The 69,679-nt window shown below is 40.4% G+C and overlaps 7 protein-coding genes across 9 annotated transcripts in view; 2 read left to right on the top strand and 5 right to left on the bottom strand.

The window, feature by feature from the left end:
- LOC139613723 (metalloreductase STEAP4-like) overlaps positions 1-1,976 on the top strand; it is a 9,088-nt gene extending 7,112 nt beyond the window's left edge. Inside the window, exon 9 of the mRNA XM_071470548.1 lies at positions 1-1,976. This exon is cut by the window's left edge and continues 688 nt beyond it. The gene's annotated coding sequence lies outside the window, so the exon portion shown is untranslated.
- A 5,006-nt stretch (positions 1,977-6,982) lies between these two features.
- On the bottom strand, positions 6,983-13,055 carry LOC139613215 (serum amyloid P-component-like). Its single transcript, XM_071469654.1, has 4 exons — positions 9,886-13,055; positions 8,503-8,605; positions 8,115-8,409; positions 6,983-7,794 (listed from the first exon to the last, which is right to left on the bottom strand). Exons 1-4 carry the CDS (start codon positions 9,938-9,940, stop codon positions 7,573-7,575), a joined length of 675 nt encoding a protein of 224 aa, XP_071325755.1. The 5' UTR covers positions 9,941-13,055; the 3' UTR covers positions 6,983-7,572.
- Positions 13,056-13,198: 143 nt separating this feature from the next.
- LOC139613214 (female protein-like) lies at positions 13,199-15,880 on the bottom strand. 2 transcript variants are annotated; one of them, XM_071469653.1, is made up of 5 exons: positions 15,745-15,880; positions 15,470-15,524; positions 14,464-14,566; positions 14,082-14,376; positions 13,199-13,747 (listed from the first exon to the last, which is right to left on the bottom strand). In XM_071469653.1, the coding sequence occupies exons 2-5, from the start codon at positions 15,522-15,524 to the stop codon at positions 13,526-13,528; spliced, it is 675 nt and encodes a 224-aa protein (XP_071325754.1). In that variant the 5' UTR covers positions 15,745-15,880; the 3' UTR covers positions 13,199-13,525. The 2 variants fall into 2 exon arrangements, with proteins under 2 accessions (XP_071325754.1, XP_071325753.1); XM_071469652.1 differs by having other exon boundaries at positions 15,810-15,877.
- Positions 15,881-19,530: 3,650 nt separating this feature from the next.
- Positions 19,531-22,164, bottom strand: LOC139612979 (C-reactive protein-like). Of its 2 annotated transcripts, none has more exons than XM_071469190.1 (5): positions 21,974-22,164; positions 21,799-21,853; positions 21,141-21,243; positions 20,751-21,048; positions 19,531-20,611 (listed from the first exon to the last, which is right to left on the bottom strand). In XM_071469190.1, exons 2-5 carry the CDS (start codon positions 21,851-21,853, stop codon positions 20,393-20,395), a joined length of 675 nt encoding a protein of 224 aa, XP_071325291.1. In that variant the 5' UTR covers positions 21,974-22,164; the 3' UTR covers positions 19,531-20,392. The 2 variants fall into 2 exon arrangements, with proteins under 2 accessions (XP_071325291.1, XP_071325290.1); XM_071469189.1 differs by having other exon boundaries at positions 21,141-21,234; positions 21,974-22,111.
- A 1,781-nt stretch (positions 22,165-23,945) lies between these two features.
- Positions 23,946-32,572, bottom strand: LOC139612978 (metalloreductase STEAP4-like). The gene is made up of 10 exons (XM_071469188.1): positions 32,093-32,572; positions 31,533-31,640; positions 31,367-31,437; positions 31,130-31,217; positions 30,091-30,369; positions 29,844-29,938; positions 29,309-29,419; positions 27,451-27,493; positions 27,097-27,261; positions 23,946-24,818 (listed from the first exon to the last, which is right to left on the bottom strand). The coding sequence occupies exons 1-10, from the start codon at positions 32,291-32,293 to the stop codon at positions 24,561-24,563; spliced, it is 1,419 nt and encodes a 472-aa protein (XP_071325289.1). The 5' UTR covers positions 32,294-32,572; the 3' UTR covers positions 23,946-24,560.
- A 15,278-nt stretch (positions 32,573-47,850) lies between these two features.
- Positions 47,851-53,284, top strand: glipr2l (GLI pathogenesis-related 2, like). The gene is made up of 5 exons (XM_071469487.1): positions 47,851-48,320; positions 48,935-49,043; positions 50,519-50,622; positions 51,111-51,188; positions 52,504-53,284. Exons 1-5 carry the CDS (start codon positions 48,308-48,310, stop codon positions 52,668-52,670), a joined length of 471 nt encoding a protein of 156 aa, XP_071325588.1. The 5' UTR covers positions 47,851-48,307; the 3' UTR covers positions 52,671-53,284.
- Positions 53,285-54,712: 1,428 nt separating this feature from the next.
- On the bottom strand, positions 54,713-69,332 carry nacad (NAC alpha domain containing). The gene is made up of 10 exons (XM_071469486.1): positions 68,904-69,332; positions 65,282-65,568; positions 57,940-65,191; positions 57,455-57,703; positions 56,800-56,891; positions 56,291-56,359; positions 55,973-56,119; positions 55,691-55,825; positions 55,435-55,557; positions 54,713-54,869 (listed from the first exon to the last, which is right to left on the bottom strand). Exons 1-10 carry the CDS (start codon positions 68,986-68,988, stop codon positions 54,855-54,857), a joined length of 8,454 nt encoding a protein of 2,817 aa, XP_071325587.1. The 5' UTR covers positions 68,989-69,332; the 3' UTR covers positions 54,713-54,854.
- Between the last annotated feature and the right edge of the window lie 347 nt (positions 69,333-69,679).

Below are 69,679 nucleotides of genomic sequence, written 5' to 3'. Positions count from 1 at the left end.
CAAAACAGATTTCATATTTGTGCTGTATCTTTTTCACAGGATGCGATGAAAAATAGATTGATATCCCATGCTGAAATCCATTGTTTTGATAAACATAGGCAATAGTTTTTGTTTCCCCTCTCTCCTCTCCCGTCAAGTGGTGCGTTTGTATCCCTGAGGTTGCTCTCTTTTGAGGATGTTATTGATCTCCCTGTTTTCTAACACAAAATACCTTGCTGTCCAAACCTGCGTCCCTCTCAAGGGCGTGGATACGTGTACACTTACAAACACACACAGTTACATATGGACACACACAATGGAAAGGAGCGTAAGGTTAAGCTAGTTATATTATCACATGCAGAGCACACTCAGATGTACACATACAAGTGCCAAAACCAGAGTGTGTAACAGTGGATAACACATTTTGGAGCCAAAAGCAGACTCTGGATGCAGAACAAGTGTGATAAAAAAAAAAAAGTCTTAACTAGATCTTAAACAGAAACTAATTAAGAAGCCTAAAGCAGGTAGATAATAGTCACCAGAGCATGTACATGGAGGCAGACAATATATAACTTGTATAACTAAGGCAACATAGACAGTTTGGCAAGAGGTGGCCTCAGTGTACACAGATAGCAGATCAGTAGCAGCTGGTTATGCAGGTGACCTGATCAGGTGATGAGCAGAGGCAGGAAACTCAATACTGATGGCTGGTGGGCAGGTGCAGAATGGCAGGTATGGAAAGACTTGCCTTGTACATACAACACTATGATGATCCAGAGGCAGAAAAGGGAACAGAGGAGGATGGAGCGGCTGTTGCTGTGACAGAGTCTGGTGCTACAAAAGAAATATGCAGCGACTTTTTTGCCCAAAGCAGAACATTTAGTCAGAGACATTCTGTTATCTAGCATCTAACAACATTATCTGCACACACAATCTGCGGCAATCTCTCACACCCCCTCGCAATGTATTATTCTCCCATTACCAAAGAGCCGCTGTTGATTTTAGCCTATTTCCTGCTGTTAGGGTGTGTTGGGCTGTGTGTGTGTGTGTGTGTGTGTGTGTGTGTGTGTGTTGATGTAAAAATGAGGTAGAGAACTCCAATCTTATTCCGGAAAAAAATGAAGATGTAGCAATGTACAGAAAAGCTGTGAAACAAGCTAACTTACATTCCTCATTTCAATTTCACACACCTACGACCTTGAAACCTCAACAAGATTATATGTATCCAGCCATGAAGGCTTGACTCATATGAGCACAAATAAACAGCTGAAATTGTGGGAAAGGAAACAGATCATAAACCAAATCTGTGAAATATTCACTTGGATGTTGAATGACATGTATATGTAATAACACTGGTTGTTGTCTGAATGGTTGTCACAAATTGTGCAGTGCTATACCAAAGTTTGGACATAGCTTCAGATTTTGCACATTTTGCTTTATAACAAAAGGATTATGGCACTAAATTACTAGACATGAGTTGTATAAAAACTGTAAATAAATAAATTAATTAATGAATTATGTCCATTTCTTGTCCCTGAATTGTATGAAATTTCTTATCTCTTCTGCAGGTTGTAGGTGTATGCTTTGAAAATCGACAACTATACAACACTATGTTACTACAGTTTTTTCTGTGAAGAACAGCTGATAACATATGTCAAAAGAAACTTAATAGATTTGGTTTGTTTTAACATTTTGTCTTGTCTCAATGTTGGTTTCTTTCAGAGAAATTCATGGCTGTGCAGCCATTCAACATCTCCAAAAAAAGTTCCATGCACACTGTTTATATGTGTTATAAAAACCTAAATACACAGGAAGAGTCACCTATGCTTTTAGGCTCTTGCTCTAAAATATTATTTCCCAAAAGAGATTTAATCTTTTGTTATATTCATTTCTAAATTCAGTTTTTCAACCTTCTGTGAACTCTGTGCTGTGAGCGCAGCAGGTTCAAAGGAAAATTGAGTCTTGTTGCCTGAAATAAATGAAAGTCTTTCACAGTATTGTAAATCTTGACATACTGCTTTTTCATACAGATCAGGCCCAACTCTACAACACCTCCAGTTTGCATTAAGACTCTATAACTGAGCACAGCATGAAGTACATGCACCATGGCCTTGGACACCAAAGGGCAAATGGCATCTCAAGCAACAGTGTTCCTCATTGTCCAGTGGATCAGACCTTTACAACATGCTCAGACTCTCAATCTCCAAGTCTGTTGAGGTAAGAGTTGCCCTCCATTACATCAGGAAGCAGCTAGCATACCACAAAGGGCTTTTTCTGAGTTCTCACGGAGCACATAATGCTTAATTGATTCAGCAGGAGTGTCAAAAGAGAGGTGTTTAGGGTGAGCAGAGTTACTGCCACAGTGCTTATCGTGTAGCCTAGTTTCTTGTGGAAGTCGCTGGAGGTTTGCTAGTAGCCCACAGCATCACTAATGCAATATAGTTGGAGCAAAAGTTACAATTCCTTTAAAGGAGTAAACTAATGCACCATTTATCTTTGAAGACGTGCAGATTTGGTATGTAACTGCTGCTGAATGTACAGGTTTGATGAGTTATAAAAATATTAGATTCAGAGTGCCAAATATTTTTATATAAGTATGAGGACAATGAGATATAGCATCCTTTTTAAAGATTTGCACTGAAAACATTTGCAATAAGTAGGTCTTTTTAAGGGGTTTGCAGTTGCTGCACTTACTTTTTAAGACTTATCATTTACATTATGTATTTTAAATCTTTATTGCTGAGTCTTGATATGAATTGTAGTTGTTCAGATACCAAAGTTACTATAGGGTCTGTGGTCTTGCTTGTTTAAAATACAAGTACTACTGAGCATTCATGAATGAGACCACTAAGACGCATTAATATAAAAAAAGGTTTAGCAGAAAGAATGATGTGCAGTCATAAAAAGTAGAATGAAGAAGCCATAAAAAGAGGAGAGATATACAGTAGTCACAGACCACTACTCTTAAGATCCAGACACTGATCTTCCCAAGTCACATTGGGGCTGATACAAATTATTAAACTATCAACTGGATTAATGGTTGTTGTCCAAACATGAACACTGTCAAAAGCTTATACTGTACAATGAATGCAAAAATGGTTATTCTATAACATTTATTTCTTTATAGAAAATATCAATTTTACATTGATCTGATTAAAAAAAAAAAATCCTTTCTTGAAGGCTGAGATTCTTGGAGCTCTGAGCCCTGCTGGTTTCCTATTCTATGAATTAGTTTAGTGTAATCATGTAAGTGGAAATTAAATGTGTTTTTGAATCTGGCGTTGTCTGGCAAGGAAGAATTACCACCCTAATACAGTTTTTAAAGTATGATTGCCTCAGATTTTGTTCTCAGCAGGATTTGTGCAGTTCTTTTGAGAATAAGTCAGTAGAGCTTCACAGACACTGAAACAGGAACCTTAGCTGTGCTTTCATGGGCACAGACACAGACACATAAGGCTGAAATGAAGCAAATTTGCTCACATACTAATGCACAAAGTAGAGCTCTTTAGCACATATGAGCAGGGAGTCTCTAGGAGACTGAGAGCTGGAACTTCAGGCTTCAGAAACATGCTAGAGATTATAAAAATGTGTTACATAAAAGTTAAGCTGTATCCGGGGGCCTAAAGGTATTAAAGCAACCTTGCCTCCCGTTGATGTACTAAACATTATTAAAGGTTTTATGTCAAAATAATGGCCAAAAAAGTTGGGACAGTTTTTTCAGGGAAGAAAACTTGGTCAAAAAAATGAAGAAAGACTGATTGTTGCCAAGTGCTTGCTCTTGGTGGGAAATGTTGGTTGTCTGTAAAAAATACTATAAAGAGAAGGTCTAGACGTCCTCTGTTTCAAAAATGCCTTGAGATAACTTCTGCTGTGATTTGGTGGTATATAAATATAATTGACTTGACTTGATTGTCTCAATTCATTATCGCTAATGAATAGAACAGAAGACACCACCCAGTTTATCTTGTCTTCGTATCTTATCTAGACTGCAACTTCACACCAGTTTTGGTGTAAAGTGAATATATAATATTCCTGTATATTGCTGTGATGTTTTGATGAAACATGAGTTTGTGAGTTATTTTTTTGTATTTGTATATGTACAGCACTCTGTTTTGTGCTATATAAATAAAGTTATTATTATTATTATGATTATTATTGTTAGGAGGGCCATTTCTGGTGCACCCCTGCCTTACACTAATGTACTGAACATTATTAAAAAGGTTTTTATGTCAGAATAAGGACCATAAAAGACTGAACATGAGGCAAAAAACATAAAAACAAGCCTCAGACATTACTACATTGTTGTTCTGCCAAAAGTGTATTTTAATTTAGTTTGATGTATTGAGCAACACTGAATCAAAACACACTGCCAGTTCATGCTTAGAGACATATGTGTAATCACAAAATTAAAAGAAAAATGCAAATATTGTTGTTAATTTGTGTATAGTATGGACAGGTACCATTATTTTTGGTTGATTATTAACATTCTAATTGGTTAATACTGATCCTTTCTTGATCATTAACATCATTAACAACTCAGTCAGTTTTCAGTCAGTGCTCTTATGCTCTTAGCTAAAATGACTTGCTGCAGCGCAACATCAGGGGCCTATCTGTACTGTCACAACCAAATATTTTATCCTTACTCTGCAGAGGACTTTTGTGATGGAGGAATCTGCACACTCCTCTCTCCACTGATGTGATGAGACCCAGTTTTGGGGGAGAAGTCTGGAGAGGGATCAGACCGAGACGACTAGACAGGGCACGCTGAACTCAGCAGGGAAAACTGTCTGAGTTTGACTGAGCTTCCAGACAGGATGAGATATAGCGGATGGCAAGAGAGAGAGAGAGAGAGAGGGAGAGAAAGAGAGAGAGAGAGAGAGAGAGAGAGCAACAAGGCAAAACTCTTCAATCAAACTAGTTTATTTTATCATTTATCAGTTGTAACTCTTAAAGTTCTCAGGAGGTTTTTATGTCTGTTGTACAGTAGATTTCTATCTCACTTGTGTGTGAAAATGTTTTTCTGTTACGTTTGTTTACATGTGTTAACATGCTGTTATTGTTGCAAGAGGGGCAGAAGCATTATCACCACACATGGTACCACCAGCCATAGTGTACTGTATCCTGGAGCAGTGAACAACCTTTAGGTATTAGGACCTCAGAATAAAAAAAAGAAAAATTAGATACATACCATTGCACTTACGCACACATGTGTTTCATTAGAACTCCACAAAAAGCACAGATCTAATGAATGTGTCTCAAGTTCATTATACTGAAATGTGAAAGTTTTTGAGATTTTGTCCATTCTACTAGGTAAATATAATACAAAAGATAGCACATGAGGAGCAGCTGAGTATACCTACAGTATGACTCAGACTCAGCAGCAACTTGTGGGCAGGTGCAGAATGGCAGGTGTGGAAACAGGAGTAAGAGTTAGTATTTAGCCCACAACACAGAAATCAATTAGATGATGGAGATGCAGAGGAGGAAAGAGAGGAGGATGGAGCAGCTGTCGCCATGACAGCGTCTGGTGCTACAAGAGAAATATGCAGCGCCTTTTTCGCCCAAAGCAGAACATTTAGTCAGAAACATCCTGTTATCTAGCATCTAATGACATTATCTGCACACACCATCAGCAACAATGTGTGTGTGTGTATGTGTTTGTGTGTGTGTGTGTGTGTGGCTGTGTGTGTGTTCATGTACAAATGAGATAGAGTATCCAAGTGTTGCCCAGGGAAAAAATTAAGATGTAGCGATGTACAGAAAAGCTGTGAAACAAGCTAAGTTACATTCCTCATTTCCACTCATATTTAATTTCACACACCTACAACCTTGAAACCCATAACAAGATTATCTGTGTCCAGCTGTGAAGACTTGACTCATGGACATAAATAAACACATGAAATTGTGGGAAAGGATACAGAGTTTGTCAGTTCATCAGGGATTCATCGGTGAAATCCAGTGTACACTTGGAAGTTGAATGGTACCAAGAAAGCTGTGGTTTACAAATATGCACAAACATGATTGTAGAACAATCCAAAATCTGCTTTCAGCCCTGCTCGTGTTTATAAAGACACAGGAACTGCCCACACGCGGGATGGCACGGGATGTGACACTAAAAAGGCCTCCAACAAAGAAAGACATAAGACCACAGCACAGGCTGACTAATGGTTAAAATACCAGCCAACTGCTGGACTGTCAAAACATCCATAAAGTTTTTACCACCACTGTCAGTGACCAACCCTCCACGTGTGCCTGTCATTCATGCAGCCCGGTCCCAGTAGCAAAATCCTAAATGATTCCGAACTGGCTTTTCTTCCTTTGATGCGTAAGTAACTTGATGGCTACATAATGTTACATGTCTGTTTTCATTAGTGATCAGCTACAGGCATGATAACATTAGCAAACTTGCTGTCACCCATACTATGATTGTGTATAGCAAATGTTGCTATCTCATCTACACTTGGTAACTTTATTCAGTCGTGCTTCTTGTTGTTTGTTTAGTGACCACTTCTACTCGGCTGCATAACCCCTTGCTGAGAACATGAAGGGAGGCTGTAGGTGTGGCTGACGAAGCATTTGTTTTGTTCTGAGATACTGATACTGACTTTTCAAACCATACATATATGTCGCCGGCTCATACACAATACATGTCAGTTCTGCACTTCAGTTTCATTCTGGGACATTTTGGGAAATGCTCTTGTTTGCTCTCTTGTCGAGTTATATGAAGGAAAGTGACTTTCATTTTTTTGCACACATTCAAAAAATAGATATCATATGCTAAGCTTACTGGCTACAGCCTCATTTTCACCATACAACTATTGGAGTGGTAGCAAACTTCTCTAACTCTTCAAGAATACAAACCCTTTAAAACAATGATATGACCAAAGTCCTATTTCATTTAAGTTGACCACTCACAGGAAAGCTTCTGTTTTGTGCAGTAGTAAGTGAAGCTACTAGAGCGATTGTATCATTTGTTTAATAATTTAAGAAACCAAGAGAAGTATTTACATAATATCCAATTTATTACTTACAATTTCCATACTTATGAGTAAGAATGATGAGCTTAGTTAGTTGTTGAGCTACAGAAGGTATTAATCACAACATGGCAAAAGCCTGAAAAAATAACTTCAAAAAAAGGAAGATAGTCTGTCTCTTCTAACATTCTTTTGATCATTTTATAATAAATATAGCCAAAATCAAAGCATAGTCTTTGTCTTTCAGTGATGTGTTTGGTGATTTTGTTATAAAATCAGGATTTGACCATAGGCGGTCCAGCCATATACAAGGTTTGGAACTAGTCATCATCTTCAGCGGGTTTCAATTTCACAAACTCAAGTGAAATAGCAAATCTTGACTTCACTTATCAACATTAGGTTTGAACTGATTGACTGCTCATACTATGAATACAAATTGACCCTAGACAATTAATTTTGGGCAACATAAAGCCATAAGATTAGAGAAACACTCATTGTTGAAGTTTAAAGAAAAAAAAACATTGTTTTGCAATGATCTTACAAATGAAACTAATCCAAAAAAGAAAAGCTTAGAATAATCAAAAATATTACTTGACTTTGCAAGACACTAAGTCTTTTTTCAGAGGTGACAGATATTTTGTTTATCCTCTATCAGCACTTTGCCCATAATCTGGAAGGACAGTTCCCCCCAGTTAAGCACATTCCCTGAAGTGAAGTTTAGGTCATCCATGTAGTTCTGGATCTCACAGGGGGAAAGGACTTTGTCCCACATGTGGACATCGGACATCATGCCAACGAAAGACTGTTTACTGTCAAATCCCCCACCATGGGAATCCTGGTCCTGAGAATTTGCAGAAATTTTAGATAACAGTTAACATAGCAATTTACAGCAATTTGGAGGACTGTTGAAGGAATTGTTTGACTTTTGGGGAAATACACTTATTTGCTCTGCTGCTTAAAAGTTTTTTATAAGAGAAGATGACCAATCCCATGTGGCCAAGCTAACTGTTTCCTTGTGTTTCCAGTCTGTCTACTAAACTAAACTAACTTGTGGCTGACTCAAGCTAAATATTTACAGAGTAAATGAGTAAATCAGTGTATTTCCCATAATGGCAAACCATTCCTTCAAATGTGATACTTAAAAACCCTTAAAAACCATACCTGTCCTAAAACAATTATAATTGGTCCGTTGATGTTGGATCCAGAGCTGATGAATTTCCTACTCGAGGGTTTTCCATCTAACCACATCTGCCCTAAGCCAGATGCTGAGTCCCAAGTGGAACAAATAGAGTGCCACGTGTTCGGCTTTTTGTCTAGCCCTACAAAATTTGCTAATTGGTTCCTAACATACAGATTAATTTCGTTGTCTACAACGTTGTAAATCATAAAGTCGTTGATAGCAGAGGGTGTGGCCAAAGAGAAAAGGACATGGTCTCTTTTGAGGTCTGTAAAGGACCTGTGGACATAATAAATACATTATTATGCATGATAATTTTTATTGTCAGAGATACAGTGAGTTGTTTTCTTTCATTTTGAATATTTACACTACCTGTAGCAGACGGTTACAGCACTGAAAACCTGTCTTGATGTAGTCAGCCTCACATGAGCTGTGCTGGTTTCTTGTGGGAAGGTGAACATTTTACCTGACAGATCTCAAAAAGGGAAACAAAGTCAAAGTCAGAGAGTGAAATGTAATAAATGAAACAAATTATTTATATGATTGTAGAAAATATATTCAAAAGTTGTCAAGATAAAAAAAAAAAAGTATAACGATGTTTTTAGAAGAGGTAAACTGTAGCTAATCAAACAACTAAATTAATCAATTGTGGTAACAACCAACATGTTGCATTTATTGTATACCTGCCATTCATAAAGCCACACCACCAGAGCAGTTAATATTAATCTGCAAAATACATTTATTGACAATACATTTAGTCATGTATTGTATAGCTACACTGGTCCAACAAATAATGGCCATCCTTCTTCTTACAGATGTCTTCTGATGATTTATTTCTCTCACTTGTTAAAAGACAACATCAGAAGACACTGTGAAAACCACCAGAAAATGAAAAATGTAAAGGCTTAAAACATACATCTTTCCATCATTTTAAAGTCTCTTAAGTGTCAGTTGATAAGCAGGCCCAACCATGTTGGCATAACAGTAAAGGGATAAAATCAAATAAAATGACTGAAAATGTATTACAATGTCTATGTTAATTCACATTAACAATAACAACTCTAAACAAATGAAAGAGTTTGTACCCATCTAGAACCACACTCCCAGTTCATAGCTGTACTTTGGCCTCTACACTACCCTGCCCATGGCTGCTGCCTGCCCCATCATTTTCAATGTGAGGGATTTACCACTTCCTTTTACCCTTAGAAAATTAATTTAAGCTGTAGACTCCACCCAGCTTGGCCTTCAATATGTTCCAACTTTTTTTTCTTGTTCAGATATCTATTATAGCTTGTTTACTTCTTGTCTGTTTATGGACTTTACCCCTGCCTTTGTATTTTGGACTTGTTTACTTCTGACTGCCTCTTGGTGCTGAGCCCAACCATGAGTGTGAAGTGGCAAATTGACCAAGGAAACTGGCTTAATGAATATTTAACACTATATTTTTTCTGTACTGTAATTTTTAAATTAAATACATGACTAAATGAGTGGTAAAAATATAACACAAAATTGGTAGTTTAGTCATTCATTCCACATGTTTTGGCCAATTAATGCTATTAATATAAAGCTCATACAGTGTTTGTTTCATACTATTAAATTAGGGAAACAAAAAATCATAAGTTCATATCTAAAAGAGTGAACACAAAGGTAACAAACATCAAAAGATAACATTTGATTCCTGTGAGCGCAGCATGCATCTTTACTATGATTACATTTTGGTGTTCCCTCTGTTGAATAAAGAAATTTGTTTCTTACCTTGAGGAATGGCAGCACATGCTGTCAACATCGCCAGTAGAAGCAACAACTCCATCTAATACAAAGACAAATACACATCATGCAAAATAAAATAAATCACATTCCTTGATTTTGCTAATTCTTTTACCAGTGCGTAATAGGCTACAAATTAATTTGTCATTTCTTAAAAGTCAAATATACAAGACAGGGAGAAAAGCTGAAAAGGGGTTGTAATGCAGTCATGGTTAAATTGCTCTGTTTCACAATGTAGGTAATTCCTTGATCTTACCTTGAATCTTGTGTCAGGATGTTGTGTCCAACAGTGTATTATATAGTTAGTTTTGTACTTTGTACCTCATTAATGTTATTGACTGTATTTGTTTCCTTCTTGTAAATATTTTATGGCTTTGGGTTAGATTGATATGCCAATATACAACGTTAAGTGAGAGCTTTGAACTTAGAGAACTGTTGAATAAGACACATTACACTTACCAACATAGACGTGGAGCTGCTTAAATTATTGTAAGGAAGGAAACACAGTTAACAACTTGGTTACATTTAATAATGAAAGTAAAATAAATAAACATAAGAAAGGAAAAAGATCTTCTGCATAGCAATTTAGCATAGATGTATTTTTAACCATGCCAGTCTCATTCCTATAAGGATGCGATGTCTGTTAGTCAGTTGGAACGACATCCACTTCAGGCTGAAATATATCAAAAAGTATTGGACAAACTGCCATGATATATTGCTGTGCAATGATATGAGTAATGTGTATGTCCTTTCTAATCAAATTAGATGGCTAAATTACTGATAAAGTTTTACACAAAACCTCCACTAGTGGCTAATGAAGGAAGTGAGTGTGTGAAATAGCTAGTAGCCACTGACAATGCATGAAGAGATTCAGCAGTCACACTGAACACAGACAAAATGTAACGTAATTTATGTGTCCATGGACATGTAGGCTTCCACAAACATAGCTTTTTTAATCACCAGCCTTAGAGCTCAGTGTAGTCTTTCTCATTATGATCTAGCAGTTTCACTGATTGAGAGACCGGCAGCATCTTTCTGCACAATCAAATGTCCATATGGGAGTGTGTGTGATTTAATATCAAAGAAGTTTTGCATCTTCCTTTGTACCTTGGGCTTGTTTACTTATCCTGACCGCCTTCCTGTTGGTGAACATAAGGCTGCAAATTGGCCAAGTAATTTTCTTAATAGATAAGAAAAGATTTAAAGTGACAATAGACAAATCTTTGTTTAACTAATGTTATGATGCAAATGTTGATTGCACAATATAATGGCTATAGAGTAAAGATACCATCAGAATTTAGATTGGTGCCCTATAAGCCTCACTTTAACTGTGCAATTCTGTGTGCCACTAGCTACCGAACCCCCCGGGAAAATGAAGGCTTGATTCACAACACAAAAGAAGTTTGTCAACCATTGCTTAATCAAAACAGAGTGTAGCATTCATTTTCACCAGTAGCTATCGATTGCATTCCCCAATTAGCAAAAATGGTGGATGGTGGAACAACTGGATTAACTGTGGAAACTTTACCTGGGAAAACAAAAAGACCCCCATAGCTGGAGGGGGCAAAGGAGGCAAAGAGGGTGACCAATTCACTTGATGAAAGAGCTCCAGGACTTGAAGGAGTTCAAAACTGAGATTCAGTTAGCATTATTTCTCCCGTAAGTAACAAAATCTGCCCATTAATACATCTGGGTGTTTTACTCTGCCTTTATCACAACACTGAGCTCAGAGTTTCTCATTCAAATTAGGATTCTTGTGCTTCTTTCTTTCTTTGGACAGTAAACATGCTGATAGCGGCAGCCATGTTGCTAACGCATATACATTTATGACAGTTTCCCTTCACCTCCTCAGTGAACATACTTCTGTCTTCACTCTTATTTCCAAAGAACCTTTTGTGTCCTGTGTTGTTGGTAGTAGCTATAGGCTCTGAGGAAAAAAGAAAGCAATTCAATGTTTGTGACTGCAGTGCCAACAGTAATACCACTTGGAATATTGTAATTTTTCAATAAAAACCTGAGTGACAAACATAATACATGCATGTTTATGGAAGAAACTGGTAATTTAGTCAATTGTTGTTTTTAACATAAAGTTCATTTTATTAAAAGATTATTTAAAGAAAAACAACCTTAGAGACTGGTGCAGTCTATCTCATTGTGAAGAATAGATCCATAGGAGAGACTAGTCATTTTAAGTCACTTATTGTCAAAGAACTGAGAGAAGTGATGAAGCATGGAGTAACTTAAGCCCTCTGCCAAGTAAAGCCCCCTTCACATATATGGGAGTAACTAATAAGTAGTGCTGTCCCATGAATGAAGATATGTATATATAAAAACTAAATTAAAGTTGCAATTATTGGTTTTTGGCCAGCAGGGGTCAGATGAACTTCAAAATAAGGACAAAATATCCACAGTCCAGATATTATTGCAGTATAAAGTTGTCATGGCCAAAATGTTCAAAAAGACAGAGTTGAAAAAATCAGAGCCTTTTCATAACTAAACAATGATTTTCTGACATTGGTAATTTATACTGTAGTTTACATTTATATTGTACAAGTATAATTTTTGACTTTCTAAAGTATTGATGGTCTTGTTTTAAAAGTTAAATGACATGACACTAGTTTATCAGCACTCAGTTCTGCTCAGACAATAGATAGACAATAGATACATGGTAGGTCTGCACTTCCATTTCATTTTAAAGAATTAGTGAGACATTTTGGGAAATGCACTAGTTTGCTTTCTTGCCGAGTCATATGAAGACAGTTACTGCATCAGGACAAGAAGCAGTCCTGCACATAAATATCTGTAATATGTCTGCACATTTTGTTTTTTGTTTGTGTGTGTGTGTGTGTGTGTGTGTGTGTGTGTGTGTGTGTGTGTGTGTGTGAATGTGTGCTATTCGAGCTATTAGAGTGGTAGCAAACCCAAGTCCCATTTCATTTAAGTTGACCACTTCCACTAAGTTAAGCTGCTACAGCAAATGTACTGTATTTATTGAATCATTTCAGATACCAAAAGAAGTATTTACATGATGGCCAATTTATTATTTTTCAATTTCCTAACTTTCAAGCTCAGTTAGTTGTTTAGCCACATAAGGTATTGAAAAAAAGAGACCTTGCCTCAAATAAAACTATTAAAAGCAGTCACAAATGAGATCATTAGGAGATAATTGAGACAAAACAATACAAGAGGTGTACAGTACCCATAAAAGACAAGCTCATAAGCTATTACTCTTAGGATCCAGTCATTGGAGAGCTTATAAAGTAATGCCTTTGGCAGGTTTACACACAGCACTGATGCAATATAATCTGATATTTTTATTTAGTTCATCTTCAGCTGGTTTCAGTTTAACAAATTTTAGTGCAATGGCAAATCATCACTTCACTTAACAACATTAGCTTAAACTGAGATTAATGACTGCTCATACTATGAACACAAGTGGACCCTAGATAATTAATGTGGCCATAATAGAGACACTCATTGGTAAAGTTTAAAGAAAAAAAAAAACATGGTTTTGCAATGATTTTACAAATAAGGAAAAGCTTCAAAAATTTAAAATGCATTCCATTTTAATCCAAACTTGAATTTTTCTACTATATTTTGACTTTGCAAGAGACTTATAGTCTTTTTTTCAAAAGAGACAGATATTTTGTTTATCCTCTATCAGCACTTTGCCTATAATCTGGAAGTCCAGTGCCCCCCAGTTAAGCACATTCCCTGAAGTGAAGTTTAGGTCATCCATGTAGTTCTGGATCTCACAGGGGGAAAGGACTTTGTCCCACATGTGGACATCGGACATCATGCCAACGAAAGACTGTTTACTGTCAAATCCCCCACCATGGGAATCCTGCTCCTGAGAATTTGCAGAAATTTTAGATAAAAGTTGAGATACACTAAATCATAACGTAGCAATTTACAGCAATTTGGAGGACTGTTGAAGGAATTGTTTGACTTTTGGGGAAAAACATTTGCTCTGCTTAAAAGTTTTTTTTTTATAAGAGAAGATGACCAATCCCATGTGGCCAAGCTAACTGTTTCCTTGTGTTTCCAGTCTGTCTACTAAACTAAACTAACTTGTGGCTGACTCAAGCTAAATATTTACAGAGTAAATGAGTAAATCAGTGTATTTCCCATAATGGCAAACCATTCCTTCAAATGTGATACTTAAAAACCCTTAAAAACCATACCTGTCCTAAAACCATTATATTTGGTCCGTTGATGTTGGATCCAGAGCTGATGAATTTCCTACTCGAGGGTTTTCCATCTAACCACATCTGCCCTAAGCCAGACGCTGAGTCCCATGTGGAACAAATAGAGTGCCACGTGTTCAGCTTGTAGTCTTGCCCTTCAAATTTTGCATATTTATCCCTAGCATTCAGATTAATCTCGTCGTTTACGTCCTTGTAAATCAGAAAGTCGTTGAAAGCAGAGGGTGTGGCCAGAGAGAAAAGGGGGTGGTCTCTTTTGAGGTCTGTAAAGGACCTGAAGGTATTACAAATACATTATTATGCATGATAATTTTTATTGTCAAACATTATGTTTTTTCTTATCTTGCATATTAATCAATACCTGAAACAAACGGTTACAGCACTGAAAACCTGTCTTGATGTAGTCAGCCTAACATAGGCTGTGTTGGTTTCTTGTGGGAAGGTGAACATTTTACCTGATAGATCTTAAAAAGGAAAGAAAGTTCAAACAGAAAATTACATAACAAACAAATTTGCTCTATGTTAGAAAATATATACAATAGCAACTAATATTAATTTGTAAAATAAATAGATTCATCATAAATGTGGGCAACACCTCATAATACAGCTCATGATTTAAAGTGTAATTACCCAACATTTACTGTAATTCCTCTAAACTCGTGGTGTAATTTTGTCATATGAATCAGTACATATAAAATACTTAGCAGTTATTATTGGAACTTAAATGTAGGCACAGCGGAACAAAGGATGTTATACCATAATTGCTGAAGAGATAAAGACAGGATGTCATTGTCAACTATTTGGCGGTTTACCAGTTGTGTACCCTGTAGTACCCTGTGCTTACAAAACACTTAGAGTATAATTTAATTCTCCTTTCCTCTAAAATTCCCGTTTATTCCTCCTTTGTTCTGCTGTACCTTCATTGAAGTACCAATAGGAACTGGTAAGTATTTCATACGTAGCCAACTGATTCATACAACAAAATTACACCGTATATTCAGAGGGATTACAGTGAAAATGGTGGGCAATTACACTTTAAATAGCAGGCTGTATTATGTAGTGTTGTCTAAACAGCTGTATTTTGCCCTTTACTCAATGCACTCCATTGATTATAATTTTTTTGTATTGTAATTTTGAAATCAAAAATTGTATGTATGCCCATGGACAAAATTGGTAATTTAGTCATACATCTTGCATTTGTTTTATACTTATTAAATTAAGGGGAAAAAGTTGAACATATCTAAAAGAGTGAACACAAAGTAACAAACATCAAAAGATAACATTTGATTCCTGTGAGCGCAGCATGCATCTTTACTGTGATTACATTTTGGTGTCCCCTCTGTTGAATAAAGAAATTTGTTTTTTACCTTGAGGAATGGCAGCACATGCTGTCAACATCGCCAGTAGAAGCAACAACTCCATCTAATACAAAGACAAATACACATCATACACAATTTAATAAACCAAACACATAGGTTTTGCTTATGCTTTTACAAGTGCACAATACACTACAAATTAATTTGGTCTTCTTCAAGTTGGCTGGATATAATATACAATACAGGGAGAAAAGCTGAAAAGGGTTTCGCTATGCAATCATGTTAAATTCCTCTGTTTCACAATGTATATCATGCCTTGATCTTACCTTGGATCCTGTGTCAGGATGTTGTGTGTAACAGTGTATGTAATAGTCAGATTTGTACTTTGTACCTCATTGGGGTGAATGGCCCCATTTGTTCCCTTCCTGTACATCGGCCCACAACTAATTGCTTGAGTAAACTAGGAGATTTTAAGCAGAGTGCGAATTATACAAGTACAATCGGGGTGGTGGGGGGCGCGGGGTGTGGTCTGAAGAACTCGCTTCTGCTCTGTCTCGTCTGTCTGTGCACTGTCGGTGTCTTATCACACAGCGACCTTAAACTTACCATGGAGCAAAATGCTTTCACTGAGTGTCAAATGTGCTATTCGTGCCTTTAGAGACTGTATAAGCTACTAAGCTTCTATTAGGTTTTCTGGGTGATTAAAAAAATAAAAAGTGAGATATGATGTTATGATGTTGAGGGAGACGGTGCTCAACTGCGACGGGCTCCAGACAAATTTAACCTGGTAATTGTATGGTCCACTTTAGGGGTGTCTGAAATTGTATTGCAGGGAAAGGAAATATAATATTTACAATTTAAAAATAGTAAAAACAACATTACCCCCGGACTGTTGTTTTTACTATTTTTTTGGGGGGGTTCAAGCCTTAATCAGGGGGGTCAGACCAGTAGAAGAAGACAAGCTCAAAAAGGCAATCAACAAATGCCATTAGAGGTCAGTGAAATGACTGGCTTCTGAGGCAACCAGTGCTCAAATGTACATGTTTTTCGCAATTCATTGCTCTGTTGTGTTGTAATTGCAGTTTTTGTGCAGTATATTTTTCAAAAAAGATGTTCACCGCAGGGGCGCTGTTTCAGGAGACACTCCTATGGGTCGTATCAGTGGGTTGAAAAAAATGGTGGATGGCGGAACAACTGGAGTAACTGTGGAACCTCAACCGGACAAAAGAGAAAGAGCCCCGTTGTTGGAGGAGGCAAAGAAGGTGAAGAGGGTGAGGGATAGATACCGAGATAAAACAAGAATGATATTCCGAGAACTTTTGGGATTGGGATTCTGATGATTCTTTCTTGCTTTGGACAGTAAACATGTTGATAGTGGTAGCCATGCTGCTACCAAATATAAAATTATGATAGCTTCCTTTCATCTCTTCAGTAAACATGCCTCTTTCATGTCTTGTATTTCCAATGAACCTTTCGTGTCCTGTGATGTTGGTTACTCAGCTCACAGGAAAAAGCAAAGTGATTCAGTTTTTGTTCCAGCAGTGCCAACAGTAATACCACTATAGTGAAAACACTGTATTGTAAATTAAAATTAAAAATAAGTGAAAAACATAATAGATAATAGATAGTAGATGTATACCTATGGACACAAATGGCAATTTAGTCAATTGTTCATGTTTGTTTAATTTTATTAAAAAATAGAAAAATGTACCAGAATTATGGCTTTGTTAATCACCAACCTTTGAGACTGGTGTAGTCAATCTCATTACAAAGAATGGATCCATAGGAGACTCGTCATTTTACTGATTGAAAGACTGGCAGCATCTGTCAGCACAGAATGACTCTCATGAACAATCAGAAGTTCATAATCAAAAGTGATTTATTATCAAAGAAGTGGAAGAAGTGATGAAACAGGGAGAAACTTAAGCCCTCTGCCAAGTATAGGCCCATTCACATACAGGGGAGTAACTACAAAGTAGTGTTGTCCAGTTGAATGAAGATATTTTTTATTTCAGTGTCTAAAAAAATAACAGATAAGATCAGATCAGTTAATATAAATGTCAAAACTGAGTTATACATCATACTCAGTTATACATTTTTGGCCTGCCTGACCTACTGACCTACTTACAAATTCAGCAGTCATGGAGCAACATTATCACTTAAAAAAAGAAGCTCCTCTAGAAATTGTAGATGTTTGAAATACAGCTAATTAATAAATTCAAACAGCTGCAGAGCTATATAAATTTTGTAACATCAAGCTCACAACAGATATGTGGAGGGACAAGAGAGGAGTGGAAGGAGATGCTGACATCATTTTGCACAAGAGGTCCATTTTTTTTAAAACCAAAATGAAATAACTTGAAACAGAGCTTTTTCCCCCCATTTTTGTTGTCAAACAAAAAAATAAAATAAAAAAGAAGAACATCAAATTGGAAGAAATGGTCCAATTCTGGTGTTTGCAAATTCCTTTTTTTCATTTTTCCTTGCTAAATTGAGAATAAAGAAGGGTGTTGAGATGGTTATCATATGTATACTGTGCTGCATGTGTAACCACACCTACTGTGACAATAATGTCAGGGTGTACTAAATACATTATACATCACCTCAGCTAAGTAAGAACTTCATCCCCTAGCGGTAAGCTAAAACTACCGGTGGAATTTTGGCCCTTTAACAGTCAAACAGTTAGTACTAGAAAAGAGATGCTTTAAATGTAAAACAGAGAAGAGAGGGATATATAAAATACCACTTTATAAGAAACCATTTCAGGCAAAATGCTAAGACAATTAAATTACTGTATGTCACTGGACATAAAGACTCATCATAACACTCTGCAATTCTATACATACACTTAACATTATTATTTGTCTATTCATAAGAATTGTCTCTGTAAGGTTTCACAATTCAGCAGCTGGATCTCTGTTCTCTGATTTACCAAATCAGTCTTGAGGTTATTAATATTTCAGTTTCCCGTGAAACTTATTTTTCCTTTCCCTTTTTTCTGTCATTTGCAACGTTTCCTTCTTTCTCACCTACAGGTATGTGTGATTGTGTCAGTGTGCCCGGTATTTTGAATGCATCCATGGATGTGACAGTGCACTGTGTGTGTGTGCCTCCTTGTCAGTGTTTATAGATTAATGCTTGATCATTTGTCACTCACTGACTGGCAATGCATGGAGCTATTCAACAGTCACACTGAAGAGGAATCAACTAATAGTTAATTGCAAACTCTCGTTGCCCTGCATTACATCAGGAACCTGCTAGCTTGATGCTGTTTTTTAGTTCTCGACAGGAACATCAGCTGTGTAGTGTTGCTGCTATGGCTGCTATTGGGCAGCCTAATTTACTGTGCAAGTATCTTCCAGCATCACCAGTGCCCGAGTCTGAGCAAACGTTACAAGTGACATAAGTGGTTGATTTTTGCTAAGGCGATTTTTGCTAAGATTTCGGAGCTATTCAGAAACACCTAGAATCACTGGGGGTCAGGGTCTTCTCATTAGCTTTACCCTACAAAAAGCAATGGGTTTTTACTTTTGGATCTTCATGAGCTGGTAGCTTCCTCTGAGACAAAATGTAAGATAATTTATCATACAGACATGGCTTTGGTAATCATCAGCCTTAGAGACCAGTGCAATCGTTCTCATAATGATCCAGTAGTTTTACTGATTGAGAGGCGACAGCATCTGTCAGCACAATCAAACAATCAAAAGTCCATGTGGAGTGTGCATGATTTATTATCAAACAACTGGTTTGCCTCTGCCTCTGCACCTTGGACTTGTTTACTTATCCTGACTGTTGCTGAAAACAAAGCTGTAAATTGACCATTTACAAATAAATGAAACGAGTGACAAGCTTAACAGAAGGATGCCTATGGACAAAACTGGTGATTTAGTCAATTGTTGTTAATGACATAAAGTTCATATTTGACTCATCCTACTGAATTAGGAGAAAAAAATACCACAGTCATGGCTTTTTTTAATCACCAGCCTTATAGACTAGTGTAGTCCATCTCATTATGAAGAATGGATCCATAGGAGGGACTAGTCATTTTACTGATTGAGAAACTGGCAGCATCGTTCAGCACAGAATGAGTTAAATGAACAATCAAAAGTCCATGTGGGAGTGTGTGTGATTTATTGTCAAATAACTGGGCAAAGTGATGAAACATGGAGAAACTTAAGCCCTCTGCCAAGTATAGGCCCATTCACATATACAGGAGTAAATACAAAGTAGTGTTGTCCAGTTGAATGAAAATATTGTTTATTTCAGTTTCTAAAAAGCAATAGGTAAGATCAGATCAGTTCGGCCAGTAGGGGGCAAAGGACCTTCAAAAAACAGAAAGATCCAGAGCCCAGATATTATTGCAGTATAAAGGTGTTATGGCTAACACATGGTTCCACATCACATGGTCATTTGATTCAGTGTTTTTATTTTTCTCTTTGCTAATAATGATTTTTATTGATTGACTACAAAATGAAAGTAGATCAGGAAATGACATTAGTGATTCTAATCAACTGCTCTCACAGATTGCAGAATGACAATGTAGCCCTCTGTCATTACGTCATCTAAGATAACCAAGGAAAAAAATCTTTGCAATGTGCTTAAGGATGTGGATTTTATTAATTGTGTTAATACAACATGTCAGCTAACTTTTTTTTCCACTTTCTTTGTGCTGTTGCCAGTCTGCCGCTCTGAATGCCTTCCCGTGGCTGAATATTTTTGTGTTTAGAGGCACAATAAACACAGTTTTTAATCTGCATTTGCTCTGAGGTGACACCTAATTAAATGGCTTTATTGAACAACATAACATTTCATGTGATTATTGTAGTTAGAGAGAGTTGAAAAAATCAGAACCTCTCCCTTACTAAACAATGATTTAACATAAAGTTCTGACTTTGGTTACTTTGTATTCTACATAAAAGCATAAAAAATATGATTTTTGACTTCCTAAATCATTGATGATCTTGCTTGAAAAGTTCAGTGACATGACATTTGTTTATCCTCTATCAGCACTTTGTCTACAATCTCGAAGTCCAGTGCTCTCCAATTGAGCACATTCCCTGGAGTGAAGTTTTGTTCATCCACGTAGTTATGGATCTCACAGGGGGAAAGGATATAGTCCCACATGTGGACATCAGACATCATGCCAACGAAAGACTGCTTTATGGTAAACCCCCCACCATGGGAATCCTGCTCCTGTAGAGATTTAGAGATGAAAAATAAGTACATTAAAGCATTATTGTATAAGCATTGTTCTGAAATCTATACCCTAGAAACACACAATAAATCATATGTTAGCATATAAATAATTTGTTGCTTATCAATAAAACTGTACCTGTCCTAAGATAATTATAGTAGTTCCACTGATGCTGGATCCAGAGCTGATGAATTTCCTTATTGATGGTTGTCCGTTGAACCACAGCTGCACCAATCCAGACGTAGAGTCCCATGTGGTGCAAATAGAGTGCCACATGTTCGGCTTGTAGTCAAGCCTTCCATATTCCACTTTTGCAGCCTTGATATGGGGCTCCATCTCCTTATTTGTATCATCCCAGAAAATCAGGAATTCATTGGAGGAAGAGGGTATGGCCAAAGAGAAAAGGGCATGATCTCTTTTCAGGTCTGTAAAGGACCTGTAAGTATTTTAAAACATTATTATGCATGATACAGTGTCACAATTAGAGATATTTCTGATTCATTTCTGCAGTTGCACATTCAACACTACCTGTGACAGACGGTCACGGCATTGAAAGTCTGTTGTGGTGCAATCAGCTTCACATGAGCTGAGTTGGTTTCTTGTGGGAAGGTGAACATTTTACCTGACAGATCTGAAAACACCAAGAAGTATGTTATTGCTCTGTACTTTTTGGTTTGTTTTTTTTTAACATGTAATGGATTTGCTGTATATTTGCAGTGAAAGTCCTTCACTGTCAAAAGAAATTGGAAACGTACAATACCATGTAAACCACTGACTCAGTTGGCACACACGTATGCACTGCTCATCATGTGGCCACCGTATCATTTGGGATTTATAAGAAAACTTTAAGCTTTGAGGAAGGAAATAGTTGCTAAGATGTCGATGTCAACCTTCTTGGTTTGCTTATTGTTTTGTCCATTTTTGCAAAGCTCAGTAAGTAGGTCAGGTTTATTCCAAATAGTGGAAATAATTCTTGGTTGAAAGTGGGATGAGCGCCAATGTTTTGTCAAGAAACATGTTTACCCATAAACCAAACAGTCATTTGGTTACAATGGATTGGTAATTACATTCTAATTGGTGATTTTAAATTAGTGATTTAGGTAAACACACACACATACACACACACACACACACACACACATTAAAAAACCTAACTCCGATCAATGAAGAATATCTTTTTTTTTACCTCGAGGACTTGCAGCACATCCTGTCAGCATCACCAACAGAAGCAAAAAAATCATCTGATATAACACAAAAAATGCCATTGAAAACATTTAGGTTTGATCCAGTAAATCTAATGCTTTTGAGATGCTTATCATAATTTACTTTAAATTCCTGTGTTTTGCATGTGTAGATCTTACCTTGAAATTGGTGTCAGGATTTTGTGTGCAGAAGTGAACAGGAGTGAGTTTAGTACATTCACTGCTTTCCCCTTTCTGCCACTGTGCTTGTGTGTTTCCTTCCTTTATCTACCTCTATTTTTTTTTCTCTATTTTTGCCTTCAGATTTCTGTAACTCTGTGTTATGCCACACACAGTGTTTTCTGTTGAATCAACAGAATCACCCTCGTGTTGAAATAGTCATTGTTCTGTGTACCTCATTTATGTGGGTAACTGCAGTTTTAGTTCTCGTTTTGGCCTAAAATTGCTGAAGGAATCATGTACATTGTGCTACATGAGTAACCACGGTGACCACACCTATACTGCCACAATAATGTCAGGGTGTACGTACACTAAATGTGTTATACATCATTACAGCAAAGTGGGTTCTTTGTTTTCTTTTAAAAATTGAACAGTACCTGAGACCGACAGTTTCAGCACTGAAATTCTGAGCCGATACAATAAGTTTCACATGAGCTATGTTGGTTTGCTTTGACATTTATCCTGACAGCTCTTAAAAAAGGAGAGAGAGAGAAATTTGAGCTCACATGTTTATGTAAATTATGTAATCAATGGATTAATTATACAGTGGGTGCAGTAATAAAATAATAAAGATAATGCATCAAAATTATATGTATATCAAAAAGATATTTTCTAGAAGATGGTTTTGCATCATGGAATTTGGTCTATAAACTGATATCACTATTGGTAACAATTCTTCTTGTCTTGTAGGAACATACAGAAAAGTATGAACTATTGATTCTTGATATCTGAATGGCATACATGTAAGTATAGCTCCCCATGTAGCCAACCTGTCGTTCATGATTTATGAGAAAAGACTTTGAAGCTATGAGGAAGCTTGCTAAAGACCAGTCGATCAGAGAGAATAGAGAGAGAATATTGTTAACAAAACTCTTTTTGATTTCCCACTTAGCTCTTAAGTTTATTGTCTTGTCCACTATCTTTTGATTTTGCACAGGTTAATACGTAGCTCATTTTCTTCTGCAAACAATTCCTGCCTCTGTCGTTGTGTCACATCAAGCAAATGCATGTTTTTGAAGAAAACACATTAACTTATAGTTATGATGAAAGCATAATGAGGTTTCACATTAAAATATAATATACATGATGTGTACGGTAACAAAACTGATTCATTATTCCTCATTACACTTCTTGTAAGCTATTGGGACTGTTCTCCTCATGTGTGACATAATTTCTAACCACAACCCTACAAACCTTAAAGACTCATCGGAACACTTTATGATTCTATACAAGTACTACACTGAATATTATTGTTTATTTATTCATAGGCTTTTCCACTTCAAGGTTTCACAATTTAGCAGCTGGTTTTCTGTTCTCTGATTTACCAAATGTACCACAATCATTCTTGAGATTATTAATATTTCAGTTGACCGTGAAACTCATCATCCTTCCTTTTTCCTTGCCTGCAGGTGTGTGCGTTTGTGTCTGTGTGGCCTGTGTTTTGAATGCATCCATGCATGTGACAACATACTGCGTGTGTGTGCCTCCTTGTCAGTGTTTATAGATTAATGCTTGATCATGTGTCGCTAACAACTAACAGTTATCCGAGTTCTATGCCTTCTTCATTCCCAACATGATCAGCAAAAATGACATTCTGCAGCTGTGCTGTCACAACCAAATATTTTATCCTCTCGGCGGAGGACTTCTGTGATGGAGGAGTCTGCACGTGCCCCTCTCCACTGATGTGATGAGACCCAGTATTGACTGGGGGAGAAGCCCACATCTCAGAGCAAATGTTTCCTGGAGAACGGCATCAGATAACCCGGAGGGATGAACCCTGGAGAGGGATCAGACCGAGACGACTAGACAGAGCATGCTGAACCCAGCAGGGAAAAAACGCTCTGAGTTTGACTGAGCTTCCAGACAGGATGAGATATATATGGCAGAGAGAAAAAGAGACAAGACTATGCTGTTTAGTCACAATAAAGTTTACTTTGAAGAGCATTTCACAGTGGTAACACTGTAGCGAGAATACAAAAATGTAGCAGAAAAAGATAAGTTAGTCCAATAAACATAAGCCACCAGTAGCTCAAAGTTGTTGAGAAAGTCAAAGATATACAATTCAGAGATGGTCAAATGCCACTGCTGATTATAAGGGAAATACCAACAATGTTGCCTGTCTCTCAGTCAGATCCTGCAACAATACTGCTTGTACATGCATATAGCATTAAATAGCATTAAATTCCAGTTGAGAAAAAAAACATGGCTTGAAATGAAGCATAGCTGTTTTAATATGTGTCTATGATTATCTATGCAGGTCCAAAGTATTTGTGTAAGTGAGGAAAACCTATACAGTGCTGTTGTATCATATGCTATGTTTACAAAATGGATTCCAACATGATTACATAAAGAGAGACAGAATGACTTTACTGTTGAATGAGCAGAACAATTGTAGCCTATAGTCTGGGATCTGTGGCATCCAAAACAACGAACTAGGGTTATTTCAGCTTATAAGTCGCTGTGGTGCCTTTGGGTCTATGGTTCTCTGTGCATACCAGTGTTTTTCGTGTCTGTAACTGTAATAGCCCTATGTTAGCAGTGACTCCTTGGTATCATCATTTGGATCATTTCTCTCCCAGCCCTGTCGAATGCGGGTAAGGGTACGGTCCACGCAGGGCAGGATGAGCAGCAGCTTGAGCACCAACACCACAGAAGGCAACACCAGACCGAGCATGAAGGCTGGAGGAGTGTACCACTTGTAGTAAGAGGGATAAAGGAACTTGTTCCAGCCATACAGGTAGGTGTGAAAGGTACAGAGGAACAACGTGAGGTAGCCCAGCTTGGACTGGAAGAGAGAAAAATGAGTTAAGAAATATAACTCAGTATGTGTGCATTCACAGATTCTCATAGTTTCACTTTTGCTGAAATCACAGACCTAATTATTGTGTAAAAGGCTCAGTAAGATGAAATGTAATAGACTGGCCTTTACAGAGACAGGCCTTTGACCCACACATGTGCACATACTCCAACAAACTCATCTACCTTGTGTGCACAGAGATAATTCAGCTTCTGTAGATAGACAACGTGCATACACATACACACACACATACAGACTTATGCATTTACTGGCCCATAGATGCAATTCATACACATGAATAAAACCTAAAGACTGTGGCCAAGGATAATGTATGCCCCTCAAATTATATTTGATGAATAACTTAACATTTAAAGCACTGCTCTAATTTGGGCTTGAGTAAAGGGGAGGGGTGTGGAATGAGAAAATGAGCTTGACATGACCCAGTTACATTTATGAATGAGTTTGTTCCCTATAGTGAGTCCGATTTCATTTTTGATTGGTCAAAGCGTGGAAAAAAAGGGGGAACATTTGTGTCTTCTGACGTGAAAGCAATCACAGTGGAAGATTCAGCAAGGGAATGAAATATCTCGAATGCACTTTCAACAGATTACCTCCAATAGGAAGTTGGAAACAGCGAGCTGGTCCATGTGACTATATTCCATCTAGCACAGAATTGACCTCATCAGTCATAACTTGAATCTTGGCTAATGGACATGATGTGAAAATCACAGCAAACTGTTTTTCTGCCAGTGTCCACATTCCTTAAAGGTCCAGCAGCGTCTCTGTAACTTTCCACACTAACTGAACCTCTGCAGCCTAGAGCATAAACATGTGCAATAGTGAAAGCACACTATTTCAAATTTCATAACACACTTTAAAATATCTCCAGTGGGCACATTCTAAGTGGATATCAAGTGAACCTATTTAATATTGTGAGCATATGTCTCTGTTTTAACCGAATCATCAATCAATGGTTGTCATTTGCAGCTTTTCAAGGCCACAGTGAAGAGGTGAGATAATCAGCTGTCTCAAATTAAATTTCCCAATGGGTTTGTTTGTATTCATTTTACCATAAGCTATTATAGAAATGGCATGAAAATGACTGGCAATGTGCTTGTCTAAAATTCAGCTTCTTTTTCGTGGCTAACAGTGCCAAACTTTCATTTTGTTAAAGGAGACCTATCATGCTCATTTCTAGCTCTGTATTTTTATTCTTTGACTCCACTAGAGTAGCTTCATATGTTATCTAAAGCTGCCTGTTATGCAGCCCTTCATTTGAGCCTCTGACTGAAACAAGCAATAATAGGTCAGGCCTCCTTAAGAGGCCTCCTCAAAAGCCTACTTTCTTCTGATTGGCTGAACATCCATAAATCTGCTGAGGGGCAGTGCACCATGTTTCTGAGCACCGCCCTTTCCCCTTACTGATGTGGAGGTTCTGAAAGTAAACTGTAAAATGAAGTTCTTAGTAACTGATGCTAAGTAACAATTGACTGGAAATGGCAACTTCTCAAATCCATCTGTGCATGCTTGAGCCCGAGTCTGATGTGGAATATGAGAGTGGACCGCATGAACATCTGCAGCAACAAAGATGATGGATGTCTCTGTTCAGTAAGTATTACACCCATTACCTGATTATTGTGTGACATAATGGTGTATTTAGTCTTTCAATCACAATCTGTTTATAGTAGATGACCATATAAAGAAATCTGGGCGAGCTGATGTTAGCTTGTTATGGAAGTAAAAAGAAAAAGTGTTGGAAACCTAGTGTTACCTAGTTCAGAGTAGTTTAATGCCTGAACTTTTGTCTTACTGGGATTACTTTTACACATGTTTATGTTTTTTGAAACTTTGGCCATGTTTAATATGAACACCCAACATTGTAATGATGGAAAATGAAGAAAAGCATAATAGGTCCCCTTTAAGTGAGTGTACACAGTAAGTGCAAATCTAAATGGAGAGCACACACATATGTACCTTCTTCATTTGTGGGCTGATCAAGAGTCTAAAGATGTGTTCAGAATATAAACAAATTGTTCAACATGTGCTGAGGGAAAATCTGTTGGACAGATTGCTTGGGAAACTGTTGTAAAAAATTCCACAGTCTCATTCCTCCAGTTGTGACTGCCAATGTTTCACAATGTAAACAGGATGCAGGGATTCATCCAAATGCTGTGTCCATAAACTGTCACTGTGAAAGTGTGTTACACACTGAAGCTCACACATCCAGATACCAACATATGATTTATACACACACAGCAGTACCCACCTGTATGAAGCTGAACTCCCTCCAGCTGAGAGCATTGCTGACAGAGGGTAGAGAGGTTATTCCCAACAGGAGATACACGCCAAATCCCAGAATCCCCACAGCATAGTATGAGTCAGAACGCCAAGCGGACGTGGTGTCAAACTCTGATGTTTGGTTCTCCTTGAACTTACAGTGACAGTAAACAAAGCAGAGAGATGTTTGTTAACAGTCTTTGTACTGATAGAAACAGATAATTATGATTCAAAATCATCTGACTTTATGATTACATATACAGTATTTAAGCATTTTTTTATGTAAACACAAAGCTTTGAATGTATCAATTTTTTTTTTTTTTTAGCTGTGTGGTTGCCTTACCTTTGAGATGGTACTCTGAGAGATCTTGAATCTCACATAATATCTGGGGATCAAAATTACAAAATTACAAAATCATCAGGAAAGGTCAGCCCTACCTTTGTGACAGCTATCAACCCTGCAATAGTTTAGTAATTTACCACCATAAATCACCATAGCAACCACCCCAGCCTTCCTAGCAGCACTGCAGTAACCACCAATTGTCATTGCCAATTGTCCTAGCAACTGTCCAGGGCCCAATGTGTAATATGTGACTCTTGTTCCATGCTTTAGTCATGTGACAATTGAGTTATGATCCATGACAGCTGAACAACCTCTATCTGCTGAGTACCGTGAAGTTGATAACTGAATTGAATAAAGATGGTAAGTCGACCTTGCACAAAGCTGTTTCATCAACTACTCTTTCCAATGTCAAGAATGAAATTCATGCTCAATCTTAGTGACTGTCAGTCAAAATTGCTCGAAAAACGCCATAGCAACCCTTTAAGTTTATTTAGGTGTTTCTAAGAATCTGAGGGGCAATTTTCTGGCTGCATATGCTGATAACTGCAATTATATTATACTTTATAATTATGCCTAATACAGCAGTCTGCAACCCCATTTATACCAATGAAGGTAGAATACATTTTAAAAAATACCTCTCAGCTACTAGATACATCTAGATGCTAACACCTTTGGTCACTTTCTTAAGACTGAAGCTTTCAGCCAGGAGAAGATGTCATCAAGTGGCATCCAACTTTCCTTTGACATTTTAACCCTGAACCAATGTCCCCTAGTTGGTGGGTGGGCAGTGACTGCCCATCACTGCCCATCTTCTCCTTAGCTTCCAGTATAACTCCTCCTACTTCTTCAAGTCAAGAAGGGACTTTTTCCGCTGCCCAACCTTCAAGCAGCTTCCACTCCCTTCCTGCCATTCCCAAACTTGAGAGCATCTTCCACACAGATTGTGCCAGGAAACCCCTTCAGCCAGCCTCAACTAGATATAGCCAGGCCTTCCACCCTTTGTCCCTGCATTGTTGGATCAGGCATTGGCATTTCAATCAACACACAAAGTGCTTTACATAACCCCCCACCACCACCAACAACAACACACACACACACACACAAACACACACAACTCGGTGAGCTTCCTCTCCTTTGTATCTGTCTTCCCACAGGACTATCAGTTCAATCAGGATGATCCTCTTCACCTCCTCAGACTGTATGACGATATCAGGCCTCAGGGATATTTTTTCGACCTGCTGAAAGTGTAGTTTCCTTCCTAAGTCCAAACTCATCTTCCACCATTGTGCCAGCTGCAAGAGGCTCTTCTTGGTCTTTTAAGGGGAAGATAGCTCTCCCTCTCCCTGATGAACTGGATGGATGGGCCTGGTCTCACGTGGGTCTGATGCTTTTTCTGTCTGTCCTGCTCCAAGATGTCACCAAGTGCTCGGAGGAAATGGTTGTGACCCTATCTGTATCTCCCCTGGTTAAGTCCATTCTTGGACCCTTTCAGTAAATGCACCAATGTGCCTCTCTTCTCCACATAACTCCACATAAGCACAGTGGGTCCTCACTCATTTCCCACCTATGCAGGTGTTGGAAAAGTGTCGTATACTAATCAATATACTGACTGAGCAGGATAATATAATATATAATACAGCATAATAGATAACATAATACAATGCAGCAGCAGCACAAACTTCAGTGTCCAGGACGTACAGTTCTGTTGAAAGAACACCTCTTTAAAGTAGGATTTATGACAGGGTTATTATTAAACTGTAGTGTAGTGTAATGAACTGAAGTTCAAAGCTGTCATGATTTGGTTTGGCTGAAATTAACAACAAAACTTTAATATGCCACATGTGCACCTGTTACATACCTTATGGGGATGATGAGGGTGTAGAGCACATGTAGAGAGGCAAAGGCAAGTGCTAACAGTCCCAGCTGTTTCCTGCAAAGCATCCAGCGATCCAGCCAGTCAGGGAAACGCCTGCAACAAACATACTCTGGCTTGTATGATACAATATTTAAAATCAATCAATCAATCAATAAAAATACTTTATTGGTCCCCAGGGGGAAATTCGGTTATGTTACAGTTGTTCCACAAGAATAGAAGAGTAACAGCAAGAATAGAGAATAATTTAAGAGGTAAAGAATAAAGATAAGATAAATATAAATATAAAAATAAGAAATGTGAAAAAAAGAAATATAAACATAAATGTAAAAATGTCCTTAAATTATTATTTAGGAATTAATAAATATAGATATAAAAGTCAAATAGTATATAGGTAATTGCCCAGATTTAAAAATTACACTTGTATTAGAATATTGCGCTCATTTGAATTAAATATATTGTTAATTGTGCACCTGTGTGCAGGAACTAAACATGAATTTATCCTGTTTTAATGTCTGACCTGTATTTGGTTCCTCTGTAGAGCTGAAGGAAACCAGCTATGACGCCCGGCAGGTAACACAAAGACAACATGATGAGCGACACAATGGGAAACACCTGAAAGATGAAGAATAAGCGCAGAGGAGTTTACTGTGAGGATAACATGCACCAGATTTGAGTTAAATGATGTATTGAGAACACACCAAGAGGCTGCCTTTCAAAGAGGAACAAATGCTGATTTGCAAGATGTTAAAGAGTCTTTACTGTACCCTGTTGGCCAAGGACACCATGATTCTGAAGGAGATGTCTTTCCCCTGTTCAACATATGTGTAGACGACATCTCTAATGACCACATAGATGAAGAAGGCGGCAGTGAGACCAAAGGCCAAGCGTAGTGGCAGCCTCCACTCTGGGAACAGCTGCAGGGGGAAGTCCTCCAGTTCTCTGGCTGCAGACAAAGACCCCCTGTCCAGAACAGTGAAGCCCAGTTTGGTGGCCATCTCTGCTACTGCCTGCTTTGCCTCAGCACTGTTTCCACACAGGTACACCTGGAGCATGAAAACATCCATAGCTTTTCAAGCACTCAAAACACCTGGGGAGTATGTGTCATCACTGACTACACATATGTACACACAATGATGAAAGGATTATTTTGACTCCAGAGGACTGAACATAAAAGTATCTGGAGATACTGTGGCTTCCTGTTTGAAACACTAAATTTAATTTAAGTAATCAGGTAAGAACTAACAACAACACTAACTAAACATATGTAATGTTGCTGATGGTGCTCCAAATACACCAACACACCCTGATACATAAACATACTCCCTCCACAACACTCTCTCTCTCTCTCTCTCTCTCTCTCTCTCTCTCTCTCTCTCTCTCTCTCTCTCCTGGGTGGTTTTACTGTCCTCTGGGATTGCACAACCAGATCAAAATGAAACAGAGAAAAACCCACATATGCTGCAGCTTTGCAGTACAGAGTGAGAGAGCAAAGCATGTGAAGAGAAGCTTAGATCTAAGAGAGATTGTGGAGTTAATTGATTCAAGGATACATCAGAGATGGCACTCACAGCAGAGACATAAGGCTGACTCCTCCAATTTGGCTTCTATTACTTGGATTTGGTTTGATCAAAACTTCAAATGAGTTAATAATATAATTTGGACTGAAATGTTTGCCTTTCTGAAAAAGGCTATTATTTTTAACTTGTTGGTCAACACCCCACTGTGTGAACACATTGGAGAACTGTCAAATTCTTGTTGTTCTGCAGTGGAGGAAGAATCTGACATCAGAAACACATTCAGTACCTGTCTATTGGCATCTGAGGGTCCATTCTGCAGGGCCCAAGCAGACAAAGTGTTGAAGCCTTTCACCACATGAGCTCCAGGGATCAGCCTGGACAACAAACAACAAATACATGGATATTATCTTATCTATCTAAACTTTTGCTTCATGTTCCACCAGCCGTTGATGATTCAAACCACATGATCCATGACATGTCTGAATGTTTTAGGTAATTACATTATTGCCTGGTTTCCTCTTACCTCTGCAGATACTCAGCATTGGCCTCTGGATATAGATTCTTCTTGAGGTTGTTGCTGACGTCCACCAGCACCTTCCAACCAATGAAATCGGCAGAGTGGATGAAAAAAAATTGAAATTAACCAACTGCTATGTTCCTCAAAAGCATCCAACTGTGCAACAATGTACCTTCCCCTTGAGTTGAGGTGCAAGTTTCTCCAGGAAGTCATAGTGCTCTCTGTGAATACAAATAAATACCAGACTGGCTGACTGGGCTGCTGCTGCATGGCTCATCACCTGCACAACACACACAAACACAGCACCATTACACATGGAAACACACTCAATAATAACTGGCTCAGCATGTTCAGAGACACAAATGTCATAACATAAGCACATATTGCATGAAAGATGACAACAAAACACTCTGGTATGTAGCAGACAAACAACGTACAGCAACCTCTGCAGACACACATGCACACACACACACAATATCAATGACCTTGTTTAGCTCAGTCAGCTTTCAAACTCTGATAAGAACTGTTTCTTTTTTTCCCCAGCACCGACAAGCACCATGCACTTTAACCTCTATCAGTCTTTTTGAGTTGGTTCTAAGCCATCATGCAACATCAGCTGTTGATTTTAACAATGATCAATAAAATTTTTTTTTAAAATATACATATTCTTTTTAAAGCTGGAAGAAAATGTGAATTCCAGAGTTTGAGAAGATGTCATGCAATATGTTGTACCTGAGCTCCCTGAGGCAAGGGGCCACAGCTGTGGGGTCTGCGGCTGCCGTACACCACCTTGTAGCCAGACTGGAGCAGACGCTGGCCCAGAGATCGCCCCAAGTCCCCTGTCCCAAAAATACACAACATCTCTGGCTCAGGGGCAGCTGCTGTGCCCAGAGGACAAAGCGACACGCTCTCTGGCTTCACCTCCTCTGACATGCTGCTCAGTCTTTCAGCTGACAATCTGACACAAACAGTGCTAATATCACCTGTGGTTTTGAAAAAATAAAATACTCCACCAGGTTTTCTGTCAATGCTTAGACAGATGTACTGAAATATGACTGAGTAATATGTCCAGATTCAAGGCAGATGTAACAAAATAATAGTCTTCAAAGTCACGGTTCTCCGGGGTGCTTCTCAAAAACGTGTCAGCATATCAACTGTCTGCCCCTCAAGCCCATGAGTCTGCTCCTCTAACTCATTACTCTCTGGTCTGACAGACTTTTCAGTCTTGACTCAGTTTTGTTTTGGCCCATCCCCTCCTATTTCGGGATGGGCTCAGGGTGATGTGTGTCTACACTGGGAAACTCCGCAGCAAGAGGTGTGAGTGTGTCTGTGCTGGCACAAGTGAGTGGTTATGTTTTGTTTTGCACAAACTGTGATTGTTTATGCCTGTGTGCATTTGTGTTGGGCTAGGAAATACTGTAGCAATGTTTCAAGTAGGGCCTTCTTCTGGGAAACCACAGAGCAATCCGTCCTTCAGATTATGCAACACTGGAAAACAGTGCTGTAATTCATGATAGTCCGCCAAAAGGTACTGTGGTTTTTTTAGTTTACCAAATTAAGGCTAGGAGTACACACACTGAGAAACACACAGAGTGAGTCAGTAAATGAAAGTCCCAGTTCATTTGAGGACATGAATGCAATGCACATCTCTAAAGCCCCAGTGAGCTCTCTCTGACTGGCAGCGTAAAAACAGATTTTTTAATTGTAGCTTATCTAATGTCAGCTGCTCAAAGACAAGATCATTATAACAGGTTTAGGCATTTACACAGAATGTAACCAAAGAGGTGAAAACAAAGTTAAATCTTAAACTAGTGTCCTAGATTCAGTGAAGAGTAAAAGTTTGACAGTTCAGACAAGAATGAGATTAGCTGACAGTTTACTCATCTCAGCTGTGGAGCAGTAACACTGAGCTCTTTACAAACATGCTATCTGGACCAAGTCTAGGTCACAGTATGCAAACACAATGCGCTTGAGTGTACCCAACCCCCATCCTCTCTTTCCCAACACAGTCTCTGTTATGTGACCGTAAAATTTACATGACCTACTAAGGGCATAATTATTTTGATATGTGTGCAAAACAAAAAACAACATTTTATTTGGCATTCACTTGGATTGAAAGAACCCAATCCTTGTAATCAGTCACTGATGTGGTGGTCAGTAGAGGCACTTGCTGATTCATGGAGTTTGTAGGCAAACCCACCAATTACAGTCTAATCTACACTCTTGTGTTGCCCTGTGAGTAATTAATATTCTTAGCCTCGTAGCTGAAGTTGGCCTCTGAGTGCTGCCCCTCTTATTTTCCCAGAGGTTCAAAATAGCTCCAGTGTTCAGGGTTGAGGTGAACCACAGGCCTAGTGACCTGTCCTACACTGTAATTACTCCCTCTGCTCTGCTGCTTCACTAAGTGGCCAGTGTGTGTTTGTGTGTGAGTGTGTGTGTGTGTGTGTGTGTGTGTGTGTGTGTGTGTCTACATGTGACACAAATACATTGGTATTTTACTAGCACACACACACACATATACACAAGATAATATAATGAAATTTGTCGCTGATCTGGTTTCTTGGGAAGTAATTAGCCTGAGACCTTAACAGCAATTAATCTGCTGTTTGGTAAACAATTACTTGCTTATTCTTCCTCCCACAAGATCTTAAAGCCCAAAGAAGAGTAGTGCTCATTGGATAGGGTGTCAGGCTTGGTAAACAAAGAAAAATCCTGGGTTTTTGCATCATCAAATAAGAAGAAAAACATATAAAAGAAAGACTGATGGAAAAAAGTGTTAGTGTTTAATGTAAATCTAGCAGGTCAGAGTTATGTATGCACTGTAGCAGTGTTGTTTTTTTCCCCATATTGAGTGGTCAGTAATAACTGACCCAGAGTTCTTTGCCCTCTGAAGACAAGCTCAGAGATCAACCAGTAACAGCTCAGGTACTAAAGAACAGAGCTCAACCTCAGTGAGCAGAAGCGCTGCAGTCAAGTACTTGTGAGCTACACGGCAAACAATCCAGCCTTGGAAGAGAGTGGGTGGTTTTCTGATGATCAAAACAAAAGTGAATGGAAGCAGCAATCACATATCAAATGTCAAGTCTAGAAAAAGGCACTCTCAGACGAGGGTGATGATTGGACTGTCCAGTATTCCCAGGGTGCTGCCATTACCATGATTGGCTTTGCACTTCGCAATATCTGACTGTCTAAGCAAAATGCAGGGTGCATTAGAGCCACAAGTCTATGCTAATGAATTCAGTGCATGAAATGAGGCATCCTGCTTCCTAGATCATTTTACTATATAATCAAAATGATTGATTTTAAGTTGGACTTCTCGAGGTTTGAATGCAGTATTTGTTGTGTGCTATTTTTAAAGCAGGTCTAATAAATGAATAAATGTGTAATTGTCATCAAGGTGGAGCTTAGACCTTAGAGAGCTGAGGAGGAAGAGGAAGGAAATGGTGATGTGCATTTTCTACAGTGATTGGGTTATGAGAGCAGATGCTCCCCAGGTAATGGATTATCAGATACATGAATAACTATAGCAATTATTCAGTGGTGCGCATGGTCGGGGTGGGGTGGGGGGTGGGGGGTGGGGGGGGGGGGGGGGTGGGGGGGGGGGGGGGGGGGGGTTGAATTATTAATAATCTACGGTGGGAAGATTTGTTGCAGAGTGTGATTTGACGTCAAAAAGAAAGAGGGAGATGGAATAGAGAGGGGGGCTGGTGTGCTGCTAGATAATTATTGTACAGTACCGCAGGGGTTTCGTGGGTAGAGGTAGTTGGATCTGAGGTGTGACCAAGCCAAGGAGCTGCTGTGCCGCAGGGCAAAAAAGAAGAGCGAGTAACATCCGGGTCTGAGGCTGATGTTTGGTACAGCGACTTTTCCCTCTTCCTCGCTTCACCTCCTCTGCACAACACATCTGCTGTTTGTGTATTCCTTAAGGCACAGAGTGTCCTCATATGAGGCCCCCTAAGCTATCTTTCTGAGGTTGTGTTTTGGGTTGCAGGCCATGACCCATCACAGCCAGAAAGGCCACATCTAAAAACAGCTTTCTTTAGGGCAGAAATACAAGAGGGGCAGGCTGCGAAACAACCCACATATATGCTCATCATTTTCGTCAAAGCCCCCTTTTTTTGTAGAGTGTTTAAATTAGTAAGAGAAGAAAATAAAGTCCAGCTGGCCAGTTGGCAGCAGATGATATCCTTAGTGAAACTTAGCTTGGCTTTGGACAGAGTCAGGAGCTGAGTTGCAAACTGTGCTTCCCTCTCTCTCCCACTCTCTCTCTTTCTCTCTCTTTCTCTCTCTCTCTCTTTCTCTCTCTCTCTCTCTGGTCTATCATTGTGATCGTTGTAGAGATTTACAGTGAAATCTCCTTACTGACCCCTGCTGCTCTGGTGCTCAATGAGTGGCCTGTAAAGTTAATGGGTCAGATCCAATCTTTCCCTGTAACACAGTTCACTTCAGACGCACACACACACACACACACACACACACACATCATCCTGTCTCTGCTTCTGTCAGAATCAGGACCTGGTCTCAGCTTTATATGGGTCTTAATCACAGTGGTTATAAAATCTGACTGAATGTGTGAGCAGTAGTCCGCTGGTAACACTCATGTATACCATATTACAGACGTTCTGGGTGTTAAGTCCACATAAAAAATAGACCCTTAAACTCACTATGCACTCATCATCCACCCACACTAGTGTTTAAACTCATGTTGCCTGATTAGACCTCTTCTCAGGACTGTGTGGGCATGTACAACTGATTGAGAGTGGGACAGCTTACCCTGTTATCATTCTTATTAGCAAATATAGTTTGGTGACACCATGTCATTCCTTGCATAACAGCCTCCAAATTAAACCAGAGTCAATGAAAACACCTGTGTGGGTGTGCAGCACCTTTAAACAACGCCAATTATTAAATTAATAAAAATTGACACAAAATGTTTGAAATTCTGTATTTGTTTTCATGCTGAATAAAATTATCTTTTGACTATTTTTGCTGAATGTCAGTCTTCTCAGATAATGTACGCACATATTGCACAGATGATATTATGAGGCAAGGCTCTGATCTCATAACTCTCTGCAAAGATACATTTTAAAGGCCTTGAAAATGTATTTTCTCAACAGCTTCTTACTGTGAGTGACTGGATCTGGTTATGTGATCTCGTTATTTCCCATGACACATCCATGACACATTTCTATATCTCTTTATTTCCTCTGGTTTGAAGTGGACAGGTCTCAGTTAGGAAAGTCAATGCCACACACACCCACATTTGAACCATTTAATATGAATCAGAACACACAGATTAGCTAAGTTCTTTTTTTTTTTTATTGTCAAATATTTGATGTTATAGAGAAATAGTATGAGTTTAGCCTAGGTTTTCAGGAGTTTTAAAGCTTACGGTTGAAATCCAAAAGCCTCATTTGATACAGAGCATGACATCAGCTACATTATATGGGATCTCTTGTGTGTCAGCTAGCATATAACCATTACATTAGCCACCTTAAAGCCCCTGAGAGGAATATCTGTCTCATGAAACCTCCTATGTGCGGGTCAAGCACCAGCGGTTGATGAAATGCAGGAATGCAGCAGCAGTAACAGCAGCAGTAACAGCAACAGTGGCAGTACTAGTTGCAAACTGAGCCATAAAGCAGCCTCAAACTGCAAACCAGGAGTGTAACTGGGGCTTTTGACAACTGAAATGCCTCACCTTATTACAAAAGCATTGCTGGACATTGCAGCGAGTAGAGTGTGTCACATGTGAATGTGAAAACACAACTTGAATTATCTGCGTGAACTGTTCCTCTCCACGTATTGCATTTATGACTAAAACAAGAAGTGAAACTAAATAAACTAGAAGCAGCATGCTCTGCTCAGCAGTTTTGCACAGAGGGTACACATGAATCATCACATCTCAGTGAATCATCTGAGACTTCTAAAAGGCCATAAAGAAAGTATTAACTAAAACTATTGAAAAAATACTGAAAACTACAATTTAATATCAAAAATGTATGAATAAAATATGGAAATTTCTTTTTAAAATCCACCCTGTTGCTGCAAGGCAGCAGTGACTGCCATACATCTTCCATGCACCTGGGGACATTAGAGACCTCAGTGAGGAACAGAGTAGAACTTCACTTCCTCCATGTCTAATCTAATCTGCCCTCCCTTCTCATATTTAATTATTCCATTTACCCCCTTTCATGTGTTTTTTCACTCCATTTTACTCCAGATCCCACTCCGTCTCAGACCCCACAACATCAAATCCCACTCTGGAACAGAACTCCTGACTGTAGTGAATATATAATTCATTCCCATGACCACACACTGCTGAATATTTCACTCTGGCAGTCATGTATAATTATAGTTGACTCTATGTCAAACTGTCACTCTAGTGCCCCCTCTCTGGTAGTTTTTCCACACAGCCCTTCAGGCCTCAAAACACGGTTTCCTTGGCAGTGTGGGCTGCCTTTTCGTCTTTCAGAGTCAGTGGGTTGCTCAATTACTGTCAATCGTTCAGTGGCAAACCACCATTCACAATTGGTCCCTCCTCCAATGAAACGCATAATGACTCGCAATTACTGGCAAAAATTGTGTTGCGCCAAACAGACATCCACAGAATGCATACTGTGATGTTTAGGAAATGAGATAAAGCAAGTGGTAACGATCCTCACGAGGGTAGTAATGAGACTTAATGGGAGTTAATGGGGTTACAGTGATCAGGAGAGCAGAGAGACCCCAGGTTAATACAGCTAGTAACAGGACATAGACAGAGTGAGGGAGGGTATATATATATATATATATATACACACACACACACATGCATACACACACACACACACACACACACACATAGAGCCAATATAAAGGTCTAAATCATCAGATCGTTATAACTCTCCTCAGTTTAAGAATTATACATGAGCCTTCTGGAAGGTTCCTGTCTTTGATTCTCTTGTCCTATGCTACTGTTAGAGTTATACAAGCTGTTTGAGTCTGTGTGTGCGTGTGTGTGTGTGTGTGTGCACGTGTATGTTAGAGACGGTGTGTTCTTTCAAGTCTTCTGCGCTTAGCAGCAGTTAATGAGATCAGGGTGAGTGTTATCTGTGAGGAGGCCTTTGATGAAATATGTTCAGAAAGAGAGGGGGGGTCTTAGAGAATGAGATCGGAGGAGAGAGCCAGGGGGAGCCGGCATGGAAGGAAGAGTCAGGGTATGTGTGCATGTTTGAGTGTGTGTGTGTGTGTGTGTGTGTGTGTGTGTGTGTGTGTGTATTGGAGGGGGGGGGGGGAGTGATATATAGAGATGGCTTGAAGAAAATAGAGAGGATATAGGGGGAAAAAGAGAGGAAGCAGGAGCAAAAGCGAGGAAAAGTGACAGAGAGCAGAAGGGGGGGCATTCATTTTTAATCGGGAGGAAAAGTCAGCCTCACCGCCAAGAGAAAGGCAGATAGATGAGGCCCATTCACTTACAGCCACCAACACAACACAATATAGACACCTATACATGTTTACACACACTGAAAACAAACACACTCACACCTTCAAATGGTCAACAGCAAATAATATTTGGGCTGTTTAGCTTTGTGCATTTGAAAAAGTGGATTGCTGACTGAAATTGTATAAAACCCACAAGGGAGTATTTGGATTATAGTTTTCCTTCATCATAATCAGACTCAAATCCTCCTTTTTAACTCTAATACTTTAATTCTAATTACTCCACACAGGCTTCAGTGAGCTGAAGACTGGGAGGGTCTTTATCCCTTTGGAGAGACAGAGGGGGAGCCTGTAGGAAACAAAGGACCAGAAAGAGAGGAAAAGAAGGAGAGACATAAAGTGAAAAAGAGGAAGTTAGAATGAGGCGAGTAAGGATAACAGGACTGCCTATATACTAATAATACTAATTCACTGATGGCTAGATTTAAAATGTTCAGATTTCTATATAACAGGGGCGGACAAGTGCGCAGTGCTCCACCAACAAACTCAAAGGCACATTTTATTTCACAAGGCACATGGCAGCTAAATTACAAACATGCCACTTAAAAACCAGCAGATCTGGTTGGGTCGGAGAGGCCAACCAGTAAACAGGTTGACTGTGCAAACGGTGCTAAAAAACAAAATAGTGGACTGTACTTCTGCCAGGGATCTGTGTACCTACCCATTTATAAAGCACCCAAAATCTATATTAATATATTTAAAATATGCAGGACAAAATGGTCTCGCATTCTTTCCCAAAGCCATTGCCTATAGTCAATTTTTGCTACTTCTCCTGCAGGGTTTTGAGCCTATTTTTAACCATTTTTAGCTGCTCTGTTTAAGCTTTTTCTGCCACCCATGGCATTTTCAGTATGATCATCCCAAGAGGGAAGTCATGCCTGCCAACAGAAATACTATATGGACACCACAGTCAGTCTTCAGCATCACAGTCAGTCAGATCCAAAAGGACAGAAAGGATAAGGGAGAAAAAGTGAATTTTTTAATGAGTACTGCTGAAACATAACACTGAGCAGAATTAAATCTATATTTTATAGTTATTGTTAAAAAAGTAGCAGAAGGTAGATTTGCATTTATGTGCTGGGATCGCCTCCACTGCAGCATTCTCCCACAGCCAAAGGATGTTTTCTTTTGTGTTTTGTTTTTTTTTCTTTTCCCAATTTCCCTTTTCCTCACAAAGACGGCATTTGAATGACCCAAACCAGTCCCACTGGAGCCAGAAATGAGAAAACATACGCTAAATACCTAACACATTTACAGCTATGTCTCTGGTAGCTTTAGCCGCAACAGCATTTAAATGATTACCCCTAGGTATTGCCAACCTGTGCCGAACACACACAGCCGCTCTGCGGGATGTAATAACACTTTACTGACCACTGGCCCAATGGGATTCCAGTTCAAACCATATCTGAACATAAAAACGAAACAGGGAGGATGTTTCATTTTCCCAGAGGGCCCCCTCTCTCTCTCTCTCTCTCTTTCTCCCGCTTTCACTCATTCCCTACTGTTATCTCTATCTCTCTCCACACTGGCCACTTTCATCCGGCTCCCAGAGCTGAGGAGACACACAACACACAGAGGGAGAGACACACAGACACACAAAAGTTAAAAAAAAAAAACACACACAAAGGGAAAGGGAGGAAGCATATACAAAAGAGAAATGCACTCTTTCTCACACACATACACACACATAGAGGTGTATATATACAGACACAGTGGGCCCTATTTCAGGATGCTGTCAGCAGGGGGACAGAGGCTAGAGGAAACACAGGATGAATTCTCCTCTGCCTCATTCCATCACACTGCCATGACACCCCTATTTACCTCCCCCATCTATCTCCACACTGACTGTCTACCACCTTGTCTTGCCTGTGTGTGTAGCTGTTAATGTGTGTGCGTGTGTGCGAGCATACGGGTGCCTGTGTGCTGTGTGGGTATGTCTGCACATGTGCGAGCTTAAGTGTAACAGCACATTCACAGTGATGGAGTGAGGTGAGGTGGACACTGTGTATTGTGCTCCACGGTGTCAGAACATGCCGTGCAGCCCATCAGCATTTGACAGAATCACTGTGTTTTTGTTTAGATGGTTCAGACAATGACATTCACTCCCATAGGAGAGACACATGAAGTTTCTTCTTTAAAGTTTACATTGGTGCCAGTACCGTGGTATCCCAAGCAATCTCTGCGACTGATTCCCCCTTAAACTTGGTTTCAGGGATTTTTTTTTCTTTCTTTGTTATCTCTTCAGGCTCACAAGCATTCCTCTCCCCCTGTCGCCATCCGATGGCTTTGCTTCACACCCCATATGTCCTCCTGTGACGATGAGAGAGCCACTTTCATTGAGGGGAATGCAAGTGTTCTGTCCAATTCCCCAACCTCATTTTGGCTCTGAGAGAAATGGTCCCTTTCTTTATGTCTCCCACACATGTACACGTGCACTCACACACACAAATGGTCCCTACCCTTTTGTCCTTCTACTCCCCAAGGCTATGGTCATGCATTTTCAGCTTCATATAAATTTTTTTTGTTTGCTATCCTTGGCCTTCTATGATCCATGACCACAAAAAGAGAGAGAACACACATTGAGAGCAAATTAAATCGATATTAGCAGCACAGACATGTAGTATTGAGCTGTCCTGTGGCTTTATCCCTCACTAAAATGCTAGCTAGCACTTCTCAAAACAAACAAAAAACGGTTAATTTTCTGCTTGTTCTGTATCCTTGCATCATGCATGTTTACACTGTAACTAAATTACATCCATCTTTACAGCTTCCTTAGACTGTAAGGCTGAATGAACGTGATATCCTGTATTGGAGTTACATATACGGTACATCTCTATAGGAAATGGCCCTATTCAGAATGAATGAAGTCAGGCTGCAAAAGCCAGATGTCATTAACTCCAATAATCCATTAGAGCCCTCTATGATCGACAAGCAGACAAGTCTTTGTATTTGTTGAGAGGTAGCATAATAGCGCCGAAGATCACATCCTCCCATATATGATTGCAATTCCTGTATAAATGACATTAGCAAGCTGCTAATGTAACATACACTTTCTCCTACCTACTTAATTTTCCTCAGTGGCATAAAGAGGCTGTCAGTTTAGAGCGTGTACCAGAGTGAAGCATAGATACAGTTTCACATCTACCGATTAATGCCATCATTTCCTTTCACACTGAGATATTTCCTTAAATGTGCAGTGATGTATGTTGTAAAATCAAGTCTGCTCAGAGGTTACTATTTTCATCATTAAATATTCATTAACACGTGATATTCAAATACCTCAAGGACATACTGTATGTATGAATTTCAAAAAGTGCTTACTTGCTGTAATGTAGTTTAAGCTGTAAATCCTGCTGGGTTAGCAGCAGTTGATTTGATTAAATTCAGGGCACAAACTCAGTTCATGATATTCACTCTCTGTTCATCATGACAGCTTAACACTACAGGGTGACAAATTGTTGCTCTTATGACAAGGCTTACATGAGACTATAATCATGTGTTTACTGTATATGCATACTTATGGATATGTGGGCATGCAGATGAATGCAGCAAATACCTTTCCTATCCCCATCTCTGTATCTGTCAGTAGTTGATGGCTGTATTTTATTCTTGTGTGTGTGAAAATGTATGTGTGGTTGACAGTCTGCTGATGGGCCAACACCTTTTTTCCAGACAGCCCACCCTCCTGTATCGTCTCGCCAGAGCAATGGAGTCCTCCTCTGCATTGTTAACACTGCACACCTGGACAAAGGCAGCCAAACACTCTCACACATACACACACATCATTGTGTTACTTTGTTCATGGGGACCCATCATTGACACAACGCATTACCTTGCCCCTTATCCTGACCTTAACCATCAAAACTGAATGTGCCTAACCCTAAAGTCTTAACCCTTGAACAGACAGCCAGCAATTTGGTCCCCGCCAGTATAGTGGGCACCCTGTTTTTGGGCTCCATGAATGTACTAAAAGAAGACACACACACACACACACACACACAGATAGATCCACAAGCACAGTCACACAATTTTTATTAAACAGATAGCTTTGTTCTTGCCCTAAAGCAGTTCCTCCCAAGGCAAGGTCAGAGGATATTACTTAACAATACAAACACAACTGTAAAATGAGCCAAAGAGGCACCATTCAGAAATACTAAATTAGCTTGCTGCCCAGTCCAACCACAACGGCTGTCCCCGATGCTGAGAAAAGCTCTACTGAGGGCACATGCATGATGCTTAAGGGTGGTTAGTTATTTTGGGAAGCAATAATTAGCGTCCATAGTGTCAGGATTTTTCTGTAGCTCTGTGAATGTTGTATGACAACTATTAAACAACATTAAATCAGCTTGAAGAGCCTATTAGTTATACTTCTTGGACATAGCTATTTAAATGAGAATTATACATAATGCAGAGCGGGAAAGGAAGGAGAGCAGAGGAAAAAGGCAGCAGTTTCAAATGTCAGCTAAGACATGTACACAGTGAAAGCAAAGAAGAGTGGCAGGATATTCGGTAATGACTTAGATTCTGTATCATTTACTTGGAAGTTTCATTGAAAGAAGTAACTAATTTAGTACAAATTAGAAGAGAAATGGAGAGACATTTCTGAGACAGTAGTTAAGATGACTAATTAAAGAGGAATTCTCTTCTCACTGCCCACTTTAAACCCAATGACATCCATTGCCTATTTACTACTGGAAATGATCATATCCATCTATATTGAATACATGAATTGATTGAGTCTAAATACCGGCTTAACACTGTCTCCATTCTTCCTAGAATTAGTATTAAATTACAAGTTACTTTCCAGGAACTTTTCTATGACTTTACACTTGCATGTCAGTTTTTTTCTAGGAAGTTATATAGACCCTCATAATAAATTGTTACCCAAAATATTTATAAAGAGAAGGAGACACCATTGACACTGTCAGAGAGTTGCTCATTTGTCTTCAAATGGGTGCATTTAAACCTACAGGGTGCCGAGAGACAGTTCTTGTTATAACAGCCGTCACAACATAACATGTCAATCAATGTCAAGGTCAAACAATACTTGTACTGTTACCCGCACTGAGATCCACATCGTCATCAATCATTTACTTTCACTTTTATTCAAGTTTTTTTTCACCTCTCTCTCCTGTCAGGTCAGGATATCAGTAGACATATTGTTCAACACACACTTCCTGTAAGCATGCATAAATGCATACTTGCATAACCGTGTGTGTTTGGGTGTGTGCATGTGTGTCTGTATGAGAATGAGGATGTGAGGATAATTTAATTATGGACCAGATAGAGCAGGTTACTGAGGTTAATATCCTGCATGCACTCTGCTCCTCTCCGGACACAGTAATTGCTTTAAGCACATTAGAAACTTTATTGACTGCGATGGCCTTTTAAGACATTACATTTCTGCTGCTTAGTGTCAGACAGGAGTCGTCCAGCCCTGCTTACTGTCTCTGTCTCCCTCTGTCCCTGCCTTTCTTCCTTTCCTTCCCTCCCAGCTTGCCCTCTGCTCACCCTGTCACTCCCCCTTCCCTGCATGTGTCCCCTTGCCTGTATCTGCTTAATTGAAGGCTCCCTAAATATGATGAGATTTGTATAGCGCCTCATCCGTAGAGGCAGCTTGATGAGGTTTGATTGGCAGGTGATTAACTCCTCTTAACCCACAGAATCATCTGTCCTCGGTGGAACAGTTGCACTAATGACACCATAAAAGGCTTCTTGATGTGTCAAATTCTGGAGCGGAGCTCTGGAGAGAGAGCTTCCAACAACTCCTTCGAAAAAAGTGCAGCCCCCTCACTTCTCTTTCTCTTAGCTGAGATCAATCCTCTCAACACCCTCTCAGTAGATCTCTGCATTTTCACTCAACCAGACCTCTTAATGAGGATGGAGGTGAATGGAAGGAGTTATTAAAAAGTCTTCACCTTCCTCCTGGGACCGCTAAAGAGGAATTATATGCAACTAAGTGCACTTACAGCCCCAGTTGTTTCACATTTCTGTTGCCATAAATCCACATCCACTGCAGTCATGATGGAGATGGAAAATGATTTCTGGCCGAGACAGGATTTGGTGTTCCTTTCTTTTTATAAGGGATCTACTGGAAGATTTTCAATAGGGGCTTCAGGTGAGGAAAAAATGAAAATTACAGATCGGAGGGATGGAGGGAGGGGATGAGAGACAGAGGGAAAGTGAAGGGGAGGAGAGGAGAAGCAAAGGAAGGATGTCGCAGCTGACAGGGAGGGGAGCCAAGCAATAAGTACAACAGATATAGCCAATGTGCAGAGATAAATGATGTAATATCTGCATGGATCAATGTCTGTACTGTCCCTCTAAAAGTGGCTCTCTCTATAAATCATCTTATCATCCCTCCTAGTACAAGTGCATGCACGCACAGGAATACACACATTCGCACTACATATGCACACGCAGCTCTCTCAATTAGTATGAATTAAGATGTATGGCTGTAAAGTCCCAGTGTCTCTAGACCACTATGTAAATGTCTTCCTCCAGATGTCCAGTCCCATCACTCTGCAGATGGTAGGAGGAGGCAAGGAGGAAATCAATTTGTTAAGATAGCACTATCCGGCTAATGAGAAATCAAGTGGCTTGACTTTTCACACAAATCCCATCATGTCCACTCATATTATAAAACTAAGATGTCATTAGTTGCACTCAGTATGACTAATAGTCTAACCATGTCCTTGTTCTGTGTCTTTGCTAATAGTCCCACCTTGTGGCAAATTAAATAATTACATGTGAAAGGATCACAGAGTGGCTTGGCAAAGTAGCTGACACACAAGCAATGCCACAGTACTGAATTAAAACCTAATTTACATGATGACTACCTAAAAACTCATAATGTTTACTTCTTTTATCTTAAATGGAGTGGACTAAAATCAGTGGTTGAGCCCACAGGAAATAGTCACAGCTCCTGTTCTTGTGTGTCATAAGTAAATTTAAAATGTCCTAGAATTCAAGTCCTTTTTTATCCAAAATGGAGTCATGTGTTATTTGACATATTCCCATCGCACCAGATGTTAGATTTTTAAATGATGATCAATACATTAGTCTTAAATTGTATCTCAGAAAAGACTTATTCTCTCAGCTCTGACAGCTGCCAAAAAGGCAATGCATGGAGGTATGGCACTAATGTAAATAGACAGGAAATGGTGCCGAAATAGGCCTGTTTACAGTGTATGCATGTCTACATGAGCCGATGATGGCATGATGTCTCAGAATCTATATGTGCATTTGGTTTGCCAGTGTTGTTGAATGTGTACATGTGACACAGCGTCTTTGTCCATCTCAGAGCGTTATTGTTTACACTGTGGTGTTTGCAGTGTTGCATCAGCAGTTCAGGCCATGATTATCTCTTGTGCCTCTTCGTGGGTTTTCAGTGTCGCCTTATGATGTGACTGAAGAAGTCACGTATACAAATAGTGATTGTTAGGTCTCTTTTACAGCTGACGCACATACTGCAAACTGGCATTCAGCTTAATATGACTCATTTATGAAGCTGTCTTTGGAATTATGATTTATTGTATTCACAGAATGAAATGCTGCATCAGTTGCCAAGACAGAAAAATAACAGAATGTGGCAAGGAGAAGTCTACAGCCATGCCAGGGGTTCTGTGAAGCTGTAGCTTACTTGGACAGTAGTTTGAGATGAATGCTATCACTAACATGGCAACATCCTCACAATGAAATTGCTAACATGCTGATGTTTATAAGATATAATCTTAACTATTGTTCACAATATGAGGTTAGTTTGTTAGCATGCTTACACTTGCTAAATGGTGTTGAATACAAGGCACAGCTGATGAGAATGTCATTAGTTTTGCAGGTATGTGGTTATGTATTAAGTTATTGGGCAAAGTGAAATGAAATTAAAAATGAAATTTGGACCTTATGATGGTTGCTAGTAGAGGTCAGAGGATCACTAAAGTCAGAGGGATACATCATCTGAGGAGTAAAAAATGTAATTCAATATGGGTTCTAACCTACTGTATAGGTGGGCTACACTCACATTGTGCAGTAACTGATATTCCAACAGTAGGCTTAATGTGTGTGTTTGCTGACCTTGTGTCATTCAGGCTTAAAAAATGTGGATAAACTCTAATTCACAACTGGGAGATTAGCCAGTCAAGCCTCAGCATTTTGCTGTTATACATTAAGCAGTTTTATCACAGCACTTTGCTGCTGACACACTGAGGTCCTATTGATTTAGAGGGTGTAAGAAAAGAGAATTCATTCTTTATACAAGCTGTAGCTTGTACAAAAACTGGAGAGACGATTTTAGAAGCTGAGTTATGAGATGTGCAGTAAAATATTAGGCAATCCACTGTGAGGTTCTGTTGCAGTCCTGCCTCTATTAAACCAGGTGTCATTTATGTGTGTTTTTGCTAATGATGAATTTCTCAGTTTGGAAACCATTAAAGCACAGAAGGAAGCATACCCCATACAGACAAAACAAATAGCAGAAACCTGTTCTGCAGCATGATGAATGGGGATATTGCTGCTCCCTGTGTGTCATCTGCAGTAAGCATATTGTTCAATCATTGCTTTTTTCATCCAGGGTGGAGGTTAAGGAATAAGTGGGTGTAATGGGATAACTTATTGATCCAGAAGTTACTGCAGGAACCTAAAAATAGAGTTTAAGTTATAAAGTTTTCCAGTGACCGAAGCACTTCGAAAATGTCTGCTTCAGCAAAAGTGAAAGTATGTTTTGAAAGGTGAGGCGTGTCACTTCAGAAACAACAGTTCACATACTCTGACCTTTCTCCATGCCATTGTGTTCCATGGCACACTGTCTATGGCACAGTGCTGCATCATGATGGTGTGGATTGTAAGAAAGGCCACTGTCCTAGCTAAGGCTGCTAGGAGTAATTATGCTGTGAGACACATGCCCATATGCCATATATAGGCATATGTCCATATGCCATATATGGGCATGTGTCTCACAGAGATGATGTCATCAACCACAGCAGGGGCTCCCCTTTCATTTGTCGGTTAGCAAAGACACAGTGGGTGTGTGCTCGTCTGAGGCATAAAGATAGATGGAGGGCATGTAGATAGTAGGGTGTGTGGCTACAGGAGAGACAGGCAGGTTATGGTAAATTAAGCGAAACAAGGCTTGAGGAAGTTACATTATGATCATGACATGCTGATAAATAGCGAAAGGGGAACTTTGCACAACTGCTCGAACTCCAAGGTGGAATTGAACGAACTGAAGGAAAGGCCCAAAATAAAAGGGTTAGCAGCTGTTTCAAAACATCAGCATTAGATAGGCAGCACTAAAAGGAAGAGGGAGAGAGAGAGAGAGAGAGAGAGAGAGAGAGAGAGAGAGAGAGAGAGAGTATCAGAGAAAAAGGCAGAGAGAAAGAGAACAGGAACAGAAAACGACACAGGGGAGAGGCTGATTTCGTTCAAGCTTATTACTGATCTCACTGAAAGGCTTCCTGTGTCAGCACCATGGGAAAGTCAGGTAAGTGGAAACAGCACCCAGAGAATTTTAACTTTGATTGTAAAAGCTTGGCCTGACATACGATTTTACCTCCTCAGTGAAACTGCTTGTTTAACTTGTTTACTGCATGTGTTTGTGAGCTTTGCTGCCTTTGAAAAATACAGAACTTCATTTTTCTTTTCTTTTTCACTCATTTCTTTTCCTTGTTAATGATGCTTCCAGTGAGATTTCAAAACAGTTTTCTCTGGTTCTTAGTTAAGATTCATCCTGCAGCATGCTGAGTAAATGCTGGCAGCATTGGTATTTTTATTGTTTCTGTGTGACCATTTGAATGTGCCTATTGTGTGCAAGCACTCAAGAGAATGTAGCACTTGTGAAAAGGCCAGTGAGTGATAGGCACCGGGGCGCGAAGGGGCAGGGGAGGTGGTGGCATGGATGACGTTTTCTACTCTGCATCCATCATCTGCCACGGAGTTAGTAGTCACTGTCTGAGGTCAGTCAGACCGTAGGTGGTGAACTCGGTTACAGCTCCAGTTTGTATGCTGCAGTCTTGATGTTGTATCATCATGTCTCCTTTGTTAGATTTCTCTCACTCTGGCTCTCTGACGCTTCTGTCTCCATCCTCTGTCTCTCAGCCTCAAAGCAGTTTGCTGAGGAGGTGCTGCAGTGCCATAATGAGTACAGGAAGAAGCACCAGGCTCCTCCACTGAAGCTGAGCAGCAAGTTGTGCAGAGACGCTGCCCGGTTGGTTAATGCACACACAGATCAAATTAGAAACCTAATTAGCAGGGAGTCAAACTACCCTGTAACAGTGTCCAGTCCAGTCTAGCTTGTCAAATGCAATAACTAGAACATATAATACAATATCGAGAGTCTTAGGTTTGTTTTCATAGTGATTACAGCTTATGTTGATAATTTGTTGCCAGTAATTGCAGTTATATTAACATTTCGTTCAAATACGGTTTTAATGAAACTTAATCTCCAGACTTTCTGTATCATTAACACGTGAAAAAAAACTCAGAGAAGGTATTGAAACACCCAACATGTTTAGTACAATCAGGAAGGATAGAGGCGACTGTTTGTTTGTTCATTTCCTCAGGCATGTTTGATGGTGCAGTAGCAACAACCACAGTGCATTAACATTAACATTCAAAACACAATAATATCCATACTGGGAAAAAAATAATATTTATTTCTCAGGGGATTTTAATATATTGAAATGTATTTTTAGAGAAGTAACCTCAAGCTACACCTCTGTCGATATGGATGTCTTTTATATAATGTGTATACTGTTAATATCTGTGATAGTGAGATTATCTGCAGTTCACTGGAACGTGATGTTTACCTCTCCCTCTGTGTCAAATGACTTGCATTGACTTGATTTGTAAAGGGACTTGCCAAAGTTGTGCAATTATTACTGTTTCACCCCTGCTCAGGAGAAAGGTTGAGGGATCATTTTCAGCTGCATGTCTTGGGAATAATTTATGTAATATGAATATAAATAATATTTAGAATACAAATAACATAATCCAACAAAATAAGTGACCAAACTCACTGGACTTATATTTGTAGAGTTGAAGAAGTTTGTCCTTTCATCCAAGAAGCTTTAATGGCTGCGCTGAGCAGGGCGTTTCCTAGCATTTAAGGTCTGTGGTTGATCCACACCATGTTGCAGGAGTCACTGAGGTCAAATGGCAGTCACATGATTGTCAATGCAGTGGTTTAAATAGAGACATGAATAAGTTACTACCAGGCCAAGATGCAGTAACATGCCTACCATAGACTGTAAATTGGAGTAAATGGGATGTCACTGCATGAGCACTATCATTTTCCATTGTAGAATCTGAACTTTACAACATCAAATTAGTCCACAGAAATATTATATGAATCTTCTAACCAGTCTTATAACCAATCCAAATATCAATAGCAGTCTTTTAGAGAACTGGTTTATATGCTCACACTGCAGTTTTCCATTAGATTGTGCTTCTAAGGTAAGGATGTTTCACACTGTTTATCTTTGGGGTGGAGGACAGCAGAGTGCAGGAGGCTTTTAAAAACTGAGACTTCTAGAAAGGCCAATCCTGAAGAGGTGGTGAGCTGTAAAGTAAACACCACTCATACCGGTAATCTGTGCAGTGTAGAAATCAGGATTCATAGTCAATACGTGAAAATGACAACTTAAGCGTACTGTTGACAACCCTGTTTGTCTCTTTTCACAGTTATGCTGAAAGTCTGGCCAGCACAAGAATTCTGAAACACAGTGTGGAGTCCAGTAGAGGGAGCTGTGGAGAGAACCTGGCGTGGGCGTCCTATGACCAATCAGGTACACACACACACACACACACACTCAGTGATTATGTGTGTATCCTCATGCTTTTCTCTCACACTTAGGCAGGGTTAAACATTTTGGTCCTCCTGATGTACTTGTGTGTACGTAGGACATAGACACATAAGACACATCCCTCAATAGATACAATAATTTAGTCTATGAGGCTTAAAGCAGATGCTCCGTGCTGACTTTCCCACCCTGCATGTGAACAGCTGGGACCTATTTCCCGTCTAATTCACAATGTGTTTGAGGCCTCAGACACCATGACTCACTGCAGAAATATGTCAGCATAGGACCATGTGATTCATAAAGCATCTCCTAGAGTGCTGCATCAGGCAAGAAGAAGTGCAACACTGTAAACAAGATGTGTTCAAATGGGATTTGTAGCTGCAGAGTGCAGTCTTTTTACATGGCTGTCACTCTGATTAACATGTATGACACATGACTGATCTTTCAGTTAAAGTTACACTTTGCTTGTGCAGGGAAGGATGTGGCAGAACGCTGGTATGATGAAGTGAAACAGTACAATTTCAATCGTCCTGGATTCTCCTCCGGCACTGGTGAGATTCACACATGTGTGTCTGTCTGTTGCCCTTTCTTTCATATTTCAGTCAGTGACAAAAGTCCTCTGAGCAACAATAGGATATACTAAATTCAATATCAGGATAATCCTGAGTAATCATTAGAATTTTTCCTATATTAACATGCAGTATATAACATTATGGCGTATGTATGTAAACTTACATGTTAAATAGTTTAGAGGTGAAACAATTAGTTAATTAATTGATTTGTTTATTGGAAGAAAATTAATCAGTAACTATTTAGCAATTAACTAATCACTTTGAATAATTTATTAAGGAAAATGCAGAAACTGTTTTAAAATATTTCCTTATAATAAATATGAGAGTGAGCCTCTTTGGATTTCAGACTGTTCAGACTTCAGTTAGATAAAAGAAGTCATTTTAATTTTGAAATATCCATGCCATCTCATCAGCAGAATTAACTGGTTATGAAAATAATTGTTAATAGAAAATAGAATAAAAAGTATTAAGATTATGTTCATCATCATTGTGCTCATTATGATCTAAATTCATAAAAGTGGTATAACCTTTGAAATATTTAAAAAGTCACTTTGTTAGAGTTTACCCAAATGTGCTAACATAAAGTCAAATTCAAATTTGCCCTGATACCTTGTATTAGACATATTTTCCTTCTCGTGTGTCTTCTTGTATAGTCTCATTTCATCTCTTTACTTCTTTTTTTCTGTGTATTTATCTCAATCTCTCTATTTCTTGCTCTGTTTCTCTTTGTCATTTTCTGTTTACTCATTGTCAGTTTCTCTGTCCCGGTGTCACGTTTACCCAGGCGGGGAAGGTTGTTGTTATTCTCATGCTGATGTCACACCTCAGCGAGTGTGTGACTGACTCTGTGACCAGCCATGGGGAAACTTAGGAGAAATCACAGTCCTCTGTTTCACTCCTAAGCCCACATGTCATTTCTTGTCTGCCCTAATTCCTCCAGATGGTTTCGCATAGCCTCAGACTCCGGTGTACATGAGTCTGTTTAACTTAATCACACATTAAGCACATGATTTCAAGCAGCTCATCACAGTGATTCACACTGATTCATAGAAAGTTGCCCGTTAGAGAAAGAAAGAAATTAGGTTTACAGGGAGAAGGAAGAGGTTTGAGATTGATGAGTGGGAGAGGAATTAAAATTCTTTCATCTGTAAATATTTAGAGGAGCTTAAGTCTATGAGCACTCAGCTTCAACCACGTCCTAACAGACTGTTTCTTTTCTGCTCTTATTCCATCTCCCTCTGCCTTGCCTTTAATTTCTTTCTATTTGTCATTTTTCTTTTTACTCTCAACCTAGGCCATTTCACAGCAATGGTGTGGAAGAGCAGTAAAGAGCTGGGTGTTGGTAAGGCCACTGCATCAGATGGTTCTTCCTTCGTGGTGGCAAGATACTTCCCAGCTGGGAATATCACCAACCAGGGACACTTTGAGAACAATGTTCTCCCAGCCAAAACCACTTCCTAAAGATGTCTAGATGCCGAAGACTTGACTCAAACCCAAAGGCATTTATTCCTTTCTCAAAGAGGGAAGTGATCTGTCAGCACTGCTATGGTGAATACTCAGGAGAGCACCACTTCTTGCCAAGTAGAGACCCATGCAACAGTCTTGTATGGATTCTAAAAGATGAAATGCACTTGGGCTTTAAGTACTATATTTGTCTTTTGGAAATAGGTGTGTATGATACAAAATGAAAAGAATGTTTAAAATGAAAGAAGCACTACTGTTTGAAATAGCTAACCACACACATCCAGGATCCATGTGAAGGATAATGCTGATTTTCATTTAAATTGCCTGTGACAGTATTTCATTCATTAATTCCAGTAGTTTTATATTTTCACTCACTGAAATACATCAAAGCCTTACATCTGTGTTTGTGTGTGGGAACTAATTCGGTCAGGACAAGGAATACACATTTACTTGTGGAGTCTTTGCTTTTAATTCAAAGTTGATGACTCAGCATGCTTGGTATGTGTTTGTTTTATTGCAACAACTTCTCATAGCAGAACCCTGCCATCTTGTATGTGTTTTGTACGCTAATCAATTTTATACAATAAAACTGATATATTATCAGAAACGCATTTGGCATCTGTCCATGCATGCTAGTGTTACCAGTGCTGCGTGACATTATCAGAAGAGCGACAGATTTCAATGAGGGTTAATCATGACACAAACATATTTTTTGGAAAATGTAACATCTGAGTCACTGCTTGCTGGAAAAAATACAACCCTCCCATGAAATATGATAAAACGGGAACATTTTAGACAAAGCAAGCAGTTGTATATGTAAACACTGAGTAATGAGCATTTTTTTCCAAAGTTTGTATTAAAGGTCTGAATAATTGTGAGACATAAATCTCCTACGTCTCCTAAAAACCAATATAACAGTGCAAAGTATTTCTTTAATATCTGCAGACTGCCTCTGAAAAACAATAAAACAATTATATGAAATGGTAATATTACAGTGCAGCCTGTTAGCAATGTTTCTTAAAAAGCCATTACCAGAAAAAAGGGTGAAATGCCTTGCCTATATTTCAACCAGTCCACACTTGAACAGCATGTCATGACAAGCTTCGCACATTAAAGCTCCAATCTGTTTCCATATAAATTACAAGTATGCTGTATTTTTACATTTGAGATATGGATGAAAAATATTTATTTGTGTGTTTCTCACCTGTTAATGTTTGGAAATATACTGTAGGCCTGTTAGCCTTTACCAGCAACAAAAAACAATCATTTAGATGTTAGTATCAGTTAGTTTGAGAGTGATAGCAGATTCTATTACTTTGTTGGATGCTGGCTTTGCTTTCACCTTCGAAGGAACTATTCTTCCCAGGAGCAGGTGGTGGGGATTGTTGCTTGACAAGAGCTTCAGCCTTGGTTGCGTTTACAAGACAAGAGGTTGTAATACGTCCTCTGAGCAGTCCTACGTCTGCAGGGCAGATTGGAGGTTACAGTTAGTCGCTATCAGAAAGTGATAGGACAGGCTAGGGTTAGCTGGTTAGCGTGCTAACTTCAGTAGAGGGAAAGATTTGATAGAGACAAGGGTCAACAGTGGTGTTGCTTTCCACAACTAGAGACAATTCTTAACGAGTAAAGGAATGTAGTTATGCTGAACTTGTAATGTTGCTCCTAGACTGGTAAGGAAACAGCTGTTATTGCTATTGCAGCTATGTAGCAATAGCAAAACGTACAAATAGCTCCTTTAAGGTAAGAGGATTTTAAATGCTTAAGTTTTACATTTACATAAGATGTAATCATTTTCTGAACATTTACTTCTGTCTTTTTGGAACTAGCAGGTCAAGAGAATTTCTGAAATTGTAGGAGAGTGGGGGACTTGCAAAAAAACATGTGGGTGCTGGTTGATAGAGTATAAATAAATGAATAAAAAAATAAAACCCTAAAAAGTTTTAAATCTAGGCCTTGTGAATTTGCAGAAAGTTAAGCCATGTGCTGTTCATACACCTACAGTAACTATCTGCAATCTGTTCAGTCAATCAATCTCAGGGTGCAGTCACAGCCCACATTGGAACAGACTTTATTTGGCAGATATTGGGGATGCAACATACAGTAGCAGCGATACAGAAGAGTCAGTGGCATTTAGGCTTTATAGGCTAGGAGAAGGGGATCAGGATTCGAATTGTCCTCCATTCACATGGTCAGCTCCTACACATAAAAGGAAACAAAAGAGGAAAAGAAAAAAAGAGAAAAAAAAGATTCAAGTGAGAAAATATGAAACTGTGTAAACAATAAATAAAATTCAGATGATTCACATGATGAAATATATACCAGTGTCTTCACTACAACTGAATAAAACATGAGCCAGTCTTGAAGCTATCACATTGCTTAAATAAACACAATTGTCAGGGATACTCACGATGAGAGGCTGTGTTTATACTCAGCTAACTTTTGCCAGCTATCATAATGTTTCCCACCCCTCAAGTAAGAAATCATCAGTCACTTAAACAACTCAAGCAGTTATCTTGGTGTAGGTTGTTGCTGCCACCTAGTGGGCATAACACAGCACTGATGACATACAGAACTATAGAGGTTCCTCAGTTACTGGGGAGGAATTGTACTTGTCATTTGTCCTCTGCTCTTTCTCCTCTACCAGCCCCAAACGCCACCCCACCACCCCCCAGCTGGCTATGACTCATTATTTTGTTCACCAGCTGCCCTCCCTATACCCTCTTCCTCTCCCGCCTCATCCTTCCCCCTCCTTCCTCCTCACCATGATAGCATTCACAATGTCATTCTTGTTGTGTTTCAGCGCACGGACGGCCTTGGCTCGTGACACATTGGCCTGAGCCATCACCAGATCAATGTCTCTCTGCTCAAGACCTCCCTCATCCACCTGATGTAGTGAAAGAAATAAAAAAGTCAGACACAGAGAGACATATAAAGCATAAAGCTACAGCAACAGAATAAAAGATTTTACAGAAAACTGTGCCGATATTAGTATTCAGAAGCAATAGTTTAGACAGTACCTCCTCTTCCTCCTCTTCACTCTCCTCCTTGATTGTGAGGCTGGGTGGGACAGGTGGGGCCAGGGGAGAAGAGGTCACAGGCACCTTGAATTTCTCTGCAGCTGCTTTGTGAGCCTGCTGTGACAGGTCCTCAATCTGAGAGGAGAGGAGAGGAGAGGAGAGATTGGGAGGAAATACCATACATGTACTGAAGAAAAAGAAAGAAAGAAAGAAAGAAAGAAAAAGAAAGAAAGAAAGAAAGGAAAAAGAAAGAAAGAAAGAAACAAACAAACAAAGCCTTACCTTTGCCTCTCCAAATACAATGTAAATGTCTGATGCGGGGCTTTTGAAGACATCAGGTCTGCTGATGACAAACAAGATACTCTTGGACTTCCTAATGGTGATTCTGGTCACACCATGGACCGGCTTTAGACCCAGTTTAGACATGGCCTGCATACACATACAGCAGCAGGGAAAGTGAGAAATAAAACCAAAACAGCACAAATGAAACACCGGTGTTATATATACTTAAACAATAAAGGACCTGTTGCATTCATAATAAGCTTTAATATTATCTTTGACTCTTTTATATATGTATTTTTATACTAGCAGTTGTCTGACCTTGCGAGCCTTCTTCTCACTTCGGCTCTGTTTTGGTCTGTTCAGCCCTTCATCTGCAGAAGAGAGAGACTGAAGGAAAAACTAAATATCAGTTAGTTTACTATAGTGATTAAAGATATTGTCATATTTCCATTTTATTCATTTGCCTTATGTCAGTTTTGCTGAAATCACCAAAAGTAAAGTAAAAGCAAAATGAGTACAATCTTACACCCAGTTAGGTTCTATAAAGAAAGGTTGTGCACACTGTTTTGCTGTTGCCAGGCAATTTAGTTTTTTCTTGCACACACAGGAAGTGATTTTATCATTATAGCAACAGCAGGAACAGGTGCTAATTTCATAAGTTTCATAAGTTTCATCAACTGAAAATTTACATGTTTCAGGCTTTCATTGTGTAAGATCTTGATGATATAAAGTACAAGCTGTCACAGCCTGTCCTATCACTTTCTGTTACAAATTCTAAATAACCTGTTCTCCCCATGTTTCCTACAAGCAGCATGAAAAAGACTCACCTGAGGCTCTGATGGTCTGAGTGGCTCTGCTTCCTCTAGCTCAGGCACTGACCCCTCACTCTCAGACTCATTACAGGAGGCCAATAAGGAGCCTACACAATCACATATTTAACACACATACAAGTACATATAAGTGAAGTGTATCATATCCTTACTGCCATAGAAACTAATCACCATAGTAGTAAGAGTGTTAGTGAGTCTGTCATGAGTGCTATGCTGATGAAGAATGATCATTATGAAATCCAAAAGCTCATCTAATCAACCCCGGGGAATTAAATTAGCCTATGGAAAAAACATTTAATTATATCCTTATACTATGTGATTTACTTCATATGCGATGTGCCTTTGACATCAATAGGGAAAAGCCTAGGGAAAGTGTCATCCATAATTCAAACTGTGAATTATATAATGCTGAGAATTTGTGTCTTTTGTGATGTTATCTGTGAGAAAAACATAGCCACATTGGGACACTCCGTCCTGTATGATAACTTCATATTCAAACACATCTAAATGTAATACAGAGTAACTGTGATTGATGTTGCACAAAGAGAAAGAGAGATAGAAACAGGGCAAAGAAAAGAAGATGGAGTGTACAGCAGAAAGCAAAATAATTTTAGGGTATTTCTTTTTCCCAAAGGAGGCAGAAACAACTCACAGTTATTTTTGAAGGATAAGTCAATCTCTTCGGAAATCTTGTGGCTGTGGTTGATTGGACAGCCTGACTGTCTGTCGGTGATCTGGTGGGCAGAGAAAGGCTGTATCTCTCGTTTATTTGATGGACCAGACTTGTTCTGCAACGATCCATTTCTGTTTCCTGCAACTCCTCTGGGCTGGGATTTGTCACCACATCTAGGCAGTCCACCATCATCTTCACTGTCTGTCTCCTCCTCAGCCAAACTGGGACCTTACATATTGATCATATTTGTATTAGGAACCACACACTTGACTTTTTTTTTTTAACAAACTCTCAAACCAACAGACCAGGGAATGTATTGGTCATTTTTCTTTTTGATAACATTCCCAACTTGCAAAGCACTCTTTCACTGTTGCCAGAACTGACTGTAACAAAAAGGATAAGTAAGTTCTCTGTGTATATTGTGCTGTCATATCAATCTAACTAGACATAATTTCAGCACTCACCTCTGCACCGGTCTTGTGTGCTCCATGTGCGACCCTGCTTGATTTGTTTGTGTAACTGGGTGTTGAGATTAGGCTGAGACTGCGAATGGGACTGAGACTGGGGACAGGGAGTAGCGTCTGGAACACATGCTGAATCTTGAGTCCCTGACTCAGGTGAAGATGATTCCTGGGTAGGCTGGGACAGGCTCAATGGCATGGCAGTGAAAAATGAAGGTGACGAGACACTTGTGGCAGATGGAGCTGATGGAGACAGAACAACGGGAACCTCCTGGATATTGTTGTTAGGAAGAAATTGGGAATCTGGTGCTTGTTGTGTTGTGGGTGTGGTAGAGAAAGTGGTAGGAGTGATGTGGCACTCTGAAGATTGTTGCTGGGCTGAGGGGACAGGTTGAGATTCCTGCACAGGTGTGGAAAGATCATCCTCTGGCTCTTTTGAGGCACAAGGTAGAGGGGAGGAGGAGGAATCAGGAGATGGTGAGGAAGGAAGTGGAGTCAGAGAGCATGATATGGTATCCTGGGTAAGTGTGCTGTGGCCAGTATCAATGTTGTTGTCATTAATGTCCACTGCAATTCCTCTCTGAGTATCAGATAGTGGTCTGTTATCAAGCACTTCCTGTTTCTGTTGTAATTCTTGGTTCAATGCCACCACAGCATTGAGGTTATCTGGGGTATGCATGGTTGAATTGCAGTGTCTGTGGCTAGGACTTTTGACATCAAAACTGGGACTGTTATCCACCTGCATCTTTGAACTAGACTCTGCTTTATCTATCCTAGATGTCCTCTGTTGATAGTCCCTTGATGAAGCTTTGTTGTTTGCCTTTCGACTTGTCTTAGTTTTAGAACTGTCTGCAATCCCCTTTGACCATCCATCTGCTGTGATATTTAATGGATCATCATTCTTTGGATCATCAACAGATTCAGGGCTAGAGTCAGCATGACTGCCTCTCTGGGTTGCCCTGTGTTTGTTCTGCCTCCCTCTCCTCCCTTTCTTAGCAGCAGTTGGTTTATCTGTGCAAAATTCCCCTTTAGGGGTGTGACACACAAAGTGCTCTGGGCTATTCTGTACAGGAGAGGTTTTTCTTTCCTTTTTGTTCTCCTTATCTTTCTCTTCACCTCTCTCTTTTCCTTTCTCTTCCACCTTTTGTTCATCATCTTCTTCCCCTGAGTTACAAACAACACACTGCTGTCCTGTGAAGGTATCCTTAGTCTTTGGTTCATCGACAAGTCTGTCAGTCACATCAACTTCCTTTTGGCCTTCAGTCTGAGGCTTCACACTCTCTGGTTCTGACAGAAAACCAGTATTTTCCACCTTGTCTTTACAAGCTCTTCTTGGTCTGGATTCATTAGATTTACATTTAGGAGTAAAAGAACCAAAGGATCCATGTAGCAAAGAAAATGCTGTATTACTCTCTGGAGTGATTGTCTGAGTATGACATCTTGATTTATCTGGTGAACCGAAATGTTTGTTTGTTGCAACTGGGTCCATGTGAGTGTCAACTAATGGCACTGAGATGCTAAAGGCACCTTCCTTTGAGGATGGTACCTGTGTTGTGTCTGATGTCTGGTTTATGGAGCTGTCCGTTGATTCTTGCTCTTCATCAGCAATTGTGTCAGAAACCTGAGGTGGCATCTCTTCTAATGGAATATTAGACACAGACTCTTTAACACTGACACTCCCACTCTGGGGTCTCACTTCCTCTGATAGAGCATTCAGACTTCCACACATGGCTATTTCCAAAGAGTCAAAGGCAGAGTCATTGTTACTGTTAGAATTCTTCCAAGTGTGTTGTATTTTTGTGTCTATGTTATCTCCATCATTGTCTGGATTTAGATTACTGACATCATCCTCTGGGAATCTGGAGCTTCCATCCTCTCCTCCCCCTGCTTCTGAGATCTCCTCAATGGACTTCCAACAGGCCAAGTTGGACTCAGACGCTCCCTCTTCTACCAATTCTTCATCTGCCATCCGGTCCCTCTTTCCACACAGACTGTTGTTATCTTCCTCATCCAGAACAGAACCGAGATCATTGTCATAATTTTTATACACTTCACTGCTCATGTTGGGAACAACAGCCGTCTGTGTGCTTTGGCCCGTTGTGTCACACATGAGCAGACTATCTGCCTCTAACTCATACCTCTTCCCCAGAGACAGGGAAAGAGACTCTCCTGCTCCCCAGACACCAAACTCAGCCTCTGAACCTAATCCTAGACCTAATCCTAGCCCAACCCTGTCATCACACCACGCCCCAGCCCCGGGACCCATCTCCCTGCTCGTGTCTGTTTCTGAGTTTTCCCTCTTGGGTGAAATGGCAAGGGGGGAGTGTGGAGATCCAACAGCTCCCAGCGCCCCCTCATCAGTACTCAGGGTGTTTTCCCTCAAGTTCTCCTGTGCTGAGTCACTGGGGAAATGTTCAGGGGTCAGGGCCAGATTGTCAGCAAGCTCTGAGATGATCTCTGGAGAGACAGAAACAGGGATGTTACTGGGGTTGGGACTGGGGTCTTTAGGGCAGGAAAGAAGGAGAACACCTTTATTCAAGTCATTGGTGGCAGTGGCATTATTAAGACAGGGACCAGAATCAGTACTTCTAGACTCCAAAATCATGGACTCAGCTGAGGCATTCCCATTCTTTTGGTCAAGCTCAGTGTCAGAATCCCTTTGAATACTGGGCCTACACATGGCCTCAGCCCCTCTGGGCACATCAGATTTATTCGAGAACGACTTTGATAACACTAGTCTAGTTGCTCCAACAGTCCTGTGGCTTTCTGGCTGATAATTACGAGGCTTGATGAGTAATTTGAAAGAGTCCCTTTCCGGTTCTTTGGTGGATTCCTCCTCTGAATAATCATTGCTCTGTTTCAAATCAGTGTCTGTCATCTGGGGATTTACCTCAGCCAGTTCTTCTGGAAGAAGTGAACTGTTTAGATATGTTGTCTCCTCTGTTGAAGGGGCGGAAAGAGGAGTGTGGAACTCATCAGCAGGATCAGGAGGCACATGAATGACAACAGGAGTGGTGAAGGGGTTAACATGAGGGCTGTCTTTAGGTTTCTCAAGAGGGTTGGAAGAACCAGCAATATCTATCATCTCACTCTCACTCCCACTCTTATTTGGGTTGCTGGAGGACTCTGGTTGATAAGAAATAGCTTCTGAGGGAAATGACAGTTTCTGGTGAGCCACTGGTTTGTCTGTGCTCATTTGCATGTGGAAAGGTTTTGCCTGACCTATTCCATTGGTAGATTCTGGTTCAGGGTCTGACTGAGGTTCACAAGTTTTAGGATCATCCAGAAGTTTGGGTTTTATATTGTTATCCAAGGGGTGAATACCAATGGCTTCAGAAAGACAGGGGGGTTTGGGATGATCCACTAGTTTGTCTGTGCTCAGTTGTGTGTGGAAAGGTTTTGTCTGACCTATTCCATCGGTAGATTCTGATACAGGGTCTGACTGGGGTTCACAAGATTTAGGTTCATCAAGAGGTTTGGGTTTTATATTGTTATCCAAGGGGTGGGCCCCAATGACTTCAGAAAGACAGGGGGGTTTGGGATGATCCACTAGTTTGTCTATGCTCAGTTGTGTGTGGAAAGGTTTTGTCTGACCTATTCCATTGGTAGATTCTGATACAGGGTCTGACTGGGGTTCACAAGGTTTAGGTTCATCAAGAGGTTTGGGTTTTATATTGTTATCCAAGGGGTGGGCCCCAATGGCTTCAGAAAGACAGGGGGGTTTGGGATGATCCACTAGTTTGTCTGTGCTCAGTTGTGTGTGGAAATGTTCTGTCTGACCTATTCCACTGGTAGATTCTGGTACAGGGTCTGACTGAGGTTCACAAGGTTTAGGCTCATCAAGAGGTTTGGGTTTTATATTGTTATCCAAAGGGTGGGCACCAATGGCTTCAGAAAGAGAGGGGGGTTTGGGATGATCCACTAGTTTGTCCGTGCTCAGCTGTGTGTGGGAAGGCTCTGTCTGACCTATTCCACTGGTAGATTCTGGTATAGGGTCTGACTGAGGTTTGGGATGATCCACTAGTTTGTCCGTGCTCAGCTGTGTGTGGGAAGGCTCTGTCTGACCTATTCCACTGGTAGATTCTGGTACAGGGTCTGACTGAGGTTTGGGACGATCCACTAGTTTGTCCGTGCTCAGCTGTGTGTGGGAAGGCTCTGTCTGACCTATTCCACTGGTAGATTCTGGTACAGGGTCTGACTGAGGTTTGGGATGATCCACTAGTTTGTCCGTGCTCAGCTGTGTGTGGGAAGGCTCTGTCTGACCTATTCCACTGGTAGATTCTGGTACAGGGTCTGACTGAGGTTTGGGATGATCCACTAGTTTGTCCGTGCTCAGCTGTGTGTGGGAAGGCTCTGTCTGACCTATTCCACTGGTAGATTCTGGTACAGGGTCTGACTGAGGTTTGGGATGATCCACTAGTTTGTCCGTGCTCAGCTGTGTGTGGGAAGGCTCTGCCTGACCTATTCCACTGGTAGATTCTGGTACAGGGTCTGACTGAGGTTTGGGATGATCCACTAGTTTGTCCGTGCTCAGCTGTGTGTGGGAAGGCTCTGTCTGACCTATTCCACTGGTAGATTCTGGTACAGGGTCTGACTGAGGTTTGGGACGATCCACTAGTTTGTCCGTGCTCAGCTGTGTGTGGGAAGGCTCTGTCTGACCTATTCCACTGGTAGATTCTGGTACAGGGTCTGACTGAGGTTTGGGATGATCCACTAGTTTGTCTGTGCTCAGTTGTGTGTGGAAAGGTTTTGTCTGATCTATTCCACTGGTAGATTCTGTTACAGGGTCTGACTGAGGTCTGGGATGATCCACTAGTTTGTCCATGCTCAGCTGTGTGTGGGAAGGTTCTGTCTGACCTATTCCACTGGTAGATTCTGATACAGGGTCTGACTGAGGTTTGGGATGATCCAATAGTTTGTCCATGCTCAGCTGTGTGTGGGAAGGTTCTGTCTGACCTATTCCATTGGTAGATTCTGGTACAGGGTCTGACTGAGGTTCACAAGGTTTAGGTTCATCAAGAGGTTTGGGTTTTATATTGTTATCCATGGGGTGGGCCCCAATGGCTTCAGAAAGAGGGGGGGGGTTGGGATGATCAACTAGTTTGTCTGTGCTCAGTTGTCTGTGCAAAGGTTCAGCTTGGCCTGTTTCCGTGGCAGACCCCTGTTCAGATTCTGTTTGGATGTCAGTCAGATCAAGTGCATCTATTGGTGTGGGTTCTAGTGATTGTGCATGCCTCTCAGTGCTGTATAGACGTTCATCTTCCTCCCCATTGTAGGAGGCAGAATCTAATGAGTCATCTGTATCATCTTGAAAACAGAAGGATTCATCCAACCCTTCATTGATAGATGTGTCTGAAAGAGAATGAAGGAACGATGCTGAGCTGTCCTCATCTGTTGGATCCTCCACTGCTTTGCTATCACACTCCTCTTCATCATCATCTTCCTGCTCTCCTTCTTCCTCCTCTTCTTCCTCTTCCACCACTTTCACCTCCACCTTAGCTTCCTCACCTGCCTCCTCATGCTCGTCACTGTCATCATCTTCATTATTTTCATCATTGTCATCATCATCAGCAGCACCGTTAGCATTGCCATCATCATCATCATCATCATAATCATAATCATAATCATCATCATCATCATCCTCATCATCATCATCGTCATCATCATCTTCAACATCTGCCTCCTCCTCTCCTGCTGCATACGCATCAACATCCTTTCCTTCATTTCTGTCATGAACTTCAATTTCATTGTCTTCCTCTGTAGGGAAGAGGGTGATTTCCATTGAATCAGCCTTAAAAATAAGGCTAGTGTGGAGAGGGAAGGAGATGAGGGAGGCAGGGATCATCCTTTCCTCCTCTGGTATATCATCAGCACAGGCTGTCTGTGAGAGCATGAAAGAACTGGGACCAAGCCTATCAAAGACTCCAGGACAGAAGGCATCCAGCGGGGTAAGAGGTGAGTCAGGGCTGAGGCTAGATGAAGCCATGGTCATATTTTCTGTGTCAGGAGTCAAGGCAGTGGAGGTTAGTTGTGGGTGGTCATCCATCTGTCCGTAGTGTTCTTCTGACATACAAGCCTCCAGTTGCAATTTCAGGCCTGTCTGCATGGGTCTAGAGTACTCTAGTCTCCCTGAACCAGTCTCTTCCAGTGGGCAGAGCGAGCTTTCAGACTCTCCTCCATCCTCCTGGGAGTCACTGCTACGGCTACTACTGCTCCTTAGAGGGGATGTATCCTCAGTCACCCAGCATGGACGACAACTTTCTCGAGAAATCTTGATCTCTTCCCCTTTTACAGCCTCTTCCTCCTCAAGTATCACTGTCCCTGTTATACCTATCCGTGCATTCCTGACAAAATCCTCAGGGCGGTACAGGCAGAAGTCCCCTGCTCTTTCCTCTTCTCGTTCTGATACCACTTGTCCCTTTTCCTCCCCAGCTTCATCTCCAATTTCTGATAAGGAGCTAACAAAGCAAGCAGGAGCCTCCTGTGCTTCTTCTGTAAGGAGCAGATTGGGCGAAGTGGAAGGGGAGGTGGAAGATGTGTAAGAAGAGGTCCAACTGCCTCCTTCTGCTGTGATATAAGAACCAGAGGGAGAGGTGAGAGGCGAACAGAGGTCCTCACTGTCTGAGGGAGAACCGGGGGAGAGTGGGCAGGCTGGAGAGCCAGGATATGAATGATGTTTAAGGTGTGAAGAGCGGGAAGCCATTTTGATTGGGGTGGAAGGGGCGGTATAATACAGGTCAGGGTCAAGAGATGAGGGCACACCCACTCGTAGAGGATCAACAGCATAGGCTGGCTCAGAGAAGGACAAAGCAACTGGACAGGCAAGCTCAGAAAAAGAGAGGGAAGGCACTTCGTTTTCAGAGAGGGTTTGACCCTCTTCCTGGTTGTCTATCAAACTGTCATTGGTTGTGACAGGGTCTGGACAGGATGAGGAAGGGAACGGGGGCTTGTGAAAAAGGGAAGGTAGTGTCACTGGAGGCTGCACAGGGTCTTTTTGCTGGTCCTGCTGTTTTTGAGGGCTTTGGGCTTGGCTTTCCTCTTTGCTGGTTTCCAGCTGGGTCTCCTCTGATTGTGCCTGAGGATCTGAAAGGCTTGGGATACTTGGCAAAGGGATAGCCTGACCACTTAGCTCAACCACGGGTTTCCCTTTCTGGACTTCTGTTGTTTTGAGCAGTGTCTCTTGACCCATCACCACCCTTGTGTCAATGGTTTGTGGCTCTTGGTAGTCACTCTCCACCTCAGAACCAGTCAGGACCTGGGAATAACACATAATACATACATATAAAAGTATGGTAAAATATCTTCTGTAAAATTGCAAATATGCTCATGTACATATAGCACACACCTTGATTCTCTCCATCTTAACAGGGACAAGGCGGCCACATGGTCCGTGACCACCTAACTTTCCAGACAATTTTGGCATGGTGGTGTTGCGATGGTCAGAGCCTTCAGGTTGAGGTCTTGGAGAACCAGAGGAACTAGGTGTTGCATGAAATATGCGTGGTCCAAATGGCGAAGTGCATGCTGGGAGTAGCTTCTGAGGCGTACTGGGAGAAGGGCTAGAACCACAATCACTAGGGGAGGAGCCACTGTCACTAGGGGTGGAGTCAGTAGATGGGTGTCTGGTCATGTCTGAAAAACAGAGAAAGCAATGTCAAACGACAGTTTGAATAGAGAGAGATTAGTTGCCTAGAAATCTTGAAATATGGGATAAAAATGGTAAATTTTAACGAAAGTGAGAATTTAACAAAAAAGTGATCATTCAATAGTCTGATTTATCTCTATATGATAATCTATTATTGATGTGGAAGGCTACACCTCCTTTAATCTACAATAAAAGACTTTTTTCTCCTTCATTTGAACTTTATTTTTCTATTCCCAGAGAGCTACAAAAGATATAACGAGAATGCCAGTCAGTGAATTATAAATACATATCTCATCTCAGGATGTCACTCCAACACTGTAAATGGAAAGGAAAACAATCACCAAGACTGCAAACAAGACTATTAGCTAGCTGTTTTGGATTTTTTTTTTTTTTACTGAATAATCCTGCCTGTAGTGGTCCACTATGGGGAGGACTCAAAATAATGCAGAGGAAAACAATGCCTCTCTACATATGCTCCCACTTTCTTTACCTCTCAGAGTTTCACAATTGCACAATTAGCCAGAGGCAAAAGGAACTCTTATTGAATTACAGTGTTCTCTGTCCTCTTGTCCCTCTAGATCCCCCTATCATTTTCATATCAGTCATCAGGAATGGGGATGTCACTGACATAAAATGACAGGATGAATGAATGAAATTGGGTCAGGGGTGCATTGAGGAAGTCTCATGTATGAGCAATGAAGGGAAAGAAGATGGAGAGAGAAGATGGGATAAAAGACTGTATTCTTCATTAGTTCCAGTTCCACTGATTATCTTTAATGATTTTGTTATGTCGGATTGATTACCATAACACAACCGTATACATTCACTGAAATAGCCCTAGATGATGTGACGTGTGACGTGAGCCTGTTTCTCTATAGCACTCGAGGAGAGAACAGGGAATTTGCTCTCTTAACTGGGCCATTACCACGGTCACTTCAAGCCACATGCTGATTGGCCATTATAACACACAAGTGGCTCAGCTTGATGCCAGCCACAAACACACACATCCTCACACACACATCCAAACATTTGCTCTGCCAGGAACCTAGATATCACTTACTGATTCACTCTCTGTTTTGCAGCCACTCTTTTGTCTCAATTCTTCAGAATTTCTCTAAACCTTTCCTTATCTAATCCTCTCCCGGTCCTGCTTAAAACATGAATATATATAGCTGCCACTCCATTGGTTCACTTTTATCAGTGACTCTTTGCTTCCTTCTCTCGCCTCCGTGTTCTATTTTTCTCTGCAAATAGTGTTACTCGTTTGCTTCTCCTCCCTCGCTGTTCTCCTGTCCTGCCAGTGGTGATGGCGGATGCAAGCATCAGCACTTAGCAGCCCTGCCTGATCACTGCCCCAAGAACAAGCTCTAGGTGTGTTTGTGTGTGTGTGCTGAGTCATGCCTCGGAGATTAAAACCTGCCACTAATCAGAAAGATGCTCATTTAAGCATGCACAAAAGCCAACTTCTGTACCTTCCAATGGTTTCAGGGCCTAATAAAAAGGTACAGCTTATACATACAGAAACACATTTAGAAATGCTGTATCTTCTTCCCTCATATGCTATCAACTGGAATCAAATGAAAGAACTGCATTATGTGGGAACTGCAGTTTTGGTTTCTAAATAAGCCAGTGAAATCTATTATGTGTATTAGCATACAGTTACTGTCAGCCTCTGGCTCTTAGCTGCAGACTCAGTGCAGCAAATACGGGCGTCAGCCTCTCTTCCCCTCCCTAGCCTAGCTTTGGAGTCTCCTCTTGGGGGAACGCAGTGAAACGGAGTGCTAGGCTTACCCGTACGAGGAGTAGGCCGCAGCAAGCTGAGCAGACTGGAGCTGCGTCACAGAGGCTGCAGCGCTGTCAGCCCCAACGGGGAGCCTCTATTTCAGCTACTGCTAGGATTGAACCATGAAAAAGAGACACCCAAAAAGTCTCAATCTGCTTCCCTGTCTTTCTCCATCTCCATCTCTCATATTATTAGTCACACTCATTTCTCTAACCTGTCCTTTTTCATCACCGATGTGCCAGAATGCCAGCTGTATCCAGAGCATCCGACAATTCTCTCTCCTCCCTCCTCTGCCAAGATTCAGGCCAGGAGAGCTTAAAATAATTTCAAGCCTAAGAACAGATCAGGGCAATGATGAAGTTAAAGCTGTAATGTAGCTAACCACCACTGTAAATTACTTCAAGCAGAAAGGAGGCAGCTTTGGCACTACTAGGTTATCCATCATCACTGTCTGTATGTTTACGATAGTAAACTCAATGCAGTATTCACAAGACTTATCCAATGAGGTCACTTCACTCTGACCATTATTTCCTGACTAATAAGGGACATGAATAAAATAATTCATAAAATCTAATTAAGGGGGCATTAATAAAATCTTTACCCTCACAATCTCTTATCTCCCAGCTTAACCTCCTCACATGGCACATTGATCATTTTTGCATAATTAGCCTTCTTATTTCATGATTTCACAACTTCAGATAAATTGTAGGGACATTAGCAATTAGTGAAAATATTTTAACAGTTGGAAATATAAACGACAGAAGCTCTGTGCAGTTGTGTTTGTGTGTTCTTACAGAGTGCTCTGCCCTGCTGCTGTGTCATGTTCCTGCTGAGGCTGGGGGGAAGGGAGGAGACACTCTACGTTGTCCTTACAGCTTGTAAAACTGATAGAGAGATGTGGATGTGGGTGCGGATGGGGCGGCACTGTGGCTGAAGATAGGCCAACAGGAGGAGGGAAAGGGGTGAGGAGGCCAGGGTTAGGGTGGGGGAAGATAGTTCTGGGATTCTGATGACAATGGGGGCTAGCTGCAGTTTGCACAAAGGTTTTGGAAGTCAGTGGTGCATTTTAGATGAGAGATTGCTTGTTATTTGGGATTTTAGTATTGAGAAGTGCATAGGGGTAGGGTGGGAGTTGACAGCTTTGGGATGGAGGATAGGGGGGGGGGGCAGCTAATAGCCAGGAGCTGGAGGGGGGAAACAACATGCAGCTGAATCACAGCTTACTCATTGCACATGTCAACAGATATATAGAAATGACCCAGGTTAAAACTGACTGTTGTCCACATGGCAGTTTAAAGCAGATTGTGTTTATCTAACAGACTCTTACACTCTCACTGGCCCAGAGGTCACTGTATATGTGCTATGCTTTCTGTCCTGTTAACTCTCCCCTCCTGCCCCAAACAATTTGACACAGTCTATTTGCTCTATATTATCTTTAGTCTCTCTTCCCAATTATGCCCTGGTTTCTGTCTTCCATCATATCAATCTGCTTATTTACCTCGTTCCCCCTTCTCCATCCCCAACCCCCAAAGGTCCTACCTGGTCCAGGGAGCCCTGTCTCCTCAGCTCCCTGCTCTGGATGCTTGTCGGCGGGGACAGATCTGTGAGTGCTCTCCCCCGGCATGCTTCTCGCTGGCTCTCTTTGGCTCTGACGCAACAATAAACCATACAGCCGGAACAGACAAGGTGAACAGGGAGAGGGAGTGAGAGTGAGAGAGTGAGAGGGAGAAAGCAGAAGAAGGGAAGAGGGGGCGGGGGGGGGGGGGGGGGGGGCTGAATGCTCAGCGACCCAACACTCTGATTTTCCCTGCAGCACGTGTCTGTCTATGTGTGTGTGTGTTTGTGTGTGTGAGGCAGAATGAGACAGACAGAGAGAGAAAGATGGAGAGTGAGAGATGGGAGTATGCTGGTCTCTCTCCCTCTCTCTGTGGTGCAGCACAGTGATGCTGCTGTTGTGGGCGTGTGTTTTAGAGCCTCATGATCCAGTTCATCTGAATATGTGTGTCTGTGTGTCTTTGTGTGTGTGTGTGTGTGTGTGTGTGTGTAAAATCTGAGAGGGAGCTGCAGTATTCTCTCTTGATGCCCAATTCCTGCTTCCCCTCCCTCCTCCTTCCTCCCTCCCTCCTGTGTCTCTCCCTCTTTTCTGCCCCACCTCCTTCTTTCCTAGCCAGGCAATGACTGGATCTTGGGAGATGATGTCAGCAGATTTCCATTGCTCCCTCAGTGCTGCCCTCAACTTTGAAGGAAAGTACAGGTACTGCAAAAACAAGGGGAGGGTGGAGAAATGAAGAAGAGGGGGCTGTTTCAAGTAAAAC

Source organism: Trachinotus anak, unplaced genomic scaffold (assembly GCF_046630095.1).
Source record: "Trachinotus anak isolate AG129_WGS33_773 ecotype Australia unplaced genomic scaffold, CSIRO_AGI_Tana_v1 ptg000032l, whole genome shotgun sequence".
In the NCBI taxonomy this organism is placed as follows: Eukaryota; Metazoa; Chordata; class Actinopteri; order Carangiformes; family Carangidae; genus Trachinotus; species Trachinotus anak.
Note: the sequence above shows the minus strand (reverse complement) of the source record. Positions and strands in the feature narration are given on the sequence as shown.

What these genes read in the sequence shown, in the direction of transcription:
- LOC139612979 (XM_071469190.1), bottom strand. Translation starts at nt 21,853, where the DNA reads ATGATTTTTTTGCTTCTGTTGGTGATGCTGACAGGATGTGCTGCAAGT. An exon ending in ATGTGCTGCAAGTCCTCGAG is followed by an intron (nt 21,244 to 21,798) that starts GTAAAAAAAAAG and finishes TGGTGTTTTCAG; the next exon opens with ATCTGTCAGGTAAAATGTTC. An exon ending in GCCGTGACCGTCTGTCACAG is followed by an intron (nt 21,049 to 21,140) that starts GTAGTGTTGAAT and finishes AAATACTTACAG; the next exon opens with GTCCTTTACAGACCTGAAAA.
- LOC139613214 (XM_071469652.1), bottom strand. Translation starts at nt 15,851, where the DNA reads ATGTACAGGAAGGGAACAAATGGGGCCATTCACCCCAATGAG. An exon ending in GGGCCATTCACCCCAATGAG is followed by an intron (nt 15,525 to 15,809) that starts GTACAAAGTACA and finishes TCTTTGTATTAG; the next exon opens with ATGGAGTTGTTGCTTCTACT. An exon ending in ATATAATGGTTTTAGGACAG is followed by an intron (nt 13,748 to 14,081) that starts GTATGGTTTTTA and finishes GCAAATTCTCAG; the next exon opens with GAGCAGGATTCCCATGGTGG.
- nacad (XM_071469486.1), bottom strand. Translation starts at nt 68,988, where the DNA reads ATGCCGGGGGAGAGCACTCACAGATCTGTCCCCGCCGACAAGCATCCA. An exon ending in GACAGGGCTCCCTGGACCAG is followed by an intron (nt 65,569 to 68,903) that starts GTAGGACCTTTG and finishes TCTGTTTTTCAG; the next exon opens with ACATGACCAGACACCCATCT. An exon ending in TTAAGATGGAGAGAATCAAG is followed by an intron (nt 65,192 to 65,281) that starts GTGTGTGCTATA and finishes TGTTATTCCCAG; the next exon opens with GTCCTGACTGGTTCTGAGGT.
- glipr2l (XM_071469487.1), top strand. An exon ending in GGCGTCCTATGACCAATCAG is followed by an intron (nt 50,623 to 51,110) that starts GTACACACACAC and finishes TTGCTTGTGCAG; the next exon opens with GGAAGGATGTGGCAGAACGC. An exon ending in TGGATTCTCCTCCGGCACTG is followed by an intron (nt 51,189 to 52,503) that starts GTGAGATTCACA and finishes CTCTCAACCTAG; the next exon opens with GCCATTTCACAGCAATGGTG.
- LOC139612978 (XM_071469188.1), bottom strand. Translation starts at nt 32,293, where the DNA reads ATGTCAGAGGAGGTGAAGCCAGAGAGCGTGTCGCTTTGTCCTCTGGGC. An exon ending in CCTTGCCTCAGGGAGCTCAG is followed by an intron (nt 31,641 to 32,092) that starts GTACAACATATT and finishes TGTGTTGTGCAG; the next exon opens with GTGATGAGCCATGCAGCAGC. An exon ending in AATGCTGAGTATCTGCAGAG is followed by an intron (nt 31,218 to 31,366) that starts GTAAGAGGAAAC and finishes TTTGTTGTCCAG; the next exon opens with GCTGATCCCTGGAGCTCATG.
- LOC139613215 (XM_071469654.1), bottom strand. Translation starts at nt 9,940, where the DNA reads ATGGAGTTGTTGCTTCTACTGGCGATGTTGACAGCATGTGCTGCCATT. An exon ending in ATGTGCTGCCATTCCTCAAG is followed by an intron (nt 8,606 to 9,885) that starts GTAAGAAACAAA and finishes TCCCTTTTTGAG; the next exon opens with ATCTGTCAGGTAAAATGTTC. An exon ending in GCTGTAACCGTCTGCTACAG is followed by an intron (nt 8,410 to 8,502) that starts GTAGTGTAAATA and finishes TTATGTCCACAG; the next exon opens with GTCCTTTACAGACCTCAAAA.